The sequence below is a fragment of the Helianthus annuus genome, chromosome 3 (genome assembly GCF_002127325.2).
Source record: "Helianthus annuus cultivar XRQ/B chromosome 3, HanXRQr2.0-SUNRISE, whole genome shotgun sequence".
Taxonomy (NCBI): Eukaryota; Viridiplantae; Streptophyta; class Magnoliopsida; order Asterales; family Asteraceae; genus Helianthus; species Helianthus annuus.
This window is the reverse complement of record NC_035435.2, coordinates 136,404,130-136,476,218: the sequence shown is the minus strand read 5'-3', so window position 1 is coordinate 136,476,218 and position 72,089 is coordinate 136,404,130. Positions and strand designations below refer to the sequence as shown.

Here is a 72,089-nt window from a genome sequence, read left to right as displayed (position 1 = left end):
GTGAATTGAACAAGGTCACGATTAAGAATCGGTATCCATTACCAAGAATCGATGATCTATTTGATCAATTGCAAGGAGCTCGATTTTTCTCTAAAATCGATTTAAGGTCAAGATATCATCAATTAAAGGTACAGGAAGAGGACATTTCTAAAACCGCATTTAGAACAAGGTATGGCCATTATGAATTTACTGTCATGCCATTTGGTAGGGCTGTAAACGAACCGAACGTTCAGCGAACCGTTCGGCGGGAAGTTCGTTTATGTTCGTCCGTTTAATAAACGAACGAACATGAACAAGAAATTTCATTCGATTAGTTAAATGAACGAACATGAACAGAGGTCTCGTTCGTTCGATTGTGTTCGTGAATGTTCGATAAGGTGTTCGTGAACGTGTTCGTAAACATTTGTTGATTTGCGTTCGTTTATGTTCGTATGTTTGTGTTTTAATTGAAAATCTTTGTACTTTCTTATATTTTATTTGTACTTTTTATATTATTAACTTTTATTATTTTTATTACCCTAACAATTAATCTAGGAAACACACTTTCACCTTGTTTATACATCATTTCCCCTTCATTTCTCACTATTTACATCAGCGAATACGATCGACCTCCGTTCCACAATAAGGGATTCAAGTACGAGTGCTACTCTCTGGGCCATCTATCTTTATCCTTCGTTGCGTTCGCCAATTTTATTTGTGTTCGTTTGTGTTCGTGAACCGTTCGCGAACATGCTTATTTCCTTAATGAACGAACACAAACATAAAATCTCGTTCGCTAAGTGTTCATGAACCGTTCGTGAACACATTTATTTCCTTAACGAACGAACACGAACAAGGCTTTGTTCGTGTTCGTTCGGACCTGTCACACCCCGATTTCCACGTGTCTCACCGGTGGGCCCGGTGGGGGATTACCGTGACGTAGTTGGCAACAATATAGTCAAACCACACAATTATATGAATGCACAGCGGAAGCATAAAGATAAATATATTTCAACGTTAAGTGTAATATCAAAGTATCACCATTGTTGAAAATAAAATCCACAGGGGATCAATAATAATAACAAAAGTATTGTTCAACAGACTTCAGGCATCTTAAGCTTGCGAGACTTCTAATGATGCTAAGGAGAAATCCCAGCCAATTACGCATAGTACCTGCATTTAGTCTTTTTGGGAAAATACGTCAGTTTACACTGGTAAATACATTCAACTGACACTTTTGTAAAATGTTTAATAAAATTGGTTTAAATGCACAAGGCACAAACTCTTTATAACTTGGGATAATTTATAATTAAATCTTGTAAAGAATTACATGTTTGCTATGCGTTCGGTCGCCCGGGTCGTGCCGGGTTAAAGTTTAATAGACACACCACATAGTATAAAACCGTGGTGGGTAAACCAACGGCTATACCTTTATAGTCATGGACATAATGCCGAGTGTACGCCTACACTCGGATGTCAGGGTCGTGGCCATTTCGTAAAATGCTGCCGAGGATATCCGGGACATGGTCATTAAGCCCCCAAAGGCGTAAAGCCAAACAAAACAAATTTTTAAACGGGTCACATTGATAATACCCAACTACTAATGAGTTGGGGTCAATTGCCCGACCAAGCGGCATTTTAAATACCGTAACCCAAGCCCGTATAACGGAAAATAAGTTAAAAGTATTTACCTTTGCAAGTATAATTCCTTAATTGAAATAAATTGCAGATAGCTTTTACTAGTCTCCTATTCAGGAACGAAGGTTTAAATTAACCTATTAGAATCCTAACCGGTCTTTTAATTTAGCCGTAGCTTAGACCGGTTAGTTTCAACGGATAGATACGGTTTAATCGCGTGAAAGGCGAAAACCGGGAATGGAATGTGATTTTGACCCAACAAGTTTGAAGACTTGTTTTATAGGGGTTTAATAATCACACTCTGTATTTTGGGGTCAAAACAATATGGTTTGACCCGTTTCGGCTAGTTTATGTAAACTAATTACATAAGCCGAACCGTGCGCGCATAAGACGCAACGGGTAACCGTAAGAGTCCTACACTGATTTTCCTAAGTCAATATGCCTTAAAGAGGTTTTGGTATCAGTAGGATACCTTCCGTAATGCCCGTAACGAGTTTAAGTTCATATTATGCCCCGCAGGGGTATTTCGGTCTTTTTAAAGATTATAAAAGAGGTTTCTGAGTTCTATAGGAAATCTGAGCTTCCCGAACAGTTTATAAAGTCTAAAATACTTTATTTATTATTTAAAATCAGTAGCAATTGGAATCGGGTCAAAAGACCTTGTAGAACTCAAGTTATGGCCGAAAAGGGTATATTCGGTATTTACCGAACCGTTGCCATAACCGCAGGTTATGAGCAGGTTAAAAATAATTAAAAATCTTTAAAAATCCCAAAATATTATTTTATATCAGTGTGTAAAAGGTTTGGTGTCGAAATCCGGGTTTAGATAGGCGTTATGCTAATTGCGCTACTAATTTACTAAAGTTTCCGTAATTTGCGCTATTTAGCATAACTCCCATTATGGACCTCAGATTGACGTGAAATTTTTGGGACATGCTTAGAAATCAGTAACCAAGGTTATGATCCATTCACGTGTCCGAAATTCTCGTTTTAAAATAAAAAGGGCGTTACGGTCAACTTTTAAGCATTTAACGGAAATGTGTAAAAGACTCGGACGACCAACGAACCGGTCACAGAGGGTTATACCATCATGTAACCTGATCCTAAGAGAGTCCTAAGGCATATCTATATCAAACTTTAACGGGTCAGAACTGAAGTCAAAGCAAAAGTCAAACTTTTGCGACATCCGGCTCCGAACCGGGTCAAAACAATAAATGGTCGGATCAAACAAGCTTAGACTAGTTAATATACTTATTATCATGTTTTATGAGTGTTTAAACAGGTTACATATTGTCTACATTACAGATTATGCATGAAATCGCAAAATGGCATTTCTGTTGACTTTTTCTAAGCACGTTTGACTCGACATTCGGACTAGTTAGAGTGGGAATCAGAGGGTGCCCTTTTAGGGGTTTAATGCCCACATGATTACCATCATATAGCTATCTTTGATTCGACAAATCACTGGACCATTCGTGATTTATCGCAAAGTCAATCGTTAATTACGACAGATTGACTTTTAAGCTAAACTAAGCAAAAACAAAGCCACAAAAGGGTAGACACACTTACAGAAGCTTGGTGCATGACTTAGGATGTTAGAAAAGTGCTTGAGAGCTCCAGAGATGACCAAGAGAGCAGGTTTTGAGGTGTGTTTCACTTATGCACAATGTATGTCCTTTTATAGTGAAAAACTTGGCATAGGATCATTACAACTCAACCTACAAGGCATGATGGATGTTCAGCAGGTGGCCCTGGGTGCTAGGGGTCATGTAGAGGGCGCCCATGCTTCATTAATTGCTCAAATGATCGTTCACAAGCTCAAACAATAACTCTGTCCAAAGTTTCTGCATCTGGGACTCGTACGCGGCCCGCATTAGATTCAGGCTACATGCACGCGGGCCGCCTGAATCTTCATGTCAGGAAACGTATCCACAGGTGGCTCGCGGCCCCCATTGACTTGCTTGTTAAACCCAAGCGGGCCGCCCGAGGCCTGAATTTCAAGATTTTCAAATCTTTTGTCATGATTAACCTGACCTTTCGGTTCCGAAGGGGTAACTTTGCGATTTGGCCATCGATTATTTACGATTAAGGGCCTCGTGACTTTTACCCACATTGTTAAGTCCCCGGTTAGTTTAATTACTATCCGAAAAGCCTTAACGTTCATTGTTGACGCTTTTAACCCCTCGCATACGAATTTGATCATAACTTTCTCGTTTTAAAACGGAACTTTGCGAAATTTATATCGTATATTCTAGTGAGCGTATTTTACTGTTACAAAGCCTTGGGTTCATCAAAGGGTCACTCAGAGGTATAAATTAAACATGTTGACACAATTAACCCCTACAGCTTGTGATCTCTCACTTTCTTCCACGTTTCGCTCCGTACGATCCATGATTTATTCGTTTGAAGGTACGAGCATCATTTAGGGTTACTATACAGTATATTTACCCTTCGTTGACATTTATAACCCTCGAATTTACATACTTTCAAGGTTTGTCAACTTTAGTCCTTTATTAAATATTTAATAACACGTGTAAACTCATGACACGTGTCAACACATTATTGGACACAAAAATTTCGAGGTGTTACATCCTCACCCCCTTAAAATAAATCTCGACCCAAGATTTACTGAAATAAATAAGGGTATTTCTCTTTCATCGTGGCTTCAACCTCCCACGTGAATTCGGGACCTCTACGGGCATCCCATTTGACCTTTACGATAGGTACATGCTTCCTTCGAAGCTTCTTTACCTGTCGATCTTCGATTGACAAAGGTTTCTCCACAAATTTCAAGCTCTCATCTATATGCACATCTGTACGAGGTATCACCAATGATTCATCAGTGAAGCACTTCTTTAGATTGCAGATGTGGAACACATTGTGAATTCCATTGAGCTCCTCCGGTAAGTTTAACTTATAGGCAACGGACCCGACACGTTCGATAACCTCGAAAGGTCCTATGTATCTCGGGCTTAGTTTGCCTTTCTTACCGAAACGCATCACCCCCTTCCAGGGTGATACTTTAAGTAACACTTTTTCACCTACTTCGAAGTGAAAATCTTTACGCTTCAGATCCGCGTAACTCTTCTGCCTATCTCGGGCAGCCTTGAGACGGTCTCGAATCTGGAAAATCTTGTCCGTCGTTTCGAAGATTATCTCTGGTCCTGATAATTGGACATCTCCAACTTCCGCCCAACAAACAGGCGATCTACACTTTCTACCGTATAATGCCTCGAAAGGCGCAGCCTTTATGCTGGTATGGTAGCTATTGTTGTAGAAGAATTCGATTAATGGTAGGTTCTTATCCCAACTACCACCCAAATCGATAGCACATGCACGTAGCATGTCTTCCAACGTTTGAATAGTACGCTCACTTTGACCGTCTGTCTGAGGATGGTAAGCCGTACTAAAATTCAAGCGTGTGCCCAAAGATTGCTGGAAGCTTTTCCAGAAATGAGACGCGTATCTAGTATCTCTGTCGGAGATAATAGACACATGTATGCCATGTAGGGCTACAATCTTATCAACGTATAACTGGGCTAACGTGTCGGAGCTATAAGTCTCCTTGATGGGTAAGAAATGAGCTGACTTAGTCAGTCTATCGACTATAACCCATATTGTGTCATTTCCTTTCGTGTTGGGTAACTTGGTAATAAAATCCATAGTTACACATTCCCACTTCCATTCTGGAAGTTCAGGCTGTTGTAGCAAGCCTGACGGCTTCTGATGCTCAGCCTTGACTTGCGCACAAGTTAAGCATTTGGCTACATAAGCGGCTACAGACTTTTTCAAGCCTATCCACCAATAATTTGCCTTTAGATCCTGATACATTTTATCTGCTCCAGGATGGACAGAATATTTGGAACTATGGGCTTCCTGGAGGATAACATCTCGTAGTCCTCCATAAATTGGAACCCATATTCGCCCATTCAATCGTAAAATTCCGTCCTTGCTAAGAGTTAACTGCTCCTCAGTTACTCCTAACTTTTCCTTAGGATAGTTAGCTTCCAACACAGCTTCTCTTTGTGCAGCTAACAACCTTTCAATCAGATTATTCTTCACTTCAATGCTCTTGGCGTTGATTCGGATGGGTTTCACCCTTTCCTTTCTACTTAAGGCATCAGCGACTACATTCGCCTTGCCGGGATGATATCTGATTTCACAATCATAATCATTTAAAGTCTCCATCCAACGGCGTTGCCTCATGTTTAGCTCCTTCTGATTAAACAGATGTTGAAGGCTCTTGTGATCCGAATAAATCACAAACTTGATACCATACAGGTAATGCCTCCACAGTTTTAGTGCGAACACAACGGCACCCAGCTCCAAGTCATGGGTGGTGTAATTCTTCTCGTGCACCTTTAACTGTCTCGAAGCATAGGCAATAACCTTGCCTTTCTGCATGAGCACACATCCCATGCCGGTGTGTGAAGCGTCGCAGTAAACTACGAACTCTTCGGTACCTTCAGGTAATGTCAGCACAGGAGCGTTGCTCAACTTTTGCTTTAGAATATCAAAGGACTCTTGCTGCTTAGGGCCCCAAACGAACTTTATTTTCTTCTTGGTCAAGGAAGTTAAGGGCGCAGCAATCCTTGAAAAATTTTCAATGAATCGCCTATAGTATCCTGCTAACCCCAGGAAACTACGAATCTCTGTAGGTGTCTTTGGCTCTTGCCAATTCATGACAGCCTCTACTTTAGCGGGATCCACCTGGATACCACGCTCGCTGACAACATGTCCAAGGAATTGGACTTCTCGAAGCCAGAATTCGCACTTAGAGAATTTGGCATAGAGTTTCTCACGATGCAGTAGTTTGAGAATACAACGAAGGTGTTTCTCATGGTCAGCTTTGTTCTTGGAGTAGATAAGAATATGGTCGATGAAAACGATGACGAATTTGTCTAAGTACGGCTTGCAAACGCGATTCATGAGATCCATGAACGCAACCGGTGCATTAGTGAGCCCAAAAGGCATCACTAGGAACTCATAGTGACCATAGCGAGTCCTAAATGCGGTTTTATGTACGTCTTCATCTCTGACTTTCAGTTGATGGTAGCCTGACCTCAAGTCAATCTTCGAGAAATAACTTGCCCCTTGTAACTGGTCGAACAAATCGTCGATCCTCGGCAAGGGATATCTATTCTTTATCGTGACTTTATTAAGCTCGCGATAATCGATGCATAGACGCATCGATCCATCCTTCTTCTTTACAAACAGGACAGGTGCTCCCCAGGGGGACGAACTAGGTTTGATGAAACCTTTAGCTAGCAGTTCATCCAGCTGGGTCCTCAACTCCTTCATTTCGGTTGGTGCTAGCCTGTAAGGTGCTCTAGCTATAGGTGCTGCCCCAGGGATGATATCGATCCTGAATTCCACTTGCCTATCTGGTGGCAAACCAGGTAGATATTCAGGGAAAACTTCTGGATATTCCGAAATGACGGGAATGTCTTCTATCTTTGGTTTAGGTTCTTCAATAATCACCTGTGCCATGTAGATGACACAACCCTTCTTTAGACATTTTGAAGCCTTGAGCATAGTCACTTGCTCAGGCAATCCGTACTGGGTATCTCCTCGAATGGTAAGCGATTCACCAGTCGGAGTCTTTATCACCACTTGCTTTCTGTTGCAGACGATTTGGGCCTGGTTGTGAGATAACCAGTCCATACCCAGAACTATGTCAAAACCAGCCAAATTAAAGGGAAGTAGAGATAGAAGAAAAGAGTGGTTCTTAATGGATATCACACATCCATCTAACACAGTGGAGACGGTTTCTATGGTGCCATCTGCTAGCTCTACCTCGTAGTTCACATTTAAGGTTTTGACAGGCATATTTAGCAATTTGCAAAATTTATGATCTACGAAAGACTTATCAGCGCCCGAATCAAAAAGTACTCTTGCAAAGATATCATTTACGAGGAAAGTACCTGTGATCACATTATCATCTAGCACTGCTTCTTTCGCCTCCATCCTGAAGACTCTTACATTGTTCTTCTTGGCTTCTTCAGGTTTCTTGGCATACTTAGGGCAGTTACTTTTAATGTGCCCCTTCTCGCTGCAGTTATAGCAAGTTGCATCTTTTATCTTTTTGCAATCCACGGTCTTGTGGTCCTTGGATTTGCATAACCCGCAAGCATACGACTTCGACTGAGTCTGCGAGTTTGATTCGAGTCTACACTTTCCAAAGTGATGTCTCTTGCAATTCTTGCACTTGGGCTTCTCACCAGACTGTTGCCCATCCTTCCTTGACTCCGAACCTCTCTTGTTATCACCGTTTCCACGGTGCTTCTTGCCCGACCTCCATGAAGTATCATCTTCACGCTTTCTCTTCTCAGCCTCTTTGTTCCTCAGCGCTCTTTGTCGGACCGCATCAAGAGTAAGGGACAAAGATATGTCGGCTACAGATCTAAAGGTCGCTGGCCGAGAGGCCTTCACACTTGCCTTTATTTCGGGGGCTAACCCACCGATAAAACGAGCGATTCTCTTTGGCTCCGGGGTTACCAGATACGGAACCAACCGGGACATCGTGTTGAAGCTCGTGAGGTAAGCTTGACAGTCAAGGTTCGTCATCACCAATGACAGGAAGTCAGTCTCTATCTTTTTAACCTCATGTTGAGGGCAGTAATTCTCCTTGATGAGAGAAATGAATTCCTCCCATGTCATGCTGTATAGAACAGCCTTTCCTGAGGCCTGAACCAAAGCCCTCCACCAAGCCAGGGCCTCGCCCTTGAATGATTGTGAAACAAACTTTACCACATCTTTCTCTGCGCACCCACTGATGTCCACCACGGTGTCCATCTCGTCTAGCCACGTCATGCAATCAACCGTGCCTTTCTCTCCAGTGAAGTCTCGGGGTTTGCACGAGACGAAATACTTGTAGGTGCAGCCCCTGGCGCGAGATGCATCAGTATACACTTTTTCTTGACGGACACTGTTTTCATTGGACGAGTGATTATCATCGTCCTTTTTAGGCTTGGACGGTGGTTTGTTGTGAGATTTTGAGTGGGTTTTCGGCTTTGAGTGTGGTTTGGATATGGTTCTGCTCCGAGATTCAGTATACTCCTCGTATTGTCGATCCAGGGCTGTCTTAACAGCATTGTCGACAAGAGCTTTTAATTCTGCGCCCGTCAAATGAACCTGGGCGTTATCGTATTCGTCTTCTTTCGTATGACTATTCTCCCCACTAGGATCAGCCATGGTAACTTGAATCTGTTACAGAAGATAACGAAAAATTTTATTTAGGAGTTTATTATGGAATTGTCCTTTATGGCAATTCATTAACCATGGTAAACAGAGACCATATCTGGTTAATTTGTTACTCACTTTTATTTAGGATTTGGACATACTTATCCTAATTACAAATAATATTTTTATTGGCATAAAAGCCTAGTCACGAGGACGTTTTTATAATATTAGCTGGGATTTTAGAGAATCAAGGCATGAAGGTTTGAACCATAGTCCTTTTACCTTTTCTGACAGGGAGTCATAGACCACCACTGCCTTTTGTCTTATATGACAATAATTATGGCCCGTAGGCACTACATCACTAATGGATGTTTAATAAATTCGGCCCGTAGGCACTACACCGCTAATGGATGTTTATAAGTTTGGCCCGTAGGCACTACATCGCTAATGGATGTTTAATAAGTTATCATCTTTACTGATGATTTAACCCATGATTTATAAATCATTAATTTGGGCTTTGGAATCCTTAGAAGGATTCTTATACAAGAATGATGCGTGCGATTTTTAACGAATCACATCTGCCATAAACGTTAACATGATTACAGAGGTTAACTGGGAATCTGAATCTTTTAATCAGGTCTTACCATCTTGGCCGGATCTTATAAAGACACCTGGCTAGGTTTCACTCTTAAGATTCTTTGTTTAGGCAGATTAACTTAAAAAGAATGATTTTGATTTATTTCATATATAATAATAACAAAAATGAAATTCATAACATAACATTCCATAAATTTCAAATATGATTACACGCTGTCTTAAACGGGACTTTTAAATAAGTAAGTACCTACGCAGAGGTTTATGACAAGACATATCCACGCAGGGATCAAATACAAGATAAATGTCCGTGTAGGGACTAAAAGATAAGTCCACGCAGGGACTGAAATACTATAAATGTCCACGCAGGGACTAAATTGCAAATACACCATTACATAAGGAGACTAATGGTCTCGTTTCTTCCTCCCTTTTAGTAGGTTTGCTAAGCCCTTGAGAAATCCACGATTACTCTTGCGTTCTTGTTCGAAGTCTCGTTCCACATGGTTTAAACGGTGGAGTATTTCTTCTTGCTCCGGTGGAGAAAAATGTGGCTGCTGCGACGGTTGCTGAACCGGAGGTCTATGAGGTATAGGATACCCATGAGCTGAGTAATCTGGTCTCCAAGAGGTTCCATGGAGGGCATTATAATTAGCCGCTACCACATATGGATCGGCATCATAGTTATAGTTGTAGTGCATGTGAGTCGGCTGCTCAAACGGATTGTATGCCGTGGAAGCGCCGTACGCTGGTATCGGATTGTCATATCCGAATGGTGGCGGAGGTGGTGCAACTGGTGCAGAATTCACCTCTGCAGGGTGACCAGAAGGTTCCCCTAATTGTGGTTCTTCTTCAGGCACTGACGGAAAGTGACTAGCACTCGAGTGGCGAGGGGTGCTGAAATGAAATTCCCCTCCTCGGGTAGACATCCGTGCGCCTGATCTTCTACGCCTTGGCGGATCTGGAATTACTGGTTGAACCGGTGGCGGAGGTGGTGGTGTAACTGCCACAAACCGCGAATCCTCAGAAGGATCCAGTTGTTGCTGTTGATCATGAGGTGAGAAGTGATGTGAAGGTGTAAAGTACCAATTACATTGGTCAAACCTCGCCTGGTAGCTGTCGGGACCTTGATAGGGTGTTCCATGGAAGGATGACCCATCGGAGATCTCGATTGGATGATTGGGAGTACCCCTTGCAGGCTTGAAGGGGTCTGTATCCTCGTCCATATCCACTGCATTGTCTTCAGAAAAGTGATCCTCTGGTCCTAAAGGGTTATACCCTATTGGCTCTTGGACATAATCCGCCGGGTTAAACTGTCCTATGAAGAAAGGTGAAGGATCGCCGTAAGAACGGTGCGAAGCAGATCGCTGAAGAGGTATAAAGGATGGTTGAGGGTTATTGGGATTGTTTTCCGAATCTGGTCCAAACGAATGACGGTATGAGGGTGTTGAGCTATGCGAGGTAGAATGTCTCGCAGGTTCAAAGAGGTTTCTTCTTCGTCTCTATGGTTCTTCACTCCTTGTACTGGAAGGAGCTCGCATGTTCGAAGGTCCAGCCTCGTGATCATTGTGAGTAATGATCGTCCCTTTGCCTCTTCCTCCTCTTCCTCGTCTGATTGCAGGTGGCATATTTCCTGCTTTCAAAACTTTAAATAACAATAAACAAAAAAAAGACAAACTGGAATAACAATTCGAATTTGTCCTATGTTCTTGTCTAGACTCAAGTATGTGCAATTGTGTAACTGAGATTAAACACATAGGCTAGTGTTTAATTCACTCAGTGTTGGCTCTGATACCAACCTGTCACACCCCGATTTCCACGTGTCTCACCGGTGGGCCCGGTGGGGGATTACCGTGACATAGTTGGCAACAATATAGTCAAACCACACAATTATATGAATGCACAACCGAAGCATAAAGATAAATATATTTCAACGTTAAGTGTAATATCAAAGTATCACCATTGTTGAAAATAAAATCCACAGGGGATCAATAATAATAACAAAAGTATTGTTCAACAGACTTCAGGCATCTTAAGCTTGCGAGACTTCTAATGATGCTAAGGAGAAATCCCAGCCAATTACGCATAGTACCTGCATTTAGTCTTTTTGGGAAAATACGTCAGTTTACACTGGTAAATACATTCAACTGACACTTTTGTAAAATGTTTAATAAAATTGGTTTAAATGCACAAGGCACAAACTCTTTATAACTTGGGATAATTTATAATTAAATCTTGTAAAGAATTACATGTTTGCTATGCGTTCGGTCGCCCGGGTCGTGTCGGGTTAAAGTTTAATAGACACACCACATAGTATAAAACCATGGTGGGTAAACCAACGGCTATACCTTTATAGTCATGGACATAATGCCGAGTGTACGCCTACACTCGGATGTCAGGGTCGTGACCATTTCGTAAAATGCTGCCGAGGATATCCGGGACATGGTCATTAAGCCCCCAAAGGCGTAAAGCCAAACAAAACAAATTTTTAAACGGGTCACATTGATAATACCCAACTACTAATGAGTTGGGGTCAATTGCCTGACCAAGCGGTATTTTAAATACCGTAACCCAAGCCCGTATAACGGAAAATAAGTTAAAAGTATTTACCTTTGCAAGTATAATTCCTTAATTGAAATAAATTGCAGATAACTTTTACTGGTCTCCTATTCTGGAACGAAGGTTTAAATTAACCTATTAGAATCCTAACGGGTCTTTTAATTTAGCCGTAGCTTAGACCGGTTAGTTTCAACGGATAGATACGGTTTAATTGCGTGAAAGGCGAAAACCAGGAATGGAATGTGATTTTGACCCAACAAGTTTGAAGACTTGTTTTATAGGGGTATAATAATCACACTCTGTATTTTGGGGTCAAAACAATATGGTTTGACCCGTTTCGGCTAGTTTATGTAAACTAGTTACATAAGCCGAACCGTGCGCGCATAAGACGCAACGGGTAACCGTAAGAGTCCTACACTGATTTTCCTAAGTCAATATGCCTTAAAGAGGTTGTGGTATCAGTAGGATACCTTCCGTAATGCCCGTAACGAGTTTAAGTTCATATTATGCCCCGTAGGGGTATTTCGGTCTTTTTAAAGATTATAAAAGAGGTTTCTGAGTTCTACAGGAAATCTGAGCTTCCCGAACAGTTTATAAAGTCTAAAATACTTTATTTATTATTTAAAATCAGTAGCAACTGGAATCGGGTCAAAAGACCTTGTAGAACTCAAGTTATGGCCGAAAAGGGTATATTCGGTATTTACCGAACCGTTGCCATAACCGCAGGTTATGAGCAGGTTAAAAATAATTAAAAATTTTTAAAAATCCCAAAATATTATTTTACATCAGTGTGTAAAAGGTTTGGTGTCGAAATCCGGATTTAGATAGGCGTTATGCTAATTGCGCTACTAAATTACTAAAGTGTCCGTAATTTGCGCTATTTAGCATAACTCCCATTCTGGACCTCGTATTGACGTGAAATTTTTGGGACATGCTTAGAAATCAGTAACCAAGGTTATGATCCGTTCACGTGTCCGAAATTCTCGTTTTAAAATAAAAAGGGCGTTACGGTCAACTTTTAAGCATTTAACGGAAATGTGTAAAAGACTCGGACGACCAACGAACCGGTCACAGAGGGTTATACCATCATGTAACCTGGTCCTAAAAGAGTCCTAAGGCATATCTATATCAAACTTTAACGGGTCAGAACTGAAGTCAAAGCAAAAGTCAAACTTTTGCGACATCCGGCTCCGAACCGGGTCAAAACAATAAATGGTCGGATCAAACAAGCTTAGACTAGGTAATATACTTATTATCATGTTTTATGAGTGGTTAAACAGGTTACATATCGTTTACATTACAGATTATGCATGAAATCGCAAAATGGCATTTCTGTTGACTTTTTCTAAGCACGTTTGACTCGACATTCGGACTAGTTAGAATGGGAATCAGAGGGTGCCCTTTTAGGGGTTTAATGCCCACATGATTACCATCATATAACTATCTTTGATTCGACAAATCACTGGACCATTCGTGATTTATCGCAAAGTCAATCGTTAATTACGACGGATTGACTTTTAAGCTAAACTAAGCAAAAACAAAGCCACAAAAGGGTAGACACACTTACAGAAGCTTGGTGCACGACTTAGGATGTTAGAAGAGTGCTTGAGAGCTCCAGAGATGACCAAGAGAGCAGGTTTTGAGGTGTGTTTCACTTATGCACAATGTATGTCCTTTTATAGTGAAAAACTTGGCATAGGATCATTACAACTCAACCTACAAGGCATGATGGATGTTCAGCAGGTGGCCCTGGGTGCTAGGGGTCATGTAGAGGGCGCCCATGCTTCATTAATTGCTCAAATGATCGTTCACAAGCTCAAACAATAAGTCTGTCCAAAGTTTCTGCATCTGGGACTCGTACGCGGCCCGCATTAGATTCAGGCTACATGCACGCGGGCCGCCTGAATCTTCATGTCAGGAAACGTATCCACAGGTGGCTCACGGCCCGCATTGACTTGCTTGTTACACCCAAGCGGGCCGCCCGAGGCCTGAATTTCAAGATTTTCAAATCTTTTGTCATGATTAACCTGACCTTTCGGTTCCGAAGGGGTAACTTTGCGATTTAGCCCTCGATTATTTACGATTAAGGGCCTCGTGACTTTTACCCACATTGTTAAGTCCCCGGTTAGTTTAATTACTATCCGAAAAGCCTTAACTTTCATTGTTGACGCTTTTAACCCCTCGCATACGAATTTGATCATAACTTTCTCGTTTTAAAACGGAACTTCGCGAAATTTATATCGTATATTCTAGTGAGCGTATTTTACTGTTACAAAGTCTTGGGTTCGTCAAAGGGTCACTCAGAGGTATAAATTAAACATGTTGACACAATTAACCCCTGCAGCTTGTAATCTCTCACTTTCTTCCGCGTTTCGCTCCGTACGATCCATGATTTATTCATTTGAAGGTACGAGCATCATTTAGGGTTACTATACAGTATATTTACCCTTCGTTGACATTTATAACCCTCGAATTTACATACTTTCAAGGTTTGTCAACTTTAGTCCTTTATTAAATATTTAATAACACGTGTAAACTCATGACACGTGTCAACACATTATTGGACACAAAAATTTCAAGGTGTTACAGTTCGGTTCGTTTACAGCCCTACCATTTGGTTTAACCAATGCCCCAGCTGCATTCATGGACATGATGAACCGAATATGTAAGCCATATTTGGATAAATTCATAATTGTTTTTATAGATGATATTCTTGTTTACTCTAAGGTAGCGTTCTTTTCATGGAATGGAATTAGGAAGTTTTTCTTTGTAAAATTGATCTTGGTTGGGGGAGGGAGGAATTTGAAATCCTTCACTCTAATGAAATTTGTGACTATTTCAACATTCCTTAGAAATCCTTCACTCTAATGAAGGAATGGAATGGAATGGAATGTTGAAATAGTCACAAATTTCATTGATTAAAGAAATTCATGGGATTTCAAATTCCTCCCTCCCCCAACCAAGATCAATTTTACAAAGAAAAACATCCTAATTCCATTCCATTCCATTCCATGAAACGAACGCTACCTAAGAGTAAAGAAGAACATGCAAAGCATTTGCACGCACTTCTAAGTTTATTAAGGAAAGAAAAGCTTTATGCTAAGTTTTCGAAGTGCGAGTTTTGGTTAGAACAGGTACAGTTTCTTGGACACTTAGTCAATCATGAAGGAATTCATGTGGATCCCACCAAGATCGAGGCAATTACTAAATGGAAAACCCCTGAGTCACCAACCGAGGTTAGAAGTTTCTTAGGATTGGCCGGTTATTATATAATATTTATTCGAGATTTTTCCAGAATAGCCATTCCCTTAACTAAGCTAACCTATAAATCTGTTAAATTTGAATAGGGATCAAAACAGTAAGAAACCTTTAGAATTCTCAAGCAAAGATTAACCAACGCACCCATACTAGCGTTACCAGAAGGAACTGAAGACTTTGTAGTGTGTTAATGCAACGCCAAAAAGTTATAGCCTATGCGTCTAGACAACTTAAGAATCATGAAGAGAATTATTCAACCCATGATCTAGAATTAGGAGCCATAATTTTTGCCCTGAAACTTTGGAGACATTACCTTTACGGTAGTAAGTTTACCATTTTCACAGACCATAAGAGTTTAAGGTATGTTTTCGGGCAAACGGAGCTGAATATGAGACAAAGACGTTGGATGGAAATTCTTAGTGATTATGATTGTAACATCCAGTATCATGCAGGAAAGACAAATGTAGTGGCTAATGCTTTAAGTCGAAAGTATCATGAAAAGCCAAAAATGGTACGCTCTCTTAAATTAAATCTGCAAGTAGATTTAAATGATCAGATTAGAAAAGCACAAGAATCAGTAATCAAGGATGATACTGAAAAGTTAAAAGGAATGATTAAGGAATTAGAACGAGGAACAAATGGAATTTGGAGATTCCATGAGAAAATAATGTGGATACCTAAATTAGGAAACCTACGCCACCGTATATTAGAAGAAGCCCATAAGTCTAAGTATACGATGCATCTTGGAAGTGATAAGATGTATCAGGATTTAAGAAAGAATTTCTGGTGGATAGGAATGAAAAAGGATATCGCAGCTTATGTTTCTAAATGTTTAACCTGTTCACAAGTCAAAGCTGAACATCAGAAATCCTCAGGTTTATTACAGCAATTAGAGATGCCAGTTTGGAATGGGAACTGATAACAATGGATTTTGTTACCAAATTACCCAAAACAAGAAAAGGTAATGATACAATCTAGGTGATTGTAGACAGGCTAACTAATTCAGCTCATTTCCTACCGATGAAGGAAACTTTCAATATGGAACAGTTAGCTAAATTGTATGTAAATGAAATAGTTTCACTACATGTAATACCTTTATCAATTATTTCTGACAGGGATAACCGTTTTACCTCTCATTTTTGGACAAGTTTCCAAAAAGCAATGGGAACCAAGCCGAATCTAAGCACAGCTTATCATCCTTAAACGGACGGTCAAAGCGAAAGGACAATTCAGACAATGGAGGACATGCTTAGAGCTTGTGTAATTGATTTCGGAGGTAATTGGGACGATCACTTACCATTAATAGAATTTTTTTATAATAACAGCTATCATACAAGTATCAATGCTGCACCATTCGAAGCACTTTATGGACGAAAGTGCCGAACCCCAGTCTATTGGGCAGAAATTGGGGAAAAGCAATTATCTGGACCTGAGATAGTACAAGAAACAATCGATAAAATCATTCAAGTCAAGGAACGACTGAAAGCAGCACGTGATCGACAAAAGAGCTATGCAGATAACAGACGCAAGCCATTAGAGTTTCAGGTAGGAGACAAAGTACTATTGAAAGTCTCCCCTTGGAAAGGAGTAGTCAGATTCATCAAAAGGGGAAAGCTAAGTCCCAGATATGTTGGACCTTCTGAGATTATTAAAAGAATAGGACCTGTAGCCTATCAGCTACAACTGCCAGAGGAAATGGCGGGAATACACGATGTATTTCATGTATCCAATCTCAAGAAATGCTTAGCTTGTCAATCATTGGTAGTGCCTCTTAAGGATATAGAAGTAAATGAAAAACTTAAGTTTGTAGAGAAGCCTTTACAGATCGAAGACAGGAAAGTTAAGAACCTCAAACACAAAAGATTAGTTCTGGTCAAAGTAAAATGAGACTCTAAAAGAGGACCAGAGTATACGTGGGAACTTGAAACAGAAATACAAAGGAAATATCCACACTTGTTCCAGTAGATCTCGAGGACGAGCTCTAAAACAAGGTGGGGAGGATATAACAACCCTCCTAAATAATTATCGACGCCCCTATATATTTAGAGTGCCCCATTATGTCCTAAAATACACCCCATACACGAAAACAGGGCCCGAATACCTTTATTTTATTAAAAATTAATTAAAAACAAAAATTTAATGGCTCTGGCGGGGCGCGACAGGCCCCCTGCGGTCCGTCGCGGGCCGCGACCGAGTGACGGCTGGTGCAACCCCAGGCCGCCACGTGGCCTAATACCCGTCGAAGCTATCTCGTGACCAATCAACCCTACGGCCCTATACACCTATCTCGCGGGCCGCGACCCGACGTCAGAACAGCCCTATAAATTGGGAACCTCAGCTTTCATTTTCCGACGCTTACACACACTTTCTCTCTCGAAATTCTAAGTAGTATAAGCTATTCTCAGGTATAATACCCCCTTAAATAAGGAAGTTATGCTCCATTGTAAGTATCATAACCCCGGTTACGTATTAGATATGTTGTCCGATCGATCCAGGGGTCCGTAACAGCTGTCGAGGTTCTACCCGACGTAGTCATTGGAATGCCGTCTCGGGGAGGGTATCATTAATATAAATATTGGGTTATTATACTAACACGTGTGCATTTGTGTAAATTATAGCTAATTCCCAGGAAACCCTTACAGAAAACCTAAGACAGCAATGTGAGTAATCTGCTTTTTGCAAATTGTTTTTACAAAACCTCACTTAATTAAATAATATATTAAGCAGTTATTGAGTATTTGTATTCTACAATTATCGTCGGTATGTTGGGGTTTTGTATACAAAATTTGTTACTGCCTCGCGAGGAGTAACATGAGCACAAGTCGGGTTGACAGTACCGTGGGTGGTAATTGAATAGATGGAAACAAATGTAATTGTGCGACCGCCCTCAATAATGTACAATGGTCTTTATTAAACTTGATTAAACTAGGATTCACTCACCAGTATTTCCTACTGACAAAATGTTTTTAAACGCGTTTCAGGTAACAAAATGTGAAAGCCAAATAGAAGCTAGCTGGACAGCACTGAAGGCTTGGAAAAGTGGCAATAAAGTTACCTAAAATAAATAGTTGTTTTATTAAATAAAATAGGGTTTACCCCTATGAAAATGTGTGTACTTGAAACTTGGGATTATTCCCACGTTTTTAATATTATGAAAATGTGGTATTTTACTCTGATAAAATATTTCCTAACTACGGTCCTGATGTAAATTCCGCTGCCAAAATGGATAAAATACAGATACCACCAAAACTGGCCACGGCCGCCCGTTCCCGGGTTTATTAGGGGACGGGGGTTGTGACACCTTTGTTTTGATAGCTTTCCCTAAGTCGGTGTTAAACGTTATAGTAAAATTTTCTAACTTCGCTATAACTGCCCATGTACCTGGAATTTGCTAATTATATGACACCGCTTGCCATGTTCTCGGTGTCGTATGGATTGCATCTATAAACCTTCGCCATAAATCTTTCTCTTGAAGTCTATACTTCCACCACCATTTCATCAACATAGCAATTTTAGACACCTTTAGCGAACGTAGACCCAACCTTCCCCCTTTTTATCCTTACTTATTTAATCCCAAGCGACCCAAAACGTACATTTATTGTTATCCGATCTACCCCCAAAAAATCCCTTCTTTTGGCCTCCAATATATCGATAACCTTAGCCGGCGCTTCATATTAAGAGAAGTAGTATGGCAGCAAACTTTCGAGGACCGATTTTAGAATCATGAGTCTTCCCCCAATGATAGCGACGAAGCTTTCCAAGTCGCCAACCTAGAATCAAAGACGTCTATAGTCGGTTGCCAACAACTAATACGATTCATATTTGCACCAACTTTAAGCCCAATATTAAGAAAAGAGGTCTTTCCTATTCTACGATTAATCTTGTTAGCCATAGAAACCACCTCCATTTCGTTGACTCCTACCCCAATAAGGCTTGAATTATTATAGTTAATGTTAAGGCTCGACATTATGTTAAAGCATCTCAACAACCTTAACAGGTTGGTAGCGCTCGAGTCGGACCACTCCCCTAAAATAAGAGAGTCATTGGCAAACAATAAGCAAGAAACACTTGGGCCCCCATTCGGAGCTACAAATCCCTTGAAGATCCCCTCGGCAATAGCCTTCTTCATCATCACCGAAAAAGCATCCATCCCAATGAGAAACAAAAAAGGCAACATAAGATCGCCTTGTCTTATCCCTTTTGAATACTTGAATTCGAACGTAGGAGCACCATTAACAAGGACCGAGGATTTAGCCGACTCAACAAGACCCATAACCCATCTTCTCCACTTCCCAGGAAAATGCATGTTATCCATCCAAAAAATCCCAACAAATACTATCGTAAGCCTTCTCGAAATCGATTTTAAAGATCATACCTTGTTTCGTCGTTGTCCGCATCCAAGCCAAATATTTGTTGATTATGAAAGGCCTATCCAAGATAGACCTCTTTTTTATGAACGCCGATTGGTTCTCCGATATAATCGAGTTCATTATACCTTTCATTCTATTGGCCAACAGCTTTGAGACAATTTTTACCACCACCCCGGCCAAATTAATGGGTCTAAATTCATCGTTTAGTTTAGTTGGGCCTTTCACCTTTGGCACCAAGGCTATAAAAGAAGAGCACAAAGACTGATCTAAGGATTCATGATCATAGAAATAATTCACCAATTCCCCAAAGTCTTTTTCGAATATGTTCCAAAAATGCTTAATGAATTTTATATTGAAACCGTCGGGCCTTGGGGCTTTGTTACTCCCGCAAGACCAAACCACTTATTTGATCTCAGCTTGAGAGAAAGGAGCTATCAACGCCGCTTGCTCGATTTCCGACAACTTCTTGAACCCATCCCTGTTAAGCGTTGGATGATGATTCATGTTCTCCGTGAATCTCTCCTTAAAGAAGCGAAATACCTCCTTTTTTACCTTATTCGGAATATTGCACCATCTTCCACCAATATCCAACCCGTGATAGTCAAACAATAGATACAACACAAACTCCCCTTAGACTACACTGTGTGATAGACAAGGACAAGGTGGCAAAAGCATGCCATGGCGTCACATCACCAAAAGGGCTTTGCCCTCTACATCAGAGATGATGAAAGGCAAGGGGGCAAGGGGAAAGTGGTGAAAAATCAAATGGGTCAAAGTTGGAAGAGCCCCACGCCCATGGGATTTTTGCCTTTGGCTTTGGGCAACACCTTTCTTCTTCATCGGCCGGATGGTGGCCAAGGTGTAAAGAGCCCCCCCCCCCCCCCCCATCCACTTTTACATTCATAGATGCGTATATTGTAAACATGTGATAGAGTATGTAAATATACTGTTAAAAGTTATCGATTTAAGGTTGAACATAAGCTTCATACACCTTGATAGACTCACAACCATAAACTAGTTTGTTGTTGTATAACTAATGATAAATGTTATTACGTAACAATTCAGGGAACTTGGCTAGAGTTCCATGTATATATTATGTATTGTGGTACATATAGTTACCATTTTTAAACTATATATTAAAATAATTGAATAGATACATATTAATATTTAAGTAAATAATAAACAAGTCGAGCTCGAGCTTGTAACATAAGTTATGAACCAAGCTAAGCTCGAGAATGGTCGAGCTTGAGTTTGTCTCGACTTGTTTACACTCCGAAGCCACAACACGGGTGGTGACTGAGTGACGAAATAGTCTTTTTTGTTTAAGTTCATTCATAGAGCTTGTTGTCAAGTTGTGGTCTGGTTTAGCAAAACGTTAACTTTAGTTTCTATTCATGAAAATCGTCATAAATATAGGTTTCCGTCAAATTGTTTCAGCTTAGTTTTTTCTTTTCTTTCGTCAAGAGCTCTATATCTGGTTTCAAATAACTGAATAAGTAGTATATATAGATTTGGTGATGGTGAAATAAAAACAATATTTAATAGTTCATATAAAATAAGCGAATGAACTGAAGCTTGGTATGATGACCTGATGAAGTGTTTTCTTATTGGGCCTACGCATGCGTATGTGGGCCGATAATCAAAGAAAATAATATTTGGGCCTATGCATGTGTTATCAATCATGGCATCACACCACGGTAGTGGTGCACAAAAAACCTGAACCCGGACCCGGATCCCGAAAAAAACCTGGAACCGGGTATTATAAAAACCGGGTTTTCTATACCCGAACCCGACCCTACCCATAGGGTAGGGACCGGGTATTCATATTTGATCTAAAACCTGAACCCGGAACCGGGTATTTTTATACCCGGTTTATACCCGAAATCCGGTTTTTATAAATACCCGGAACCGCTACTTAGAAGTTAGAACTCATGATCGCTTTAAGAACTGATTTGAAGTTAGAACCAGATTGGGAGATCGAATTCCAAGTTGAGGTGTTGTTTGGAGCCTAGCCCATCCCCAAAAAACTATAAAGAAAAAAAAAGTGCAGACACCTTTCGAAAATAGGACAAAGATGTATGACATGTAGTTGATAAAAATATAACTACAGAAAAAAGTAAATATAAATTAGGAGTCCACTAAACCCCGTATAATACATACAAATCTAGAGACAACTAAACTCCTTAAAATTATACAAATATATAAATGCTTCCAAGTTTTTTTAATACCTGGTGCGGGTTTTGTCCCAACCCGATGCATACCCGAACCCTACCCGATGAATACTCGAACCGGACCCGAACCCGGAAATAGGGTATTATAATACCCGGGTTTTATAAAACCCGACCCGAACCCGGGTATATTGGGTATACATTTTGGGAAGAAAACCCGGACCCGGACCCGACCCGGTTTTTAAAAAAACCCGATTTTGTAAAACCCGATCCTACCCGAACCCGGTTCCATACCCGGAACTGGTTTTTAAAAAAAACCCGATTTGTGCACCACTACACCTAGGCCTGTAAATGAACCGAACAAACACGAACATAGACATGTTTGTGTTCGTTCATTTAACTTTAACCGAACACGAACACGAACATATAACAGAACACATTTTCTTGTTCGTGTTCGTTCATTAAGAAATCGGGCATGTTCGTGTTCGTTTATGTTCGTTCGTTTAAAGCCTGAACGAACAGTTCACGAACATAAACAAAAAAAAATTAAGTGAACATATTTGAATAAACATAAATTAACATAATTGAACAAACATAAACGAACACAAATGAACATAATTGAACAATTATCTATAAAGAAACACAATTTAATATTAGTGAACACAAACAAACAAGTCTAATATATTACAGTTCATCCGAAAACATATCTAAATTAGGGTTCACAAATAGTAAAATTAAGTATTTTTATATAAATATTAAGTAAGTAATCAGTTACAATCCAAGAAAAAATTTATATTTCATTTTTTATTACAAGAAAACTCAATTGCTAATTAGTTATATTTATATAAGTAGTTAGAAAACCTAATATTTTTATAAATATAACTATTTATCTATTTACTAACATTTAAACGAACGTAAATCAACGGACATAAATGAACGTTCACGAACATATATGAACGAACATAAACGAACGTTCACGAACATAAATGAACGAACACATGGTGTGTTCATGTTCGTTCATTTAATTAAACGAACAAAATTTTTTGTTCATGTTTGTTCATTTATTAAATAAACGAACATAAACGAACTTCCCGCCGAACAAGTTCACGAACAGTTCATGAACGTTTGGTTCGTTTACAGCCCTAACTACACCACGACACCACCCAAATGGACGAATTTGCATTTTTATGTTTTCTACCTAGTGAATAATTACATTTTTTTTTCTTAAAAAACAGATAATTATTTCATTTAAATCATATTGATTTATTTTAGTTTCATTATACTATTTAAGTCATCTTTATTAATTTAGATCTTGAAGATTTTCTAATAAACAATTACATTTTTTATTCTTAATAAACAAATAATTATTTCATTTACATCATATTGATTTATTTTAGTTTTCAATGATTTTATGTATACTTTAGCATGTGTGTTCCTTATGTTGTAGGCTTTAAATGGCAAAACGATCACAAAGTTTGACGCTTTTAAAATTGTTAAGGTAGGATATCTAATGTGTTGCAAAACATACGCTTTTATTCTATGTAAATTATATCATTTTAAATAGTTTTAGAGTCGTTTTAATAGTTTTCACTTTTTATTTGATTGTATTGTTTATTTGTAAGTCCTGGTGTGAAAAAGAATTAAAAACTAGCTTAAACGAATGAAGAACGAAGAATTTGAAGTGTTTGACGGACTAATACTGCATTTTAGGAAAAGCAGTTTAAAAATAATTCATAAAAATGAGGGACTAAGCTTGCCATATATATGGAAAGTTATACTAATTTTATTTTACATATTAATAAACCTCATGGGCGGTAATAGTTCTTTCCTTCGCTTGGCTGATAGGGGCGGCTGCCCAATCATTGGATGCCATATGGCATCCGGAAAAGCTAATTATTGGCACAACAAATTTACGATTTTATCCATCTTTAAAATTATGATTTTGTCGTCAGTTCAAAATTATGTTTTTACCCTCACTTAAAAATAAATTTACGCTTTCACTCTCAATTAAAAATTTCAATTTTGCTCTCGGTTGAAAATTACGACTTTGCCCCGTTTAAATTTACAGCTTTGTCATTAGTTTTTTTATTTCCAGCCAAGTTACGATTTTGCTCTCAACTTAAATTTACATTTTCACCATCGTTTTTGTTTGTTTCCCTGGTTAAGTTACAATTTTGTCCATAGTGTAAAATTACAGTCATGCCATTGTTTTACCTCTTTTAACTGTTGTAGTGTTTTGGTTAAGTTACAATTTTGTCCATAGTGTAAAATTACAGTCATGCCATTGTTTTACCTCTTTTAACTGTTGTAGTGTTTTGTTTTAATTGTTTGACTCAGTGTAATTTTTATTCGTGTCAGGCGGCTGCCTGACACACGCTCATTTGTCCTAGCAAAAATATGATAATGGTTGACTCGATGTAATTTATTTGAGATTGTGTTATGAGTAGTATGTGCAAGTAACAAAAACACAAACGTACACGTTATGAGAGAGAAAAAATCGGCTTGGTGTCCCGCAACGCGGGCGGGGTAAACGCTAGTTCCATATACAAAGTGAAAAGAAAAAGATTCGTGAAAGTGTGTTGACCAAAAAGAATGTTGCTGACAAAAAGATGGTGCATATTGACATGTGTTTAAAATTCGAGGGACCTTTATTATACAATTGCTGAAAGTTGAATTAAATAAGCCACTAAACGACAAAAGAAATTTTTTTTTTTAAGAGTTAAATGCTTAGTTGGTCCCTTTGTTTGCAAAAATTGCAGACTTGGTCCTAGTGGTTTACTAATTACACCCGTGGTCCCAAAACTTGTCAAAAATAAACTCGCTTGGTCCCCTGCCCTAACTTCAGTTAAATTTTTCTGTTAAAACACCCCACGTGCTTAGCACGTGAGGGTAATTTGGTCCTTTCAGTCCCGCCCATTATAAAACCACCATATTTTCCTCTTTTCCCTAAAAAATAACGACCGTCTTCCTCCTCTCTCCCATGTTTCTCCTGGAACCCTAGATTTTTCCCTCAAAATTAACGACCGTCTTCCTCCTCTCTCCCATGATTCTCCTGGAACCCTAGATGATGGCAACCTGTCGATCTGGAAAGTTAGCCGCTGTTCGAACATCATGGACCGACAACAACCCAGGACGTCAATTCTATTCATGTCCATCACCGTTAAACATTAGCTTTCATTAATCGATGTTGTGTTTGGTTCGATTTTTTGAATTGTTTGATGTTACAGGATGTCACGTGTCTTGGATTTGTTGGTTGGCTTGACCCGCCAATATGCCCACGAGCTGTTCGCATCATTCCAGGGCTACTCCGAGCAAGAAACAGGGTGGATCATGAAAGGGATGAACTACGAACTGATCTAAGATGGAAGAACACGTTGATTTTAGTACTGTTGTTTCTGATAGGGTTGCAGTTTGCAATGTTGTTAGCTTGAGTGTAATGTGAGTTATGTAATTTGACCAAATATTACTTTAATGAAATTGGTCAATTTTGGGTGTTCAAACAAAGCGCAAAAGTAATACAGATGACCATTGTTAAATAAAGCGCAAAAGTAATACGGATGGCCAATTTGTAATAAATTGCAAAAGCGATACGGATGACCAATTTGTAATAAAGCGCAAAAGCGATACGGGTGAACATTTATTGCCATAACCAACTACTCACTTAATACCCAACAAACCTAATAAAGACACAACAAACCATATTTATTACCCTGACAAAGCTGATCTTTCAACCAACCATATTTATTGCACAACAACCCACTTAATAACCCAACAAATCTAACAAACACACACTCAATTTCCAAAGACAACCATAAATATAAGCCGATTAACATTACCAAAATGGTGGCATAAACATAAGCCACAATAGTTAAGCATATCAAACATAATAAAGACAACCAAAAGTTAATAAGTATTGTTTAAAGTATACGGTTGATTAACATAACAAAAAGATATTATAAATGTAGCCCTTTCAAAAGCATCCAACCTATTCTTCACCTACAGAACCACCATCAGCTGCAGAACCACCAGCAGAACCACCATCAGCTACCTCATCATTTGCAAAACCACTTCAGCTGTCATTCCTTTCTTTGGCTCCTTGCAGCCTCTTGAATTATGCCCCCTTCACATTGCAGTTCTTACAGGTTACAGTCCCACCCTTTCTTGTCAGCTTTCATTTCGTCTCCATGTTATCTTCAACCTCCACTTGGTCTTTTCTCCTCTTTTTCTTTGGCTTGCCAGCTTGTTTGTGGCGAACTGGAGGGGTCAATGTTGTTGGAATTGGGCCCAACAGTAGATTCACTTGGCTTGGTCCCAATGGTTTTTCCCTTATTCCCCTTCTTGGGTACTTGTTTCACAAACGCATCACCTTTCTTGTAAACTGGGACATTCCCTTCACATATTACTTTAATCCTAGCCTTGTTATTTCTCAAAAATGACAACTCCCTTTTGGTAAGAACGGCATGCCTCCTAACATGTTCTTTAACCTCCTTTGCAGATCCAAATTGTTGACCCAAGTAAAACCTTGCTTCATGCATCCTACTTTACCCCTCCAGTTCGCCACAAACAAGTTGGCAAGCCAAAGAACATTGACCCCTCTAGTTCGCCACAAACAAGCTGGCAAGCCAAAGGAAGTGGTTGCAAATTATCTTGAAATCCCACGTATTAGAATAAGTCCATATCACTCTACCATATTTTTTTAATTGATTTGTAAACAAATGCAAGGAACCGGTGGAATGAGTGATCTAATTCACCGTGCCTTGCTACAATTTCTTTTAAATAAATAGTTGTCATTCTATCCGATGACTATGACTATCAGATTAGCAAAAAATGATAACTTTCAGTTAGTGATCAATAGTAATTTGCAACCATTTCCACATATATGAAAACTGAGGAAAACTAGCTTTTCACTTGATTCATAGCTAAGGTTATCATCAATTTCATTTTCATAATCCACTTCATTTCTAACACCATCACAATCAGTGCCAGAATTACAGCTTCCCGCATATTCTTCATCCTTATCTACAAAAGCATTGAAGTCCCTCATATCAACTTTTGTTTCTTCCACCTCATAATCATAATCAACTATGTAGTCACTGTCTTCTGAATTATCACCCTCATTCTCACTTTGATGAGAGCAGTCAGCCTCACTACCACCCTCGTCCTCCTTATCATCCTCATCCTCCCTATCACCCTCAGCCTCCATATCATCCTCAACTTCCCTATTACCCTCAATTTCATTCCTACAATTAACCTCAACCTCACCCTCATCATCCTTATGACCCTCATTTTTTGGGAATACTCCAGAAAAGTCAATGTCATCAAAGTTAATACCATCTACACATGTAACCTCTTTTGCATTATCAGTCTCAATCTCTATATTATCATTGTTACCTACTGGATTATTAACTAACATATTACTTGTATTCTTATTAGCACTAGATGACCTTTCAACATACTCAAGCATCAGTCTCCTTCCAGGTACCAACTTTTCTTTTGTCTAACACAAACAATCTCCTGGACATTTTGGTTTTCCTCTCATAATTCCTCAATAACAACCCTAGATGATCCCTCAGGTGATTTTAATAAGTATCAACCATAGATTTTCCATGTTCAATGAAAAAGTTGATTAACTTATTTTCACCCACATATTGTGCCAAGTTACGAACATCAGCATCACACCCTAAAGCTACCAAACCAGTATCTAAATCTCTACCTGGTATTCGAAATTGATACTAAATTGGCACCTTTTCTTTGAACAGCTTAAGGTCTCACACCATCCACTCAACTTCATGGACAGAAAACTCATCAATGTCGATGTAATCCACATACGCTGACCTTCCTTGTAGACACCTTCTTCCTGGAAACCTCCTAAAAGATCCACCATAGAAGATTTTTGCAAAAACAAAGTAGGGTTTGCATCTGTTCAAATATCATAACAAAAAACAGGCAACACACTATGTATCAGTAATTTTCTAACACAAACACCTCAAAATAGGTAAATGTTTGAACTTTAGCACAATCACACAAAAAACTTACTATAATCACGATCTGGAATAAAATCATCATACTCGGCCCTAAGGTACCAACCCATTATGTTTGATCGACCTTAAACGCTCCGATTATCTCTTCAATCGCCTGGATTTTGCAAAGAAAGTGAAGAGACGGGGAGAGTTTCTGGGTGTTAGTGTGAGAGAGATGAGAAGAAATGAGAGGGAAAACCATAAATATCAACTGAAATCCAGGGACTATACTGTGCAATTGCAAAAGTAGACATCAAATTGAAGTGAAATGACCAAATTACCCTCACGTGCTAAGCACATGGGGTGTTTTAACAGAGAAATTTAACTGAAGTTAGGGCAGGGGACCAAGCGAGTTCATTTTTACAAGTTTTGGGACCACAGGTCTAATTAGTATTCGTAAACCACTGGGACAAAGTTTGCAATTTTTGCAAACAACAGGGACCAACCAAGCATTTAACTCTTATAATAATAAAAAAACCAAATTAATTTTAGCTGGTATTCGGTTTAGTCTGAGTTTTAGAGTTTCCCACACCTAGTCCCTAGGTTCGATACTCAGTCTTGCTTGCTTTACTATTTCACGACCGGTACACTTATCGTTTGTGTGTAGTTTTTAAGTAATTCCATCCTTTAAAACTTGGTCCAATTTTGAGTACACATTTACACACATCAATATCGTTTGCGAAAACATGACATATGCCAAAGCCCTGCCGAACTCAATTTTGTTACATGCTATGCAAACCAACTTCTGTGCTTTGCAGGATAACGATACATAGGTATTGGTTCCCCGACCCCATAGTCGATGGATAATTCAATGTATGTAGCCTTTTTCTGTCACAAATTCAAATAAATTGGCCCCTTGGAACACTACAAAGCATGATCAGTTGTTGCTATAGAGAATACATTTAGTCCAATTGTCAAACCAACACCGACTCAAGCTGTCCTCTCAGTAGACGTGTCTCGTACTCAGTCCACTCACAAATTAGACAAGAAGAACACTTTCTTACATGTGAATCGTATAAACAATGTATATGCACCATCCACCATGTCTTATCAATCGCGTGACACCAGATCAAGTATGGCGGTCGCACTCGCACAAGTCCTTGTACAAACTCAATCAAGCACCCCAAGTATAGTACAACCATTTCTCCACCTACATCAATTATTTTTGTAATTGTTTCATTTAAGTGGTACTTAACTTGGATATCTAGGGGGTGTTTGGGATTCCTATTAAAAGTGACTTTTTGGAGCAAAAAGGACTTATGAGAAGAGAAGGAACCCCAAACATCATCTGAGAAGTTCTTCTGAAGCAAAAGGAATTCCAAACATAATGAAAATAAGGACTTTTAGAGTTAATTTTGTCTTCAAAAAGGAGTTTTTGAGAAGTCTGGATTTCTTACTTCTGGATCTTGAGAAGGACTTTTGAGAAGGAGAAGTTAAAAAGGAATCCCAAACACCCCCCTAAAAGCTACGGGGTGTTTCTTGACATGATAAAAAATAAGTTATTCCCATCCCTCAATTTCCACCGTCAGATCGCCGTTATTCACGAAACAAATCCGAACCGTTGATTCAAGTACTTGACCTTTCACGCTTTCATATATAAACAATAAACTGAGGAGGAAATTTCAGCGTACTAGTGGCGCAAAGAACCGATTGTGAGTGAGAGTTTTCGTTGATCGGAGCAAAAGATGTCGGGAGTCACCAACAACGAAGAAGACAAGAAGCCTGCCGGAGATCAAGGCGCACATATCAACCTGAAAGTGAAAGGACAGGTTAGGGTTTATGTTTATGTTTACTTTTTTTCTGTTTTTGTGATGCATGCAATTAGTTCGTTTTTTTTTCGTATAATTCTGGTGACGATCGATGTATGCTACAGTTAATTTGACGTTTTGTGTTGTATTGTTGATGATTGTTGTTTGATTAGGTTAATTGTTTAGGGATTTGTATTGAATTTACGGTTTCGGTTATATGTGTGTGGTTTGATTGAGTGTATTAGTGTATATCTCTTGATTTGTTGTGGATCGTTTGTATCTGGAATTTAACATATGCGTACGGATTGATAGGGTATTTAACAGGTTATTTTGCATGAAATTAGCTAAAGTTTGAGCTTATGGTAGATTTTGCTCATCAAATGTTTACTATGGAACTTTAGTTTCTACATGCATTGAACTTTGATCGCTTGTTCATTTGGTTTAGTTGTGTTTTTTTAATCAAAATTCTTAGATGACAGAAACGGTTTTTTGTTTGATAAGATAGCTTTGAGATTTTGGAAACTTTCATTTTATTACGTGGAGAACCTGTTACCGGTAAACTCTCTGCGTCGTCAACTTGGTTAAAAAGTGCGGGGGCATAGAGGTGTTTAGGCTCTGGTTTTGAAAGCCGAGCCGGGAGTGTTTATGTACAACCAAATAAGCTTTGAATTGAGTACAACCTAAAGCTGCATGTGTGCAGTGTTGTAGAAATCGGCACCTAGACGGGAATAGGAGGTCCACCGCCTCGATTTTGCCAAATCGGTCAACTTAGGCGGTAAAAGTCAAAATCAGTCAATATTGGTCTAAAATGTCTGAAATCGGACTAATTGGTCAAAAAAAGGTCAAAGTTGGATCATAATAGGTCAAAACCGGACCAAATCTGTCAAGTGGAATGAGTTCTCACCTTGATTAAAACCAAAATCGGACCTGCATCTGTATCCATTGTTCAAAATTGAATTCCATTGAAGAAATAATTGTTTAGATGAAGCGAATTTGGGGATAGGGTTTGTGTTTTTGTTGTATCTGATGAAAGATGAAGAGTTGTAAACAGTCTGTGTTATGAGGAATGTGGGAAGGGATTAGGTTTTATTAAGTTTGGGTTTTTAACATTTAACACACCTCTATCTTTCACTAATTTACATACGGTTCCTAAACTTGTAAATTCATACATAAAATGTTTAAAATTAACTCTATATTTATATATTTGTAAAACTATACATAAAAGTCCAATCCATTAATCCCTATGTTAATCGGGATTAATCCTTAGGCGGCACCTCACCGCCTGACTAGCGATCTCTACAACACTGCATGTGTGTCATCTGTTTTACATGTGAGTCTTTTATCAAGTAAAATATTCACTATATCGTCTTCCTTTTGGTTGTTTTTACATATCACTCTTCTACAGACCCCAATTTCGACCAATTTTGACTAGATGTGCATCAGACCTCTGCCGAATCATGATAGCCTCGTCCATCAGCCACACTTTTTTTAGACCAAGCTTGTCAATACCCTATTTAAGAATAGGGTGTGAAAGCTGGATTGGAACTTGATTCAGGTGTTTACCACTGTGTCACCCCCTTGCTATCGTCAAATTTCATTCAAAGGCTATCTAAATTCATCTGCAAGTTATTTTTTGATATCTTTCTTTCTTTATATGTTATCTGATGATTTGCTTGTAAATCTTGTGTTGGATTTTGTTTCATGATACAAGTTTTCGTGTCTTTGATGTCCTATACTTCTTTCTGTTCCCATAATCTCAATTTGACTTTTGTTAATCTGTAACATGGCTTTTTTCTGATTTTATCTTACTCAACCATTATAAAAGGTTTATGCATAGGTGAGTTGATGATATTGTTTTTATAACATGGATGTACTACGATGATCTTTTGATATGTGTTTGTTCTTTTAATTCTTTTACAGGATGGAAATGAAGTTTTCTTTAGGATCAAACGAAGCACACAGCTTAAGAAGCTGATGAATGCATACTGTGACAGGCAGTCTGTTGAGATCAACTCCATTGCTTTCTTGTTTGATGGCCGCCGTCTTCGTGCAGAGCAGACGCCAGATGAGGTTCTCTCTCTCTCCCCCTTATGCACACACATTTACACATATGAATCCTGAATAATGCTTAGTTTTTGCGTTTGGGCTGGTATTTTTGTATATGTATTTTTTGTTATCAATCCTTTTTGACGAGTCTGATACTTTAAAATCTTACAGTTGATGGAAACAAGGTATTTCGGGTTGAATGTTACATGTAACGGGTCAAATGGGTCGAACTAGTAATAAATTATATGTATATTCAAATGTGTGCAATGTACTAAATTATTTTGTTTTATAGGTAAAATATATAGTTTAAGGGTAGGGTTCTGCTACAAAGTCCAGTTTTCCTACAAAGTGTACAAAGTCATAAAACACCACAATTTCAGTCATAAAACACACTCAAAACCCACAATAACATAGTGAATATCACTAAAACACAATATCCAAACCCTAACAGTCCATAAAAACTTCAAACACACCATCATAGAACTATGAATATAAAACACAACATGATAATCAACACAAAACACACTAATGTTAGTCATTTGATAATCAAAGCTTTATCATCCAAAACACAACACAACCCACAAATATGACGTTTTAGTAATCTTCACTTTGTTATTTGTGGGTTTTGAGCGTGTTTTATGGCTGAAATTGTGGTGTTTTATGACTTTGTACACTTTGTAGGAAAAATGGACTCTGTAGCCAACTCTCACCCTTTAATGTTGTTATTGTTACCAGTATTTAATACATTGCTGGATTGATTTGGGAAAAAAAAATACAAAAATGTGGTACTACCTAGTTCTACCTTTTTAGTCACTAATTCGTTTTGACCCGTTATTCGACCCGTCAGTTCATTTTGCAAATGTGCGTCTATATGAGGGTGCTCATGTTTATAGTATTGTCGTTAACAGTTGGAGATGGAGGACGGTGATGAGATTGACGCGATGCTGCACCAGACAGGTGGTGGTGATTTGTTGTGGTTCCAGAACATATAAACGGAAGTTGAGCTTTAAGCTTTTAGTTTTCTAGTTTGGAGTTTAACTGTTGTGTATCTATCTAATAACTCAAATGATGTGCCATTTTACCTTAATCACCATGGTTATGCTTTTATATCCGTACAAAATTGTTGCATCCTTAATTTTGTTCATCTTTTTTTTCAAATTTATTTTAGCAGCCACTAAAACTTACAAAATTGTCAGTTCAGTTTGGTTTTATCTAAAATTTTAGATAAGTTGGGTTCTTGCTGACGTGTCTGGTATTAGTACCCTAAATGCTAAAGAAGTTAAATTTACTTTCATAGTATGAGTACAGAATTTGAGAATAATTTGTTAAATAATACTCTCAAAAACTAATAACACATGAGAGAATACTTTTGTTTGAAGGGAATTTTATAAAGTGTTTATTGAATTTTATCACCCTCAACTATCTATCTTTGGCCGTTGCCACTCCCAACTAACACTTTGACGCCCAACAACTCCAACTTGACTTTTAGTTTGTGCTGGCACCACTCTGTTAACAGATCACTAACTCTGTTAGTATTTGATCCTACTTGTCAAACACTGGCCTACATGGGCTATATGACATGGCGATTTATTCTTTTTTTTATTAAAAAAATGAGATTTTTGTTTGTTTCTCTCTGGAAATTTAACCCACATTTCTTCCCTCCCATATCTCAAACATACAGATTTTTGTTTGTTCAATGCGAATTCAATCTAAAAAATCAGATTTTTGTTTGTTTCTCTCTAGAAGCCCCTTTGCCTCCGGCAAATCATAGCCGCCCCTTAGTCTCTGGCGAAGTGCAGTTAATAAAATTTTGTCGCACGTCTCTCCTACCAAATCTAAACCATTCGTCGCCATCACCGTCTCTTTGCCATCCTCTAGTGACAATGAACAAACGCCGGAAAAATATGCCGTGACGGTAAAGACAAAGTCTCTGGTTGCATTTGACATCGTAGCCGGAGTACGAGGATTCGTCATCGCCAATTAATGATTTGGAGGTTGCTAGAGATGAGTTTGTGAGACCGGCTTACAGATCTGCATCGGTGGTGGCGATGGTGGTTCCTTTGATGGAGTTTTGTATTATCGCCAGTGGTGGGGTTTTTGTACGCAATTTTTGTAACCGAAACCCAAACAATCTCTTCCGGTGACTACGATTTAAACAAGGCGAACCCATAAATTATCCTTGCAAACCCAAAAACACCCATGGAAGAACCCTTTGGCGACCTTAATTATGTAGTCTTCAAGGCTGTATCTCTTCATGGAGACTATGACATAGATTATCAAGCTTCATTACGTTGGGAGATAAACTCGGTAAATATTGCAATTTTTGGAGATGTGTTTGGCAATATTGGGGTTGTACATCACATGAGAGAGAGAGAGAGAGAGAAACACAAGGTTTTATGGACTAGATCGCCATGTCATATAGTTCACGTAGGCCAGTGTTTGGCACGTAGGATCAAACACTAACAAAGTTAGTGATCTGTTAACAATGTGGTGCCATAACATACTAAAAGTCAAGTTGGAAGTGTCGGCCGTCAAAGTGTTAGTTGGGGGTGGCAGCGGCCAAAGGTCCATAGTTGGGGGTGATAAAATCCAATAACCCTTTTATAAAAAGATGAATTATGATATAATTTTTGCTAATTGCTATAGATGTTGATTTCTCATCTGGATATACGTCACAAGACCTATATGAACCTATGCTGATCCAAGCAAGACTCATTCCATCCAGATTAACAAAGTTTCAAAGAAAACATTTCGCTACTTAAATCAACCGTTTGTCTGATCCAAGCTTATCCTATTGTTCGGACCAATGAGGGTTTGGATGAAACCCATGTTTGCCACATGGATTTTAATAGGTCTATCAATTTCTAAGACCGGGTGTAATGGCCCCATGAAGGGGGCGTGAAACACCGCCTCAAAGAGCATGAAAAGGGGCGTTACGAGGCAATTCGTTAGCTGCATAACAGACGTGAGAAGGTGTGGTTGGTGCCCCCAACCTTTTTACACCGGTTAGAATTATTCTTTTTTTTTTCTTTTATTTATTAGATTTAAATATTATTTTAAGATCATCTGTGATGGTTAATGCCTCATAACGAGCATTTTCCGCCACATCAAGATCATAACACCCATTTAATAAATAATGGTTTACACTCTTTAATGCTCTTTTAATCATTACTTAAAAAAAAAAACTAGGTCGATCATTTATTATTTAAATAGATTCTTTGTAATTAATTCCATTTGTAGTCGGAGATAAGTGGTCGGGAATGGTTGCTTGAATGCCTATATCATTCAAATTTCCAAACAAATAGAAAATCACAAATTCGATATTGGAACTCGAATAGAATTTCGAACTTTTCGTATAAGTATTATTATTATTATCCGTAAATACCAACCGTCCGATCCGAATCCCTCGCTTTCTACTAGAAAAGGCAGGCGTGTAGGGCAGAGTTGAAGAATCAATCGTTAATCAAGCGGCCGGAAAGTATGTCAGGTGTCAACAACGACGAAGATAAGAAGCCCGCCACCGTCGATCAAGGTGCTCACATCAATTTGAAAGTCAAAAGCCAGGTCAGAGTTTTTTTTTTCGTTAGATTTTCAACCATTAATAGTTTAATACCTTCATTAAACCCATGCCTTCAAGTTCCTATGGTTTCCGTTTTGTATAATTCTACTTATTATTAGTATTATTGTTTAGACATTGTATCCTGGAGTTATATATGTTATTGGTTTGAAGTGATAACTCACGTGTTGTGATTCCAGGATGGTAATGAAGTGTTCTTCAGGATCAAAAGGAGCACACAGCTGAAGAAGCTTATGAATGCTTACTGTGATCGACAGTCTGTCGAGCTTAATGCTATTGCTTTCTTGTTCGATGGCCGTCGCCTTCGAGCCGAGCAGACCCCTGATGAGGTTCTCTTCTTCTCGCACACACAATATATTGTTAGTCTAATATTGTGTAAGTTGGTGTACAAATAAATGACTTACAAAGTTTGTTATTATATATTTCTACAAGTAAATAATGGATTGTCTGCATCTACCATTTGTATATAGGCCCCTAAGTCACTTTTCTTTCTCTTTTTATTTAAAACCCCAGGTCTCACTAAACTATTCCATTTACTTCTTTTTGTTATTTTATTACTTATTTATATATTTATATATTTTATCTGTTATATTTTGATTTAAGATTTTGTAATCTGTATATTTTTATCCCAGTTTTCTTTTCATTCCATAAAAATATATACATCCTGATAAAATATTTAGTAAAGAAGAGTTGAATTACTAAAGTAACTAACAACATGTAAAAAATTTTGAATGCTTGAAATTCAAACTAAAATGAAAAAAGTATTTGACCCGACCCAAAATGGACCCAAAAAAAATTATTATATAGCGATAGACAAATGACCCTTGTAAATTTCCACACCCCGTGAAAGATTTTTCTGGGTCCGCCACTGTCTGCAAGATTGATCCAACCTTGTCTATTGCCTGTATAATTTATTTGTGGTTTAATATATTGTGTTTATATGTTGCAGCTCGAAATGGAAGAAGGTGATGAGATAGATGCAATGCTTCATCAAACAGGAGGTACATCTGGGTGATGTTTGGATGTAGAGTGTTGTATGGTTTTGTGTCTGGTAGAAATACTAGTTGAACTTTGTTGATTCTGGTTGGTCTTGTTTTGTGAGGTCTTTCTCTGGTAAACTTTACGTGTTAACATGCATTTGCTTGTTTTACCTTTGCGGTTGTTTTATTTTAAAGATTATGTTATTTGCGTACGAACACATAGTTGTTTTGTTCCACAAAAGCTTGTAGCCTAGGGGAATAACAATCGACTGTCTCACTAGCGTAATTAATTTCATACTAAAACCACAAAACTTTAAACACCTTCTCTAATGGCAGATGAAAGATAGCTTGTAAAACTCTTTCCTCTTTCTCAACATCTCATCCTCAAGACCTTTGCTGTAACCCCTGCCGGGTGGACTGGTGATGTGTTTTTGTAGATTTGGTGGGAGGATAGGTGCCTGCCAGGGACAATAATATTAAAGTTTGGTGTTAGGATGGCGTTTATGGTCACTATGTTATGGATTATCCATGAGCAACTTCATATGTCCAGGCAATTTCTGTTAATTATGATCATGGATTACACACGATAACAATATTTAACAATGAAGTATATTGAAGGACTATATACTGAATGGCACAGAGGATGTATTGTATAATACCCATTTTCTTATAAAATAGTTTATTGGGTAATATTTTATTTCCAACGAGTTAAATAGTTAATTTAGAATATAAAAGAGAAAGGGAAAATCGTAAAAAAAATAGCCATGTTTACTGTAAGTATTAACAGATTTTATGCTTTATCCATGCCTCAAGGCTATGTAGAACGATCACTGTAAACTGTTTTAATGAAACCAGATATCCAAATATCTCCAAAGTTTGTTTTTCACGCCCTTTTACATCTAATGTCCGTCAAAAGCAATCATTATTAACAAAACGTCTTGACGGCAACATGGAATCGCATATTTGATTACAAGGCTGATAACTGATTACAAGGTCAAAATGGGTATAAGCAACAAAAATGCACCGGCGCACACATCAAGAAAACTAACATGTGATCCGAAAAGAAGACAGTATTGCACCTTCTGTATATTGAGAACATCCTAGACAAGATTTAACTGAATCCCATAAAAGCGTAAATAAGTCAACAATTCTGCAGGTAAAATGAAGCATTCATTATATCTGAATTTACCAAAGAAAAAGGACTTCTGTAGATATGGAATAAAGCAAAGAACAAAGAGTACAAATCATCCCGACCTTTAAAAAACTGATTCTAGCTTCACTAATACCCTTCACAAATTAACCTTGAAAGTGAGGACAGGTTCAGTTGTTAAAAAGTGGGACGGTGATAGTAAGAAAAAAAATGTCATCTAAAGACATGAACAATTTATAAAAGAATATAAAAATTGACTGCAAATTGGAGGGGTGCACCAGGCCAAGGTAGTAGTGCAACACCAAGGCGATGCTTAAAGACCCCAATAGCAAGCTATTGTGACGGGTCTTTCCCCATAAAAAATAAGATTAATATCGAGTGGGCCGATGGCTCACATATCAGATATTAAACTGATAAGAACAGATACTACACTTGATCTTAGCCAAAAGGCCGAGAAAGGTATGCTTATCTCCTTCTTGGGCTGCTGTTTATGTATGCTGTCTCTTCATATATGTATTCTTCACTCAGCCGATGTGGGGCTGTGATAGGCTAAATTTCATAATGGTTTTCACCTCCCAGAATTTAATATCACATAATGTTCAACAATTAATTAATGGATACTTAATCAACACTCTTTATTAAGGCACCTTAGTAAGTTATCATCTGAATACATACAAATTTCACTGCCTTAGTACAGAACTGCAGTCAACTGAATATTCTGCTAGGAAGACTGAATGTGCTTTGATGTTCTAAGTAAGAACCCTTATCAGCTACCAGACTAATACCAGCTATGTTTAGCTTAAACAGATAACTTCTAAAAGTCAGTACATCCCATTCATGATTCTAACTTATATCCGTTTGTTATATACTCATTTGAATTCAAAAGGATTGTATTGTAAGAATATTCTGCATGTTGAGGAGAATTGATTACAAGATAAGCAAAATCCATTACAAGAATTGATTAATAGCCTGCCAAACTCAACAATGGTATGGAAACACAAGACTAAAACTGCAGGGCAACCATGCTCGGGAAACACTAAATAAGAACAACCTGGTTTACATATATGCGAGAACAATCAGGTCCTTGAATGAGATGAATATTTTCAGTAAAATTAAACTGATAACTAGTAAAACTGTTAGCATGATGTTGTAAGCAATCTCATAAAGCGGGTAAGCCAAGAAACAATAAATAAGGCTGAAAGTCCATATATTTCATGATCCACAATCTTTGTAGAACTAGGAATAAATGTGTCACAGAACAGACTATATGTTACTTACTGCCTAGTTAAACATATGTTGAATAGTTGAGGAAATGACTAGAACTTGCTAAAAACAACATCCAAAATGTGTTTCAACCAAAATATGGAGTTCAGAAACAATTGAGTATGATATGTTGAGTGTGATTAGAAACAAATGAAGGTAAATCCTTGCAGTTTGAGCATCAAACAGGTCAACTGATTAAAAATTGAGATAAGAGAAAAATGAAAAGATACAGCTAAAAAGAAGCGAGAAGACGTTATGTCAGTTATCTGGCTTGTGCTCATACCATTCGACATGAAAAGCTAAGTTTTCCTTAGTTGTCATATATGTGGAAATGGTTGCAAATTACTATGAGTTTGGTTGTCATAATGTCATGTGGGTGATTATTGATCACTAACTGAAAGTTATCATTTTTTGCTAATCAGATAGTCATAGTCATCGGATAGAATGACAAGTATTTATTTCAAAGAAACTGTAGCAAGGCACGGTGAACTAGATCACTCATTCCACCGGTTCCTCACATCTGTTTACAAATCAATTCAAAAAAATATGGTAAAGTGATATGGACTTTGTTGGTGCACTTGTGTCTGTACTTTGTCTGTATTCGGTCTGATATAAACGATGTCCTGATTTGTGTTGTAAGTTGACCAAGTCAACCATCCTCCGGTTTGACTTGGACAACAGTTGAAAGATGTTCTGATCGAAGGATAGCCTCGAAGGATACACCTGATCCTTCGAGGTGATCGAAAGATATGGTTCGACCATGGTTCGACCATTAGACCTCGAAGGATGATCCTTCGAGGTCCACGCTGATCTTTCGTGTAACATGTGGTCGACAGATGATCCTTCGGACCATCTGTCGAATCCTTCGAGCAGACCTGCTGAGCTGGGTATATATACCCATGCATGTGTTGAGAGTTCGAGAGTTCTGCCATTCCCACACACCCGAGAGATAGAAGCTTAGAGAGCATTCTGCCCAGAACTCACTCACACACTTAGAGAGTTTATAGAACACTTCTGTAAACATTGAGCTTGTAACCGAAACCCTCATTGCATTAATACGACTAGTGTTAATCGGTGAATCTTTGTGTGTTTGTTTCTCTACTTGCTACTAACTCGGTTTGCTTGCTAGCTTGGATTCCGCACTCGCTAGTAGGTTTGTATAACAAGGTTTAGGTTCGTAATCCTCCGCGAAAAGGGACCTACAAGTGGTATCAGAGCCTCGCTCTTTACCTTGTTTAAAACCGGGTTTTTACAAGTTGTGGTGTGTTGAAACACTTGGTTTTGCACCTGTTTTTACCAAGTTTCTTGCTTTTTCTTTGAGTAAAAACGTGTCTAAACTAACCGGGAGTGTTCAAGTTTTGGTTGGGTAACATAAAAATTGGTTTTTAGAAAACTTTGTGTTTTCCGGTGTGTTTCCGGTGACTGGCTTAAGGATAAGGTTATCCTTTTTGGGCAATCTTTCAAAAGTTGGTGGGAAAGTTGATCTGACATCCCCTTTTGCCGAAAGTTTGACCTTACCAACCTGTCACCTTTTCACCAACCTTTCACATCAAAGTCAGTTGTGTCAGAGCCTCTCGAAAGATATCTTTCGACATCGAAAGATCATCCTTCGATATCTTTCGATCAAGGAGGGCTCGAAAGATTTATATCCTTCGACCCATCCTTCGAAGTCTGAAACATATCCTTCGACAGAGGAATCTTTTCGAAAGACTAGTGTCCAAAAGATTAGGATCCTTCGTATTGGTGAATCTTTCGAGATCTGTTGTTCGAAAGATAAGGATTTGGCTCGAAAGATAAGGATCTTTCAAAGGGAATCTTTCGAGTTCTTGAATCTTTCGAAATCATTGTTCGAGAGTCAACAGTAATCTTTCGAGTACTGTTGATCCTTCGAACAAGGTTATATCTTTCGATTGAGGTTTGTTTATTGTTAACAAGTTTCTGTGATTTCAGATCTTTCGACCAGGATCTTTCGGTTGTGTTATCTTTCGGATCTTTCTTACTTAGCATTTATTTTGCTTATCTATCATGAATCCGAGTTGGTGGGGAAGTCCGGCTCCAGACAGTGGAAAATACATGAATACCAGTCAATCTCCATCATGGGCCGAATCTCCAGTTTCTACATCCTCACAAGCAAATGCCACTCCAGCTGGTCAATGGGCGTTTGTTTCAAATCAAACTCCGAGTATTCAAAGTCTTCTACTAAGCGAAAGTGAAACCGGAAGTTTAAACAGGCCTCCAAAGTTGATGCATCTTCATGAATATCCGGGATGGGTTGATCGTTTCCATACATATATTCTTGGTCAAAATACAGAGTTGTGGTTACGGTTCATTACGGAATTCGATCAAACTATCGAGGTTGCTGCTTCTTCGACAGCTACATTTGCCGATCTTCCTGATGAACAAAAGAAGACGTATGACTTAGAAAAGAAAGCATACGCTATCCTCACTCAAGCACTGAGCAAGGATATTTATCATCAGTTCGTCAGTTTCAAGACTACGAAGAAGTTGTGGGATGCATTGAAGACAAGAGGAGTAGGTAATGAAGCCACACGTCAACTACGACGAGATCTACTGAAGAAAGAATTTGATGGCTTCACATGTATGGATAAGGAGTCCTTGGGAGATATGACAAGCCGTTTCTATCACCTGCTTACTGAGCTGACAAACTTTGAAGTCACAACGACTCCAACAGAGGTGGTAAAGAAGTTTGCCGATGCATTGCCGCCTCAATGGAATAACTTCCTGGAAATCTTGAAGTACAACGGAACGTTGAGAACTACCAATATCAACGATTTCGTGCAGCTTCTGGAGAACAAGGATCAGGAAGAAACGTTGAAGGCAAAGAGAGTTGCAGTGCCACAGAATCCAGAGATGTATTATGGCATCTCCACTACTTCATCTGCAAAAGCTGGATCACATGCTCCACTTCAAACGGCGTTTGTCACAAGCACGGATATGTATGGCAATCCAGTGCAAGTTCCTGTAAAGCCGCCTCCAACCACAGATCTGTATGGAAATCCAATACAACCACCTCATCCTCCTCCTGCTCAACAACCTCAATATGCATGTTATGGAGGAACATCATCTGCTGCAGGTCAACAATCAAAGTCAAGTACAGTACAGCTCGACACGTCAAGCTTCTCTAAAATCAGTGTAGAAGTAGCTAAGGAACACATGGAGCTGCTTAACACTGTAGTGAGCGCGTACTGTGGGTTGATAGAAGGTCAGATTGGAAACATTAATCTGACACAAGAAGATTACAGGCAGATTGATAAGGAGGAGATGGACTTGATGGACATCAAGTGGGCCTTTGCGAGTGCTGTGAGAAGAGCAAAGGATTGGATGGAAAGTACTGGAAGAACCAGCTTGGAAAGTAAGCGAGACACCAAGTATGGGTTCGATAAGCAAGCTGTTAAGTGCTTCAACTGTGGTGAACGGGGCCACTTTAAACGGGAATGTACAAAGCCAGCCCAGCACGGGAATCAAAACCCCTTCAGGAACCAAGGCAACCAGCAGAACAGAAACAATGATCGTACATTGGTGCCTGTCAACAACCAAACCAACCGAGCACTTGCAGTTCAGGTGGATGAAGGTTGTGACTGGTCAATCCAGTTGGGTGGTGATGCTCCTGATGGAACAGCATGTTTTGCTCAGATTGTGAAGGAGCTGGTTCACACCAATGGTGGAGAATCTTCTGCCAGTGGTGATGAATCGTCTGAAGATGAAGACTCCTCTGGATACAGCAGGAGTGTTGATGAAGAATCATCCAACTCTGGTGATGATCATGTGGGTGAGACATCTAATGTTTCGGATGATATTGACATTGATGAACTCTTGGGGGAAGCTGTAGCAGAAACTCAAAGAAGATCTATTCTGGTGGATCAAGCTGCTTACTCTTCGTCTTCTCTCCATTCAGCCTTTATGGCTAATGTCGACGGTTCATCAAGTCAGGTATGTGTCGATGAACCCACTGCTGTTAATTGTGATGAATGTGCTAGGTTGCATGCTAGATGTGCTGATCTTGAGAAAAGTATGTCTGAGTTGCAAGGCAAACATGATGCTTTACAAGCTAGTTTGTTTGACTTGCAAGACAAACATACTACTGTGAATGAGAATTTGAGTGACTTGCAAAGTAAGCATGACGCTTTGCAAGAAAAATATGATGTGACCTTTCTCCACAATCAGAAGTTGACTGTGGATCTCTCTAAATGCACAGAAGCCAACATGTTTTATGAAAACCATGAAAAAGAATTTAAGTCAGTAATTGAAACATTAAAGAAGGATAAAACTGAACTGACTAAAATGGTTTCAAGAAAACAAACTGATATTAATTTGTATATATCTCGCCTTGAGAGTATGCAAAAAGAGATGGCTTGTGTGAAAACCGAAAGTGATGCGATCCAACTCAAGCTAGACAGTTATTTGAGTTCTAGCTATGTGTTAGATCACATCATTGACGTTCAGAAGGAAAAGAGAGATGTCACATGCATTGGCTACAAGAAGTGTCCACCACCAGTGAGACATAATTATGATGCCATGCCTGATGAAGAGGACAGGGTTTTCTTTGAACCTACTGTGCCTCTAGATGTTAAGGAGTTTGCTGCAGGACTCGGATACCAAAAGGAAGTATCCTTAGATTCAGATGTGTCAGCAGATACATTTGTGAGTGCTGAACAGAATCAAGATCCTCCAGTTGTGATTGAGGATGCTGATTCGTCTGATGATGAATCTGACGATACTGTCCCAGCAAAGTCTGATGCGGTAGCCAAAAATGAGGACATACCTCTTGAGAATCACATTCTATGTGATCCCCCTGTCAAACCCGCTAAGACTGTTGCAACTGAGTCCTCGTCTGAGAAGGAGTCGGAGAGTGTGAATTTGCTGTACACTCTAGTTGGTGATGATAAAATTTACTCAGACAAAGATTTTCCCATTAAGAATGTTAATCAATCCTTAATCTGCAAAGTCTTTGAGAATTCGACAAGTAAGTTCTTGGGAAAGGCAGGACCTAAAGTTACAGTCACACAGTGTCCTCCAATCCCAAAGGCTGAAGTTCGAAAGCAATTTGGCAACAAGAAATTGCCAACAGTGCCAACTCAGCAAAATCACACCAAACCCAAAGGTAAAGTACCGGCTCCAGTGCAAAAGAAGCCGAATCAAAAGAAGAAGAAGAATGTTAACTTTGTGAAATCGACGGGAACAGACAAAATTGAAAAGTTTGAAAATCAATCTAACTTAGATTTTGTCAAGAAAGCTATTGTCGAGAAAAGAAATGAACCAAGCAGTTCAAAACCTAGTACCTCGGGTTCACAAAGTTCAACATCATCGGCTAGACGATCACATGATTCTTCGGGGTTTGTAGAACGAAGATCATGTTTTGAGTGTGGAACCATTGGGCACATTATTAGAAACTGCCCATATCTTCATAAGCAGAAAGGAAAGGTTGATGATCCCCGTGGTAAGACTGACCGTAAGCCATCTGTTTCCACAAAACAAGATCCCCGACTTGTAAAAGAAAGGGAAAAGAAACAGAAACGGCAACAGGTCAAGAAAATTGAAAAAGCGATTAAAACCGATGTGGTTCATAAACAATCTGTTGTTGTAAAACCAGAAAATTCTAAAACTTCAAATCATCAAGAAGTTAAAATTTTAAAGAAAAACACTGGTGAAACCAAACAGACTTGGAAACCAAAAACGGTTGTTGAATCAGGGGGACCATCACAATTCACCAACCATCAAAGACAAGAAGTTATTGTCATTGATGAAAATGGAAGACCCAAGACCACAATGGCTTGGGTCCCCATCTCCAACTAATTCATTTGAGTTCATGTGCAGGGTGCTTCAGGAGGAACTATCAGTAGTCATTGGATTGTTGATAGTGGGGCATCCAGGCACATGACAGGCGACATGAAGCTTCTCTACGACGTTAAATCTATTAGAGGAGGTTATGTTGCTTTTGCTGGAGATAAAGGTGGATACATAACGGGTGAAGGAATGATATCTAACGGGATTGTCAGCTTTGACAAGATCAATTTTGTGCAACAACTTGATCACAATCTTCTTAGTGTTTCTCAAATTTGTGACAAGAAATTTTCAGTACACTTTGATGCTAATGGATGTTATGTGCTGAAACCCGGCTTCAAAATTCCAAAAGAATGGATTCTCTTGTCGGCTCCAAGGATAAATGATTTGTACGTCCTTGACATGAGCCAGGCTATTACTACGTCTGCACAAGCAACTTGTTTCGTTTCCAAAGCCACAGAAAAAGACACTATCTCTTGGCACAGACGAATGGGTCACATTCACTTACGCAAAATGAATCATTTGGTTTCAAATGAATTGGTGAATGGTGTTCCCCTCAAAAATTTCCATCTTCAAGACATCTGTGTTTCGTGCCAGAAAGGAAAGCAAACAAAGAAGAAGCACCCTACAAAGAAGATCAACACAGTGGCAGTTCCTCTTGAACGTTTGCACATGGATTTGTTCGGTCCTGTCAAGCACAAGAGTATTCGGGGTGATCAATACTGCCTCGTGGTTACTGATGATTATTCAAGATTTTCTTGGGTTGCGTTCATGGCACACAAGAGTGAAACCTTTGGCATTATCAAAAACTTGATCATTCAGATTGAGAATTTGTATAAGTTGAAGGTTAGGCGGATACGTAGCGACAATGGTACTGAATTTAAGAATCATTCCATGGCGGAGTTTTGCACTTCAAAGGGTATTCTTCATGAGTTTAGTGCAGCTTATACTCCTCAACAGAATGGTGTCGCTGAACGTAAGAACCGCACATTGATCGAGACTGCTAGGACAATGTTGGTAGAGTCGCAGCTACCCATTCCATTCTGGACTGAAGCTGTGGCCTCTGCATGTTACACATTGAACAGAGTCCTTACAGTCAAAAGACACAACAAGACCTGCTTTGAGCTTCTTCAGAAACGGAAACCAGATTTGTCTTATCTAGAACCGTTTGGAGCTCCATGCACAATCATCGATCCTAATGGAAAGTTTGGGGCAAGAGCAATTGATGGATACTTTCTTGGGTATGCCACCCCTAACTTACGAGTCTGGAATCTAGAGACTAAAAGGGTCAAGGAATGGTCTGAGGTCAGAGTACAAAGGCACACCTTGCCAGTCAAAAATCCGGGTCAACCTTGGATGTTTGAGTATGATGACTTCTTCAATTCGATCAATGTTGAAGCCGTTGAAGAAAATGCTGCGGCTAGGATGTTTTTCGAGAGTGACAATGCAACAGTTTCACCGGTGGTTCGTCCAATTCTTGTGAATCAAGAACCATCCTCTTCGGTGAACAACAATACTCTCAACAATGAGGATTTTCATGATGCTAACGAATTGAACGAATCTTCAGAGGATGATGAATTTCTAGATGCAGATCAAGAAGCTCCTACAACAGCAGTTCATGGTACTTCAGAGGGTACTCCTCCAGTGGAAACACATAGAACAGCTGAGACTACTGCATCATCCTCTTCGTCAATTCCGGGTCTTGAATTGGTTGTTGATCTTAATCTTAACAACCTGGGTATAAATGTTCCAGTTCCAGACAATCCAGAAACAAGGATTCATAATACCCATCCTCAACAAAACATCATTGGAAATGTGCAAAGTGGCGTACAAACAAGAAACATGTTGCGAAACAACAACAATGCAGGCTTGTATGCAGCTATTCGAGAATCCGGGCAACAAAACGACTGGTCCTTCGCGTGTTATGTCTCACAAGAAGAACCAAGAACGTGGAAAGAAGCCTTGAAAGATAATGCTTGGGTTGAAGCAATGCAGGAAGAACTGCAACAATTCCAGAAGCTGGGTGTCTGGAAACTAGTAGAGAAACCTGCTGGATACAAGAAGATTGGTACCCGTTGGGTTTTCAAATGCAAAAAGGATGACCGCGGAGTTGTTATCCGAAACAAAGCTCGTTTAGTCGTTCAAGGTTTTCGTCAGATTGAAGGGATCGACTACAACGAAGTCTATGCACCAGTGGCACGTCTCGAAGCAATTCGAATCTTTCTAGCCTATGCGTCCTTCAAAGGATTCAAGGTTTATCAGATGGACGTGAAAAGTGCATTTTTACATGGTGTGGTTGAAGAAGAGGTGTACGTCGAACAGCCTCCAGGTTTTGAAGATCCTATCCATCCCGATCGGGTTTGGTTGCTCAACAAAGCTCTTTATGGTCTTCATCAAGCACCACGAGCTTGGTATGCAACCTTATCTCACTATCTGCTGGAGAACGGTTTTCGTAGAGGTCTTATCGACTGTACTCTCTTCATCAAAGAACAAGATGGAGATCTTCTTCTGGTACAGGTATACGTTGATGACATTATTTTTGGTTCTACTAATGATGTCTTGTGTAGGGAATTCGAGCGCATTATGCAGGATAAATTCGAGATGAGTGCTATGGGGGAAATGACCTTCTTCTTGGGCCTACAAGTACAACAAACGGAGTCTGGGATATTCATCCATCAGACTAAATATGTTGGTGACATCTTGAGCCGGTTCCAGATGTCTGATGCAACGCCCATTGGTACCCCATTGCCAACTAATCACGGAATTACTCCAGACTTGAAGGGAGAAGCTGTTAGCCCTTCTATCTATCGCGCCATGATCGGATCTCTCATGTACCTCACAGCATCAAGGCCAGACATAATGTACCCAACGTGCCTGCTTGCTAGATATCAAGTTAACCCGAAGGCCTCACATCTTGCTGCTGTTAAAAGGATTTTTCGTTATTTGAAGGCGTACCCTGACACCGGTCTGTGGTACCCTAGGGATAATAACTTTGAATTGGTAGCCTTCAGTGATTCTGATTTTGGCGGATGTAAAATCGACGGCAAGTCCACAACGGCTGGATGTCAGTTTTTAGGAAATCGCCTAGTCACATGGCAGTGCAAGAAGCAGACGTGTGTAGCTACATCAACATGCGAAGCTGAATACATTGCTGCCTCAAGTTGTTGCTCCCAAGTTCTTTGGATCCAACAACAGATGCGGGACTACGGTTTTGAATTCCTAACTACTCCTATTTACGTTGATAATTCTGCTGCTTTAGATATCACTAGAAATCCTGTGCAGCATTCAAAGACCAAACACATCGAAATCAAATATCACTTCATACGTGATTGCTTTGAGAAAAGGCTAATCGATGTTGTTAAGGTCCACACCGATGACCAACGTGCCGACTTATTTACCAAAGCATTTGACAAATCAAGATTTGACTTTTTATTATTGGTAAACGGCATTAAGGTCAAGCAAGAGTAAAACCAACATCGGAAAATCATTTTTGTAAATACCTTTGTGTTTTTAAATTTATCTTAGTTTGTTGATTTTAGGGGGAGTAAATCCAAAAATCGGAAAATCCAAAAACATCGAAAAATTCAAAAACACAAAAACAATAGAAAAACAAAAATGAGTTTCCTGGCGAGCAAAAGAGAAAATGATAGTACATCAGTGGTCTATCCAAACCTCTTTAAACCTTAAATGAAAAACGATAAGCAGCTCTATATAAGATGTATCGGTAGGCTCACAATCATTTTAAAGTGTGCAGGGTGATATAAATCTTAATCGACTGAAGACCAGGTGGGAACCATTCATTGGCATATGGTCTTAGTACCGAAATTTCGTTTGATAGATTGCCGAGGTTCTGAGATATTCGGTCTTTATGCTGCTTATCATCTGGGTATCATGGTTGTATCTTTTACCGAAAAATAACGGGGACGCAAGTCTAGATCTTCCATGATACTATACATACGTGTACATATTGCATATTGCATTCGACCTCAATAAGTGATAAACAATCACATGTCCAAATCAAATAAGTGATAAAATATCACATTTTTCCGGGTGTCAAGTTCGTCTCTCTGCTGTACGGAAGTACTGACCTGTTCACGGACTTGCACCTGTGCCCTCATGCATACGAAAATCAAGTTCCTCATCAATAAGTGATTATATCACATAGGACTTGTTTTCAAATCAAAATAAGTGAGTATCTCACAATTTATACGGTCAAACAGATGATAATCGGTATACTCACCGGTAAGATGAACACTCGTGCATACCTTGATACGGGAATGTGTCGTGATGTGGATGAACACCGGTCGGTAAGTATAAATCATACCTTAACGTATCCCCTCGCCATGATTACATCTGATAAGTTGAGCTTAAGTGGACAACAATACCGATAATTGTTATAGGATGCTTATCTTAATGTTAACTAACTGAACAACAAGAGTGTTTTGGCATGACCGTACACTGATATGATTCTCTTACCCTCGAAACTCGCAAAAAGAATGTTTGTATATATTTATTTATTTACTGTTTAACTTTTATTATTTCTTTTAAACAGTTTCGTCGTTTGGTGCATATCAGCACGACATTAGCGGTGATGTCGTTTGATAACACTCAAAGGATTTTAAATTGTTGTCTTTTAATTTCAAAAATACCAAAAAGATTTTAGGCGTGTTTTAATATAAACTTTATAAAAGCCAAAAAGATTTTACTTCTGCTTTATTTTCGATCGTACGATGTTGGAGCTCAAGTCTTCATTACCTGAAACCTGACTGAAAACCGAACTGACTAAATCTTCATAAACGGTCAAAATTTGCAGATTTTGAAAGTTAGAATTTAAAATTGATAAATTTATTAAACTTTCAAACTGTCGGACGGTGTTTGATTTTGACATGGTCACTCGTGTGTCATTTGTTTATACTATTCCAAGCAGTTGTTCTCATTACGCGTTTAGATTTCTTGCATGTGCAGATTCTAAAGGCTAGGAGAACATGGTCGATGACAAGCCTTGGAATGAAGACACGACGAGAAGGCGCTCAAAAGATGAAGATGATCGAGTTGCCGCTGGCCATCATCAACACCACAAGGATCTCACTTCATAAAGATAAAGTCTTTTCACGAGCATAACTCAAGGGGGAGCTTATGTTAAGGGGGAGTTTGTCAACACACTTCCTACATGATACGGGTAGTTTGTTGATACACTCTCTACTTTCAAGACGTGAAGACTTTGAAGATCCTCCGGCATTGAAGACATGATAGGACATCAGAGTCTTGAAGACCTGAAGACCAAAGACTGTCGAAGTTCCAGACAAGTCTACACTTTTAGAAGAACAAGACAAAGCTTAGAGATCAAAGACAAAGCTACAGCCAAGGGGGAGTTTGTTGGTGCACTTGTGTCTGTACTTTGTCTGTATTCGGTCTGATATAAACGATGTCCTGATTTGTGTTGTAAGTTGACCAAGTCAACCATCCTCCGGTTTGACTTGGACAACAGTTGAAAGATGTTCTGATCGAAGGATAGCCTCGAAGGATACACCTGATCCTTCGAGGTGATCGAAAGATATGGTTCGACCATGGTTCGACCATTAGACCTCGAAGGATGATCCTTCGAGGTCCACGCTGATCTTTCGTGTAACATGTGGTCGACAGATGATCCTTCGGACCATCTGTCGAATCCTTCGAGCAGACCTGCTGAGCTGGGTATATATACCCATGCATGTGTTGAGAGTTCGAGAGTTCTGCCATTCCCACACACCCGAGAGATAGAAGCTTAGAGAGCATTCTGCCCAGAACTCACTCACACACTTAGAGAGTTTATAGAACACTTCTGTAAACATTGAGCTTGTAACCGAAACCCTCATTGCATTAATACGACTAGTGTTAATCGGTGAATCTTTGTGTGTTTGTTTCTCTACTTGCTACTAACTCGGTTTGCTTGCTAGCTTGGATTCCGCACTCGCTAGTAGGTTTGTATAACAAGGTTTAGGTTCGTAATCCTCCGCGAAAAGGGACCTACAGACTTATTCTAATACGTGGGATTTCAAGATAAATGTCTCCTGAAAGGGACGGGCGTATCTATTCACTGTTCTCACATACTTTGTGTAGCATTACAAGGATATTCACTGTTCTCACATACTTTGTGTAGCATTACAAGGATCAATAAAAGACATGTTCATCATCTTCAATTCCAACACTTGAAAAACAATAACTCAAAGCTTGTTTGAAATGATAGCACTCAACCTCATTTTAATAACATTTTAAAAAAAGCAGACTGCCAACCTCAAACTTCATATGAAATTTAGAGAAAGCATTATTATAACAAAAAGGTTGAAAATATAAACAATGGTTTGGAGGGGTGCGCCAGGCCAAGGCAATAGTGCAAGACCAAGGGGACGCTCAAAGACCCCAATAGCAAGCTATTGTGATGGGTCTTTCCCCATAAAAAAATAAGATTAATATCGAGTGGGCCGATGACCCACATATCAGATATTAAACTGATAAGAACAGATACTACACTTGATCTTAGCCAAAAGGCCGAGAAAGGTATGCTTCCTACCCTCTTGGGGCGCTGTTTATGTAGGCAGTCCCTTCATGTTTGTTTTCTTCACTCAGCCAATATGGGACTACCAGTTACCTTTGCCCTTTGTAAATGTTAATCAACAGTGCATTATAAAGGCACCTTAACAAAGATTCAAACTTAATCTTGTGTTATTGTATGAAGAAGTTTAAGCGGGATGCATACACAATTAGTTTATTTTGCTAGGAAGTCCAAATTAGTTTATTTGCTTTAATCAATGTTCTAAGAACCCTTATCTACCTGACTAATTCCAGCTACATTGAGCTTAAACTGATACCTTTATTAATTATTAGTAAGTGCATCCCAATCATGACTCTTAACTTATATCCGTTGGCTAGATAAATATTTGAAAGGATTGTAAGACAAAAAACTGCAGGGTTACCATGCTCAGGAAAATAATTCCGTACCTTCTCAACAATATTTACACTGAAATAGTTAGCATGCTCCTAAACATTTTCAGAAAATCCTGTATTAAATATTTTGTTGGCATGCAGAAGTGCAGAATGCCTTTACAGGATTAAAGCATATACGATTATATAAGACATCAGGAACAAAACCAAAGTGAAGGAAATATTTTAAGTGAAGCTTTTAAAGGATGAAACAAAGAGCAAAGATAACCTTCAGAAAGACAGTCCAATCACCAAGGGTTCATACTGAACTTGGGGAGTTGAATTCCTTCCATGACAAAGAAATGAAAATGATGGAGAGAAAATTACATGATAAAGAAAGATATCAAAGATTCTTAAAAGGGGAAATTATAAAAATGGCAGTTGACCAAAACTATTTTCAGTTTTGTCAACCTCATGCGTCCTTGGAGGGACTAAGGCTTACCGGCCCGTCTAAACTTATAAATCAACGAATTCAGGTTCTAGCCCTTATACCGCCCGCGTAAAGGTTTGGGGTGGGTCTACGCGGCCCGCCTCAACTTAGTTTTTCTTGTTTTTCATTTATTTTTAATGCTATATTGTATTTTGGGCTCGGTTTTCATATACGGGGTGTATTTTAGGAAGTGTAGGGTGTCAGAAAAATATTCGGGAGAGTTGTTATATTTTGCGTATCACTCCTGGGTTATTTAATAAAATATATAGTGCACTCACATTAAGTATAGTAAACCAATTCTACTTTATCCCTACGTCACGAGACAGGGGTAATTTAGGCAGAGCCTTGACATACGTTACGGGGCCCTACTTCAGTCGGACAGGGTATCAGTGATCAGGGGCTACAGTACTTAAAACGAGGCTATGTTTTATTATTATTTATAGGGTAAATAATAGAATTCTAGAAAGAGATATAGAGAGAGAAACGAAAGATGGCAGAAAGAAAAGAGGGTGTGCAATTGAAATGGTTGCTACATACCACCTATTTATAGTTGGAAGATATCTTGGAGGTTACAAAATTAAGCCACGTACCCATGCATTTAATGCCTTCAATTTTAGCTACCATGTTCTTACACTTTTACAAATTCATTTGTTTAGTTTAAAATTTAATATTATAAATATTCTATATCTGCACGTAGCATCAAATCATTAAAAGTTTAGTTGTTGAATTTTTATTATTTTATTCAAATTACCTACATATACCTTATTGTAAATTTTGATTATTTAATATTTTATTTTCTACACGTAACTACTATACACATAGTTTAGTTTATTTATTTTTATTAATTTATATATTATAATTAATTCAGCTGCTTCACTTATTTGGCGTGTATAACTTCTAAAATATGACGTTTTATAAAACAATGAATATGTCATTAAAATAAGAATAATCTTATCTATATTTTGAACCAAGTTTCATTAAAAACGGAGTAGGTTCAAATATAATGTATTTTTATAATTTAATTATTAAACGGTTCTTATGCTTGCCCAAAATACCTCATATTTCCATTGGTCAACTTACCCATGATGCATCCTTTTAATAACATAAGTTTTTATATATTTTATATAAATAAAAATTTTGGGAATGTTACATCCTCCCCACCTTGTTTTAAATCTCGTCCTCGAGATTCCCTGAAATATGGATGAATATTTTTGGTTAGTTTAGTTTCTAGGTATAATTCTGGTTCTTGCTTTGAATTATATTTTACTTTGACCAGAACTATTCTCTGAGATTCTTATCTTTTCAAGAGTTCTGAAGGAAAGTAACATTACTGTTAGTGTAAGCTTTCGCACAATCTTTAGTTACAGGTTTTCTAATGCGTTAATAATTGCAAAGGAAATTCTTATACTTTTGATGGCGTCCCAACTTAAAAAGTTCTTGTCGTTCATCTCGTCGCACGAATTTCGAGACGGATGATCAAACGAAATAATGTTTGATGTCGGAATTAGAGACGTATACGAGAGATTCCTAATAAATAAGTCGAAAATTATCATTGACACACTTGTTCGTGATTTATCCCTAATTGTCAATCACTATGGTCTTTGGATTTCCTCATAGATATACATATCTATATACTCATATATTTCACATACTGTAATATACACACCATTCATCAGGTCAATATATTTAACAGATTCATATTTCCAAAAACAGGTTAGACATCCAGTCTTGGTACTATTTAGGGAATTCCATTTACATAACATATACCTCATCTCACCCGGTCTTGCCGGAGAGGTACCCCCATCTTACCCGGACAAGCTGGAGAGTCTACCAGTCTTGCCGGAGAGGTAATTATCATTGTATTTCCCTTAAATAGAATTTCTCTCAAAGATTTTAAAAGTGCATCATTTATTTTGATTTATATCAAGAAACAAGGAAATTAGTATTCTCATGATGGATCATATTCTAGAACCGAGTAGTACTAATAAACAAGAAATAACAGTGGCCAAGTGTTATTGCTTATTTATCATACAGGCACTGTTCTAGTCATCATCCTCACGGGATACCAATAACCATCACACTTTATCTACGCAAGTAATTGGGTTATCTCAAAGCTTTATACTAATGCATTTTTCTTAGATTCAAGTCTAAATACTGCCCTGGTTGTTACCAGTGAATATCAATACCCCAACTTTTTATCAAGTTTATCAAGTGCTTTTGTTTTTGTCATATGGTTGTTACCAGTGAATATCAATACCCTAACTTTTTATCAAGTTTATCAAGTGCTTTTGTTTTTGTCATATGGCTATTTTTAACTTCCGGCTAGGTTAACGTTTTCTTATGTTTATAATGTTACGTTCTTCATTTATACAATAGTTAGATGATATTCTTTTGTATAAATTAGGTATCGATTCTTCTATCCATTCACAATCTTCATATTTTTGCAATAAAATTTTGTTATTTTATTTGAAAGATGTGATCACTCTTAAGTAGTTTTGTAACCATTGACAATATTCATATGTAGTATACAAGGAAGTTTTTTCCGGGATTGAATAATTTTCTGTTTGTTTCTTCCAATGTATGCGTTTGTACAGAATATTTTCATTTCAAAGTAAATAATATTGTTTTGGTTGAAGCCCGCGTATTACGCGGGCATTAACCTAGTGTATATAGTAAAGAAGAGTTAAATTACTAAAGTAACAACTAACAACAACATGTAAAATGCTTGAAATTCAAACTAAAATGAAAAAAGTATTTGACCCCACCCAAAATGGACGCAAAAAAATTATTATATAGCGATAGACAAATGACCCTTGTAAATTTCCACACCCCATGAAAGATTTTTATGGGTCCGCCACTGTCTACAAGATTGATCCAACCTTGCCTATTGCATGTATAATTTATCTCTTTATTCTGTGGTTTAATACGTTGTGTTTATCTGTTGCAGCTGGAAATGGAAGAAGGTGATGAGATAGATGCAATGCTTCATCAAACAGGAGGTACATCTGGTGATGTTTGGGTGTAGAGTATTATTGTATGGTTTAGTGTCTGGTAGAAATACTAGTTGAACTTTGTTGATTCTGGTTGGTCTTGGTTTGTGAGGTCTTTCTCTGGTAAACTTTACGTGTTAACGTATGCATTTGCTTGTTTTACATTTGCAGTGGTTTTATTTGAAAGATTATGTTATTTGCGTAAGAACACATACTAGGGAAGGGAGATTAATACTAGAGAAGGGAGATGGGAATTTAGAAATTACAAGAAAGGTGATGGGAAATCAGAAGCTCAGAGTTAGGATGGGAAGAAGAAAATGCGCACACTCATTCATCATATTCGTTCCTCCTCTAATTCACCCTACACTCTTTCTTATATCTTCGCTCGTACATAATCATCTAACTTCGGGCCACTAAAATGGGCCAATAAGTTGGGCCTATGATGGTCTAGTATTGTTCATAACAGGTATAAGCAACAAAAATGCACTGGCACACACATCAAGAAAACTAACATGTGATCCCAAAAGAAGACAGTATTGCACCTTCTGTATATTGAGAACATCCTAGACAAGATTTAAGTGAATCCCATAAAAGCGTAAATAAGTCAACAATTCTGCAGGTAAAATTAAGCATTATATCTGAATTTACCAAAGAAAAAGGACTTCTGTAGATATGGAATAAAGCAAAGAACAAAGAGTACGAATCATCCCGACCTTTAAAAAACTGATTCTAGCTTCACTAATACCCTTCACAAATTAACCTTGAAAGTGAGGACAGGTTCAGTTGTTAAAAAGTGGGACGGTGATAGTAAGAAAAAAAATGTCATCTAAAGACATGAACAATTTATAATTTATAAAAGAATATAAAAATTGAATGCAAATTGGAGGGGTGCGCCAGGCCAAGGCAGTAGTGCAACACAAAGGCGACGCTTAAAGACCCCAATAGCAAGCTATTGTGACGGGTCTTTCCCCATAAAAAATAAGATTAATATCGAGTGGGCCGATGACCCACATATCAGATATTAAACTGATAAGAACAGATACTACACTTGATCTTAGCCAAAAGGCCGAGAAAGGTATGCTTCCTACCCTCTTGGGGCGCTGTTTATGTAGGCAGTCCCTTCATGTTTGTTTTCTTCACTCAGCCAATATGGGACTACCAGTTACCTTTGCCCTTTGTAAATGCGTCTGAGACTTAATCAACACTGCATTATAAAGGCACCTTAACAAAGTTTCAAACTTAATCTTGTGTTATTGTATGAAGAAGTTTAAGCGGGATGCATACACAATTAGTTTATTTTGCTAGGAAGTCCAAATTAGTTTATTTGCTTTAATCAATGTTCTAAGAACCCTTATCTACCTGACTAATTCCAGCTACATTGAGCTTAAACTGATACCTTTATTAATTATTAGTAAGTGCATCCAAATCATGACTCTTAACTTATATCCGTTGGCTAGATAAATATTTGAAAGGATTGTAAGACAAAAAACTGCAGGGTTACCATGCTCAGGAAAATAATTCCGTACCTTCTCAACAATATTTACACTGAAATAGTTAGCATGCTCCTAAACATTTTCAGAAAATCCTGTATTAAATATTTTGTTGGCATGCAGAAGTGCAGAATGCCTTTACAGGATTAAAGCATATACGATTATATAAAACATCAGGAACAAAACCAAAGTGAAGGAAATATTTTAAGTGAAGCTTTTAAAGGATGAAACAAAGAGCAAAGATAACCTTCAGAAAGACAGTCCAATCACCAAGGGTTCATACTGAACTTGGGGAGTTGAATTCCTTCCATGACAAAGAAATGAAAATGATGGAGAGAAAATTACATGATAAAGATATCAAAGATTCTTAAAAGGGGAAATTACAAAAATGGCAGTTGACCAAAACTATTTTCAGTTTTGTCAACCTCATGCGTCCTTGGAGGGACTCATCATGCCTTGGATGCGTCCATATGCAGGCACTTTAAACACTCAATAAAAAATAAGTCCTTCCAAGGACGCATGAGGTTGACAAAACTGAAAATAGTGTATTGCACCCAAGAAAACTAATTTGTGATCCAAAAAGAAGATGGTATTGCACCTTCTGGCTTTTGCACATACTAGAGAGATTATGTAAAGTTCTTTAGATGAAACAAAAAATGATATATGAACACTTTAATAGATATAGATATGGAAACTGATTGATAAACACTTAACTATGGTTTGGAGGGGTGCGCCAGGCCAAGGCAGTAGTGCAACACCAAGACGACGCTTAAAAGCCCCAATAGCAAGCTATTGTGATGGGCTTTTCCCCATAAAAAATAAGATTAATATCGAGTGAGCCGATGGCTCACATATCAGATATTAAACTGATAAGAACAGATACTACACTTGATCTTAGCCAAAAGGCCGAGAAAGGTATGCTTTTCCTCTTCTTGGACTGCTGTTTATGTATGCTGTCTCTTCATATATGTATAGTTCACTCAGCCGATGTGGGATAATGAGTTACTTTTGCCCTTTGTAGATGTTGATTATTTTCTTATAAAACTAGCCTTGCAAGTATTCATCAAACGATCGATTAACACTTTCTATCAAGACACCCTAACAAAGTTTCAAATAAAATATTATGTTTAAGTGGGATGCATACACAAATCACACCTGCCAAGTGAGCTTAATATTATGCTAGGAAAACCGAATTAGTTTTTGTGCTTTGATGTTCTAAGAGCCTTTATCTACCTGACTAATTCCAGTTATGTTTAGCTTAAACTGATAACCTCTATTAGTGAGTCATCCCAATCATGATTCTAACTCATATCCATTGGGTACATACTCATGGAAATCAAAAGATCGAAAGAAACAGAATGTGGTTGATAGTGTCTTCTAAGTGCTACAGAAAATTGAACATGATAAAAAAACATAACATGCCTACTTGGTTTGTCAAAACAGCTTGCGGAAGGTGTGTTCCAATGACGACACCTACATATTAAGCAGTGATATATCGGTGTCGGCTACTTGATAATTATGTTTTTAAGTTCCAGTTTTGACTCGACTAAAACAATTTGTAACAGGAATCAATAGTTGCTCCTCCAAAAATTCTGGCAATTCTTCACATATTTGCCTCGGTTCATCCAGCTGCCCTTTATTATAAAGAAGTAAAATGGGTGCTTACGGAAGCCATTAATCATATCCCTAACCTCATCACAGAAACCATCTTTCACAGTTGTCTCGTCATGTTTGACTTTACTTCTGAAAAAATATTAAACTAGTGTTTTTTGTTACTGTTTGAATTACAGGAAGTTTATTTTTTCAATTTTCTTAATTTAGTTTTGATGTAGAATGATCTACTTGCTCAACTCAGTGAAGAATGCGATGGGCATGTTCTTCATCTTCAAGCGTTGTTAAGGTAATTCTTCATTTCATAATATCCTTTAGTATTTTTCCCATTTTACATCCAATTATTTATGTTTTAATTTAATGAGTGACAGTAAGACGCAAGAGGAACGATCAAACAATCAAGCAACTAAAAATGTCCCATGGCTTACGAGTAAGTTACTTGTCGAATTTTTTTATTTTTATATCATAACTTCCATCACGAGTGGAATCTTTGTTTATGTTTTTTTTATTATTTACTAACCCTTTATAACAGAGGTATAATAGAGCAAAATGTATTCAAAATTTGAGATGGGCCATCAAACTTGATATCCCTAATGCAACTAAAGAGAAACTTATAAGCTTAGAGAATGAATATTTTGGAAACGTGGCAGCTCAGGTGTTTCTCTAGACATTCCATATTTACACATTTTCATTCTGTTTTTGTTTCTAGCTTATATAAATTATTAAACCCCATTAAGTCTAACCGCCAGGCGTCAATGAAATCGATATCCACCGTTAGATCTTGCTGAGATGAAATCCGAGCTGTTTAAACTCACAAAAAAAAAGAACGTTGTGGTGGCAGTTATTTGCGGTTTTCTCTGCTGGTGGTTTGTTCCACCTTTTTCTCCCCATGATCTCCACCAGAAGTTTTTAGAATTCAGTTACTGTAATTTGAGTGCAGTTTATCAAAACCACCCCAGGGATGCTAACCACCTCCTCTGCGAACTCCTATAATTGTATAATTGGAGAATATCACACGGATCTCCCGTTTGTTCTCAACCTTCAACTGCACTATAATCCATAGAACTCGATTGTCACTGGTTCCGCCCAATTAGGGTTTCTCCAAATGCATCGGCCTTTCACCCTAAACAAGCCATGCATTCCTTCACTCTCTATCATCCTAAGCTGAGGTTCGAGGAGGTTACGAAGATGAAAAACATCGCGTCCGAATACTGATAATTGTCTTCCTCACCGTCAAGGGCACCAATTGATGCCGGCGAAGGGGTGTGCACCAATGTGGATTGATTCTGTACATTTAATTGGAAATTATGTTTTCTTTAAAAAAAGTCATACAATTCTTCTACTTGAGTCATGCATTTTGGCGTTCAATAATCTATACATTTCGTTTGCAATTCTGTTTTTTAAGTTATTTTTTTACAATCACGGCAAACTATTCTTTAAGGAATACATGAAGAAGCTAAAAAATATGACCATAGAGGTATGGTGTGATGTGAATTCCATTAGTTAGGTGAGGTACTTGTAAGTTAAATCTCATGAATATATTTTAAGTGAACTCTAGATTCATATCTCTGTGTATTGCTTACATGGAACTGGTGTTGATCCAATTGCACATATGACAAAAACAACAATAACATCCATCAAACAATGCATCCAACAACCAGACAACCAAGCAAAGCAACTATAAATGAATACATGTTCGCCAGACAACCAGTTTCAAGCATACCTAACACAAGTTCGAGATATGTATGAACCACAGAAGGAACAACTTCTACATAAACATATGTCTAAAAAGTGATCTGCAAAACAAATTAACTACCCCTATAGAAACAGAAATGCAATCTCCCAGACATTTTTCGATCTTCCTAGTTATGATCATAAACAGAAATGCAATCTTCACTTTACCAAAGTAAACATCGCCATTTGACTTTATCTCCTTTGTCATTCTGAAACAATGAGGAATACACAACAAACACCATCAGATTCTCTAATAGAATTTGAGTGCACTCATGCATGATACACCTTGCTTTCTTTATTGAAGAACATCTTACAAATTACTTTAAACACTATTTCAATATTTACAACTCATCATACCATTTTCGTCAGGTGGTTTAAATGTGTCAACTCAATATCAGGTCATAAGATAGAAAAATACTATATAACATATATTCAAGTTTATGGGTCAAGTTATTCTACAAAGGCTCCTAATTGTAAGAAGAATTTATAGAGTGACAAGTGTCCAATAACCTAAAATTAAACCCACTACATCTATCGTGATACATAATCTTATCTTCAAAATATATTGTTTGACTGCAAAAGTAAAAAATGGGATTCAAGTTCAGGAACCAAGTAGCCCCGGTGCAGGGGCGAAGTACAGAAGGGGTGGGGAGGGGCGCCCAACCCCCCGAACTTTTTGCTTAGTAGTGTTATATATGTAGTTTTCGTATAGAAATTTTTGGATATATACGTTTTCAACCCCCAGTTCTATAGAATTTTTTTGGTATATACGTTTTCGACCCTCCCGTCATTCGGGTCAAGCTTCGCCACTGCCCTGGTGCAAGGCCATTTAGAATCACAATTGATCATTATATTCACTTTCACCTCTAACTTAAATATACAACTAACTGATTGATTATTATATTTATGTTGAAGCTTATAAGTTGCTAACATCACAACATCTTTGTAAATACCCTTATTTTGCCTACTACAACTTATCAATTATCAAACAATTTTGTTGATGTGACTACAACTTACAGTTCATAAAACAATGCATCCAAAAACACAAGTGGCACTATAACTTCACCATAGGTATTCTATGAAATTTTGATGGGATAGTTGTGAGGTATTCTTTGAATTGCAGTGTTGTCACGTACAGTGATCACATGGAGCATGATTGACAAATTATATAAGTAAAAAAACAAAGTTTTTCTATGTTTTCATCTTTTAGAGGCACTCTTTGATGTCTCATTAATACATCTGCCGAAATTTATAATTTTTGTTCCCAAAATTGATAAACAATCAAGATATTTCATTATAGATAATGTGCCTTTTAAATTAAGCGATTGATTATATCAAGCAACTAAGTTAAACAACGTTACGTTGGCGGAGTTTATTACTCGAGGGGTATGGTGCATTCGGCATCTTGTCGCGCAAGATTGCATAACTAGCCATTTCAACAATATCACTGGAATTCAAATAAAAAATATTGAAACTTTAGTTCTTGTAAGAGTAAGACCACAAAACTTTAGTTGAGCAGATTGAAATTTGATAAGTTATTTCGGAAGCGAGCATTCTTTTTGGGATAGAAAGGTGAACACTTATTTTGGCACCAACTACCAAGGGAGTATTCTGCTGATTTTTACCCCTAATCCTTTCGATTTCCTTTCTATTTTATTTTATTTTCTTTAAAAAAAACTGAAAGTTAAATGTGACTTTTTCTTTTAAAAAGCGATCTTTGACTTTGGTAAAGTCAAAATTCCCCCATAAAATCAATTTTGCCGCCTTAATCGTCTGTAAGCTTTCACATCAAAATCTTTCAACATACATTTCAAAATGAGATCACAAGAAGTCATCTTTCTTGATTTCAACATCACCATAATACCATTTTCATAATAACATCTTTCAATATACAACAACGAACAGCTATTTCTTCCTAACAAGAACTTCATATCCAATTCTTTAGAACAAAGAAGCCAATCAACCACCAATTAGGACTTATTTCACTCACATTGGACTCTTTTTTTCTTCAAACTTGAACACGGAATCTGTGGATCGTAAAGTCGATCACCGTAGCTTATCTTTGTTTTTCTGTTTTTTGAAATCATACCATCGGGCTTTTTGTTCTTCAGACGTATCATTCGCGGCACAAAAGTTTCGCGGTTGTATCACACATCAATGCCTTCTTTTAACCAGTCACATGCTTACTTGTTTCCTTCACATGTGTGCCTTCTCCTTGGTCTGTCACAGATTTAATCTCCTCATCACGGTTGTCTCACACAACGAGGTTTTTTTTTTTTTTTTTTTTTTTTATCATTGATTGCTTCCCTCACAGAGTCTTCACTTTTACTTAATCTAGTCCACTCACTGGATTATTTATTGTACCTTGCACAGGTTATCCTCCTCCCCGCATCACACGGTTTTTCTGCTTTGATCGTTTCACACGACCAAATTTCCCATTTTACTTTTCTTCTTCGTCTAGGCACATTAGAAGTGCCGGTTCATCATCATCTTTTATTTCGACCAAGAGTGTCTCATTTTCCTTGGTTTTCTTGGTTGGGCATTCGTAGGCATAGTGCCCAAGTTTCTCACATCTGTAGCTGTGATTTTTGACTTAACTCTCATAGCCGGTATTTCTTGCTTGCTATCATCCCTTTGTGGTTTGTCGGTTCCTTCCGACTCGTAAGAGGTGTGTCCTTCACCCCTATGTTGATAATTGCCTCTCCCTCGGCCTCGTGATGGACGGAATCTCCCTCGTCCGCAAATTCCAACATGTTGTCCTTAACCCACATACAAGAGTTCTTCTAGATTGTTCACGAAGCTTTCTTTTTTCTTCAACTTTAACATTTTTTCATAAGTTTTTAATCTACCAATAGCTTCGTCTAGAGTCGTCGTGTCTAGATACAATGTTGTTTATCTTTGCAGAGAACGAATCTATAGTATGGTCTTTTTTCATCTGTAACAACTCGAACTCTGACATGAGTGTGTGCAAACGCGCCTTTTGCATTCGGTTTACACCAACATGTCTCGTCTTCAATGTGTTCCATATCTCTTTTGCTTTTTTGAAATTTGCCAAGTGCAAAACCATATCTTCTGGTATCGCCTGGAACAAATATGCAATCGTCGCTTTGTCTTTTTTCACATTCTATTTCGTTGCTTTTGTGTGTTCTATCATCTCCGAGAGTCCATTTGCTTCTAGTATGGTTTTGATGTGTATTGCCCATACCGTATAAATGGTAGGTTTTAAAATTGGACATTGTAGTGAGTTAGAGATCCCACATCCTTTTGAACTATAATTTGTTGTCTTGGACCGCTCGGTGTATCAGACATGTTTCCGAACGATTTTGACATTCACAAAATTTGCAAACAAACAACCTTACTTTCTTATTTCTTATAATTTCCTGACCACCAATATGACCAATTGTACCGGTAAAATCCAATTCCCTTGAATTCAATAAACTTTCAAATGTTAACCCGCGAATAACCACAACGCGTAATAACCGAATTCCTGACTATCAAATTCGCACCATAACTCTTAAATCAAAACCTAGATTTCTAACCCTGGTTCGATAACTTTGAACCGAAAAAACTAATACTTGCGAATTGAAAATTAGAATGATGAAACCTGATCGCGAATGACTTACTGTGATTCGTTGCCTTGCGATTCACAATGCTTAGAGCCTGGTGCTCTGATACCAATTGTTGGCCCCAATCGATCTTAGATCTCTAGAACATGAATCGAATATTACAAAATGAAATTAAATATAACTTGAATCTCTGAATACATGTATGTTTTACAGTTGAAATCTAAAGCCCTTATAAGTAACTAAAAGGTGCGATTGTAGAGACGTGTCTCTTCACGAACGGGTGCATCTCTTGATCTTGTGGATGTGATTGTAGTTGAAGAGGTGCGTTCCTTTCTTTTCCTTTGAAGCCGTCGATCAAAGGGTGTCTCCAAGGGACACATCGATTCCTTTAGGGAGTTGGTTATAAACTTCTGTTTTGTCACATCTAGTCCCTGTACTTCATAACTACCCCAATATTATCTTTATACTATATACAACAAAACCCTTGAACTTTAGGATGTGTAGGGATTAATGATTTCAGTAACAAGGCATTTTCTTTGATTTTTCTGGATCTTCAAACATTCGATTCATCACTAGTAAGATTCACGGGATGTACGTCTTATCTGTGGCATAGATTGGTGCGGCGACATCAGGCGACTACGGCTGAGGGGTGCGAACATCGGGCAACGACGGCTAAGGGGTGGGGACATCAGGCGATGGCGGCTTAGGGCCGGGGAAATCAACAACCGTTGCGGTTAAGATGGAGAGTGATCTCACCACCGCTGATGGAGTTTGTACTGCTGTCGAAGGTGGTGGGAGAGTTTTTGTTTTTCGCCATTTGAATTTGAGTATCTTTTTTTTATTCGAATTTTGGGTTAACGTGGATTTGACACATGCCAATATATATAGAGAGGGATTAAGATCAAATAAAAAAACAATATAGATAAAAAAATGTAACACCCCAAATTTCATATGTTATATTACAACGCTATATGTATAATGTCTTAATGGAAAAATGGTAATTATAGACTTTTATCGTAATAAAAGTCGGTTATATGCTAGTAAGTTTAATTGTTTACTATGAACTAAGTTAACTAAGAGAAGGGTAATCTAGTTAATACTTGAATGTCAAAGTGACATGTTCTAAAAGGTTAGGGGCTGAAAATGAAAATTTTGAAAGAGGTGCTATAACAAAAATCAAAGTGCAGAACATGGTATGTTTGTGTGTGTCGAGACATATGAGAAAGAGAAAAGAGAGTTTTCAAACAACCAAGAATACAGAAATTAGAGGTGAGATTGAGCTCAAACCTCGTGCATGGATGAAGAATTTGCTTCATCAAGTCCTAACAAACACATGGTATGTTGTAGAATATAATTTAATGATTTGTATGAAGTGGGTTTGTGATTCAATCCTGAAATTTGTTGAAACTGACCATGGATATGTGTTAGAATGACCAAATAGAACTTGTTTTATGTATGATATCAAATAATTTGATGTTTGAAGGTGAAACCCACTTGGGTTAGTGAAAATGGCGACATAGGTATAACACCCATGTCCAATCCTTGTTCAAAATTTGATGTAGTATGTTGTATGTGATGAATACTTGTTATATAGGTTGAGTATGGTATGGAATTTGGTTGATTTTAGTTGTATTTGATTGGTGAAGGCAAGAAGTAGGAAGATGAGCATAAGATGCTTATACAATGTGCTTAGAAAGTAGTACGCACGCCAAGTGTTTGTTGAAATGCCTAGGTGAGATTAATAGATGAAATGGTATGCAAATGATGGATGAAAGTGTATAATGTGTAGAGGTGATGTAATTGGGTGATAATTAAACATGAGAAATATGTTTTGAATGGAATACATGTAGGATTTTGGTTAATTATATGATTTGGTAAAAAGTATGCATTAGAAGTTGTACTCTATGCTTGGGTAATATGATGCACATTATGTGTTGATTTACTTATGTTTAGATGAAATCAAATGTGATTTGGTGTTAATTGTGCAGAAACTGCGTATATTAGTAAGGAGTAAGGTTGGGAAGCTATGTGTGTTAACTAAGCTTGGACAAGGTTGTTAATTGTAAAAATCATGATATTACTAGTATGGAAGAAATTGATTATGTTTTATGTGCATACAACTAGATGATTATGCAGTTATATGTGTATTGCTATATGAGTATGAAATGTGTATGATGTCCGTAGTATAATCTATTAATGTTGAGAATGTATGAGCTTAAGTAGATAATTCATATAATGGACAGTTGACTTTCTAAAAGTCAACTGTGCATAAATAGCATAGTAAGGCATTTGGCCACAAATGTAATGTTAGGGAAATCGCAAGGCACATGCTATATCAATAAATGTTATAAGTGACAATATAAAGAATTATATGGAATGCAAAGATGTGATTGTTATCTTATGCATTGTGTGGTTGGTATTGACTAGTAAAGGTCAATATAGAATATGAATGTAATTTAGAATGTGCGTGTATGCCAATAATGCGGTAACCATAATGACATAAAAGTAAAGGATCATGTCAAGGTGGGTGGAAGCGTGGAAGGCTAACGGGAAAGATGCGAGGAAGCAAGTACGAAACGGACGCTTAAGGTAAGTGATTTTCGGAATCACTTCCTATATATAAATGAAGTTTGGTATGTTGTATATAGGGAACCATGTAAGAAGTTACGGGTAAGGGTAAGTACCAAGGTAAGTTCATATGAACTTTGTCTATCCTTAATGTAAATTAAGATGATAGTCTCATCATGTTAACAGAATGTTCATCATATTAATGGAATGTTCATCATGTTATTGGAGTGTTCATTATGTTACTAAAATGTTCATCATGTAAATGGAATGTTCATCATGTTACGGGAATGTTCATCATGTTAATGGAATGTTCATCATGTTACTGAAATGTTCATCATGTTAATGGAATGTTCATCATGTTACTGAAATGTTCATCATGTTAATGCAATGTTCATCATGTTACTGAAATGTTCATCATGTTACTGAAATGTTCATCATGTTAATGGAATTTTCATCATGTTACTGAAATGTTTATCATGTTAATGTAATGTTCGTCATGTTACTGGAATGTTCATCATGTTATTGGAATGTTCATCATGTTACTAGAATGTTCATCATGTTACTGAAATGTTCATCATGTTACCGGAATGTTCATCATGTTAATGGAATATTCATCATGTTAATGGAATGTTCATCATGTTTGTTGGAAGTTAGTCGGTTATGTTTATTTGTAATTGCATTGATTTGTGTAGATATGTTTGTAGGTAAGGCTCAATTTACGAATAAGTGAATGTGACTTGTATGTATGTAGATATGGAACTGTAGCGTGTGTAAGTGTCGCAACCCCCGCCCCTTAACAAACCCGAGAACGGACGGCCACGGCCAGTTTGGGTGGTATCTTGTGTTTATCCATTTTGGCAGCGGAATTTACATCAGGACCGTAGTTAGGAAATATTTTATCAGAGTAAAATACCACGCTTTTATAATATTAAACACATGGGAAAAACCCAAGTTTCAAGTACACACATTTTCATAGGGATAAACCCTATTTGTTTTAATAGAAACATCTATTTATTTTAGGTAACTTTATTGCCACTTTTCCAAGCCTTCAGTGCTGTCCAGCTGGCTTCTATTTGGCTTTCACATTTTGTTACCTGAAACGCGTTTAAAAACATTTTGTCAGTGGGAAATACTGGTGAGTGAATCCCAGTTTAATCAAGTTTAAGTAAAAACCATTGTATAGTATTGAGGGCATTCACGCAATTACATTTGTTTCCAAGTCATACCAATTACAACCCACGGTACTGTCAACCCGACTTGTGGAAATGTTACTCCTTGCAAGGCAGTAACAAATTTTGTATACAAAACCCCAACATACCGACGATAATTGTATCCTTACAAATACTAATAACTGTTTAATATATAATTAATCGTGTGAGGTTTTGTAAAAACAGTTTGCAAAAAGGAGATTACTCACATTGTTGTCTTAGGTTTTCTGTAAGGGTTTCCTGGTGACAATCTATAAATTACACAAATGCACACGTGTTAGTATAATAACCCATTTTAACATTAGTAATACCCTCCCCGAGACGGCATTCCAACGACTACGTCGGGCAGAACCACGACAGCCATTACGGAAACCTAGATCAATCGGGCAGCATATCTAATACGTATCCAGGGGTTATGATACTTACAACGGAGTAGAACTTCGTTATTTAGGGGGGTATTATGCCCGGAAATTATAATTTCTATTTAGAAATTAGAGAGAAAGCTCGAGAAATGAACGAATACGACTGAAGGCCGATGCGTGCAATTTATAGGGCCTGATTTTGGGTTTTACGTGGCCCGCGTAAGACGTAGCAAGGGGCGAGGCTCCCTAGGGTAGGCCCTAGGGTTGCTGATTCGGACCGTAGACTCCACATGTGACCTAACACGTGGCGCTCTAGGGTGCGACTCTGACTCCTTGCTGTCGCGGCCCGCGTAGGAAGTAGCCATGGGCTACGCGCCCCACGAGAGCCCCAATTTTCTTGTTTTTATTTAATTTTTATAAAAATAAAGGTATTCGGGGTCCGTTTTCGCGTATGGGGTGTATTTTAAGACATATTGGGATATTTTAATATATTTTGGGGTGTCAAAAATATTTAGGAGGATGTCGGTTTATTTTAGTCGCTGGCGGCATGTGTAAACCCTGGAAGTGGCCGACGGCCTTTCTCGCTGTCTACGGTACTCTTGGGCGACGGTGAGCTGCACGGGGCGTCGCCGACGGCTCTTTTGGGCGTCGGCGATGATGCCTAAATTCCTCAGTTTCTGTTTTTCGCATTCTTTGCTCCCGATTGACCTGTTTCGCGTCCCGGTGGTCCGGTTTTCGTCCCGGTGACCCGTAAAGCTCCAGAAAAGCTCCTTAAACTCCATTAAACCTGCAAAACACAAATTTAATTAAAAGTAGGCTATTCGAGATTAAAAGTCACGTAAAAACATTAACTTATTCGGGGTCCGTTTTCGCGTATGGGGTGTATTTTAAGACATATTGGGATATTTTAATATATTTTATGGTGTCAAAAATATTTAGCAGGGTGTCGGTTTATAGGGTTGTTATAGTAAGTAGTGTGAACTTGTATGTACGCACGTATGAATGGGATACGCATGAATGTACTTAGATATATGAAAATGTATACACGTGTTGTAATCTAATGATTGTAGATCACTGGTATACGTATATGTGAAGATGTGTGTTTTTAATATGTTTGAGATTACGTATTCCTAACCATGTTACTATTGAGAATGAAATGGAGTGCAGGTATGGGAACGCTGGACTCTCGAGGAATTGATGTCGGACTCGAGTAAATAAAATTGAGGGGATGTTTCAATGGAATTCCTTACGTAGTTAGAATGTGATATAGCCTTTTAAGTATATGTATTAAATTATATATGATGTCGCCATGTACTAACGTGTTGGTTATATATGGTGACCGCAGGTTAGTCAGATATTCTTCATGATGGACAAGTGAACGAGGGTCGAGTTGAAGATTATGGATTGTACGGGAAAGCAGTCATGTTGTTTGTAATTATTTGTTAACATAGTTACATTAAATAAATGATGAATGATGTATTTATGTTAAAAGGGTTGACCTAAACGGTATTCAAGTATGTTAGAGCAGTTAAAAGAAAGAAATTTTACGGTTCATTTTCCGCTGCGTCGTTTTGGGTCAAATCGTGATTAGGGTCTTACAAAAAAGGTAAGACGGATTCTAGTCCATTGATCTTAGATTTGGAGGGTTGAGGTTAGTTTTAGGGGAAAAGAAAATAATAGAAGGGCATAAAAGGAATCCTACATATATTGACTTTCTCTCTCCACATGCAAGGCATATGCCAATTCCCCCATCAAAATAAAATAAAAATTTTCACTTTTACTGGGTTTTCTTTGTATTGTGTTAACGGTTGTGACCATTGTATCTTTTAACTGGGTTTTGGTCCTTACATTTTTTACTAAGGTTTCTATACATTGTGTTATTATCAATACTTATAACACATTGTTAATTTGGGTTCTGTCCATTGCATTTCTATCAAAACCTATAACACAATATATGACACAATGAAGATGATGTTATATTTGGGTACTCTATGCATTTTGTTATACGTTCTGGTCATTGTGTTTATTCTGCTATCCATTGTGTTTTAATCTATTGTTTATTGTGTATTAGTCTGTTGTCCATTGTTTTTTAGTCTATTGTTCATTGTGTCTTTTATCTGCTCTCACTAATTGTCTCTTTTATCTGTCGTCGTCAATTTTATTTTTAGTCTACTTTCCATTGTGTTTTTAATTTGATACTCGTTGGGTTTTACGTTATGTCCATTGTGTCTTGTGTCTTTTATCTATTGTCATCGATTGTGTTTTTTTGTCTACTTTCCATTATGTTTTAGTTTGATACTCATTGTGTTTTATGTTATGTCCATTGTGTAATACGCAATTAGGTTTTCTCATTGTGCTTTACATTATGTCCATTGTGTAATACGCAACTGGGTTTTCGAATTTTTTTCTAAATATAACAACATGGTACTCATATTAAAGATAAAAAGATGCTCAATTTTTGGTATAAATTTTTTAAACAAATCACGTATAAAAAAGTTATGGACGTTTAAAAAATAGGGGAAATAGTATGTGACTTGCATGTGCATAATCTTTTTATTCTATTTGACAAAATTACCCTTCCCACTTGATTTCTTTTGGGACACTTGTCACTCCACAGTGGCTTCTTACACTTCTTATTTTTAAACTCGGGTAGAATAACTCAGCCCATAAAGAGAGTATTGTGAGCATGGAGAGTTGAGATCTTGTCTAAAGAGTGCTAACTGTATGAACATATTTTAGCCATTGATACTTTAAATCAAATGTTGGTGTTGATTACAAATAAAACTCTTATAAATAATAATTAGTACTAACAAGTTAGGGGTAATTTCATAAAATTACTAACTTATATTAAATAGTAAGATCTATTATATATAGGTAGTTTAGTCATTTAGCCATTTCCCATTAAATACTAATTTCATTAAGATTTTTTAAACTAAAATAACTTTTATATATTTTACTATTTTTTCAAAGAAAATTATACCATAAGATCAAATATTTTTTTTATCTTTAATATGAATACCAAATTGCTATACCTTTTTTTATTTGTAAAAGTGACTTTGAAAAAAGTTACAAAAAAGTGTTTTATAATTGTGCTAGTTATGTAGTTGTTGTGCTAGTATGAAAAATGTATTGTGTTGATTTTAAATCTATACGTATGTTCTTATTTTGTTGTATAATTCTTATGAGAATCAATATCAAAACAACTCACCCACATTAATCCCTTTTGTGAGATAAAGTTTAATTCCATATAAAACCCCGTTGTGCGATTAGCCTCGAATACGAACAACAGATTGAATACAAACAAGCTGAACAAGCCATTGTGCGTTAAGCCTCGAAGCAAACGTCCAACGATAATCAACAATCAGTGTGGGACAAATGAGTTGGTTGTTCATGTGCTGACATAGTACACGGGTGTGTGCTAGTTATGTGTTAATTACAATAGAATACAAACAAACACGAAAAGTAGATATAATCAGCACATTTATGTTAAATTTGAAAACCAAAAATAGATATAATCAGCACATTTAATGTGCTGGTAATGGAGAACGATTGAGGATGTTGTGCTAATGTCGTTTATGTTGATAATGGGGAATGATTGAGGATGATGTGTTGATAATAGAGAACGATTGAGGATGTTATGCTAATTATGTAGTGTAGTGCTGCTTGTATTTTTTTGGTGGTGGTTCCTGCAGGGTGGTTTGATCATGGAGAGTTACCAGATCATGGATATGTTAAAAAATTCAAACTTTAATTTGAATTAAACTTGCATGGATTTAGGGATATTTTAATAATTATTATTAATTTGTTATAAATAAATATGGCCAAAAGGTCTCCCAAAACTATTTTTTTATTGACCGACACTTGTCAATTATGTGTTGGTTCTTACAAACATAAGACTATGGGGTGTGGGGGGGGGGGGGCTTGGGTTTCTCCACGCTCGAACCCTGGATGTTAGCAACTATAACCATTGAGCCTCGCGTGGAAGATTTGCACCTCACTACGGATGCTCTGATCATATCCGCTGCAGTGGGAGATTATCGCATGAGAAGGATCCTGATAGACACCGGGAGCTCAGAAGACATTATCTATGAACATTGTTTCAATAGAATGCAACCAGAAGACAAAAGGTTGCTCGAATCAGTACACGCCCCCATTAAAGGTTTCACAGGGGAGAAGGTGGACCCTATTGGTCAGATTACCTTTCCAGTCACATTCGGACAAGAACCCCGAGAAAGGACCATACTCCTAACTTTCCTTGTGGTACGCGCTGAGTCATACCACAATGTGATCATTGGAAGATTCACCCTAGGAAAATTGGACGCTATAGTCTCCACGGCACGCGGTTTCATGAAGTTTCCTACCCCGCGGGGTGTTACAACGGTATTTCTTGACAAACTAGGGGAAGTATTGAACACTAAAAGATGTCGCCAAGGACCTACCGGGGCCATCGGTCCGGAAAGATGGGTATTAAGCACACGCCATCCGGATCAGACAGTTACGATAGGAGACAGCCTCTCTCCCGAGGTTAATAACGATTTGAAACAACTACTAAGAAGGAATGTAGACATCTTCGCTTTCGAACATTCCGACAAGACGGGAATACCTCGTGATAAGGCGGAACACAAACTAGCAACACTTCCCGGCATTAAGCCGGTTGCATAGGGTAAGCGCAGTATGGCTCCGGATCGAAAGGCAGCGGTTGTCAGAGAGGTACGAAAGTTGGTGGAAGCCGGAATCCTCAGGGAAACACAGTATCATACATGGGTATCAAACCCTGTGATGGTGAAGAAACCCGACGGTACATGGCGAATGTGCATTGATTTCAAAGACCTGAATAAA

General features: G+C 38.0%; 3 protein-coding genes and 4 non-coding genes across 8 annotated transcripts; 2 read left to right on the top strand and 5 right to left on the bottom strand.

The window, feature by feature from the left end:
- Positions 1 to 18,928: 18,928 nt before the first annotated feature.
- Positions 18,929 to 19,513, bottom strand: LOC110932072. The gene has a single exon (XM_022175433.1). It carries the CDS (start codon positions 19,511 to 19,513, stop codon positions 18,929 to 18,931), a length of 585 nt encoding a protein of 194 aa, XP_022031125.1.
- A 9,858-nt stretch (positions 19,514 to 29,371) lies between these two features.
- LOC118490693 (small ubiquitin-related modifier 1-like) lies at positions 29,372 to 32,687 on the top strand. The gene is made up of 3 exons (XM_035988491.1): positions 29,372 to 29,534; positions 31,434 to 31,583; positions 32,468 to 32,687. The coding sequence occupies exons 1-3, from the start codon at positions 29,451 to 29,453 to the stop codon at positions 32,549 to 32,551; spliced, it is 318 nt and encodes a 105-aa protein (XP_035844384.1). The 5' UTR covers positions 29,372 to 29,450; the 3' UTR covers positions 32,552 to 32,687.
- Positions 32,688 to 34,795: 2,108 nt separating this feature from the next.
- Positions 34,796 to 54,875, top strand: LOC118490692 (small ubiquitin-related modifier 1-like). Of its 2 annotated transcripts, none has more exons than XM_035988490.1 (3): positions 34,796 to 35,123; positions 35,316 to 35,465; positions 36,086 to 36,332. In XM_035988490.1, exons 1-3 carry the CDS (start codon positions 35,040 to 35,042, stop codon positions 36,149 to 36,151), a joined length of 300 nt encoding a protein of 99 aa, XP_035844383.1. In that variant the 5' UTR covers positions 34,796 to 35,039; the 3' UTR covers positions 36,152 to 36,332. The 2 variants fall into 2 exon arrangements, with proteins under 2 accessions (XP_035844383.1, XP_035844382.1); XM_035988489.1 differs by lacking the exon at positions 36,086 to 36,332 and adding an exon at positions 54,669 to 54,875 and having other exon boundaries at positions 34,803 to 35,123.
- On the bottom strand, positions 37,534 to 37,729 carry LOC118490725. The gene has a single exon (XR_004889975.1). It is a non-coding gene; the product is annotated as a U2 spliceosomal RNA (small nuclear RNA).
- Positions 50,676 to 50,872, bottom strand: LOC118490743. The gene has a single exon (XR_004889993.1). It is a non-coding gene; the product is annotated as a U2 spliceosomal RNA (small nuclear RNA).
- A 719-nt stretch (positions 54,876 to 55,594) lies between the features above and the next one.
- LOC118490746 lies at positions 55,595 to 55,790 on the bottom strand. The gene has a single exon (XR_004889996.1). It is a non-coding gene; the product is annotated as a U2 spliceosomal RNA (small nuclear RNA).
- A 1,134-nt stretch (positions 55,791 to 56,924) lies between these two features.
- Positions 56,925 to 57,120, bottom strand: LOC118491021. Its single transcript, XR_004890246.1, has one exon. It is a non-coding gene; the product is annotated as a U2 spliceosomal RNA (small nuclear RNA).
- Between the last annotated feature and the right edge of the window lie 14,969 nt (positions 57,121 to 72,089).

Excerpts from the sequence above, each read along its gene's own strand:
- LOC118490692 (XM_035988489.1), top strand. The coding sequence starts at position 35,040 with ATGTCAGGTGTCAACAACGACGAAGATAAGAAGCCCGCCACCGTCGAT. Across the intron at positions 35,124-35,315 it reads ATTTGAAAGTCAAAAGCCAG|GATGGTAATGAAGTGTTCTT; the intron begins GTCAGAGTTTTT and ends TTGTGATTCCAG. Across the intron at positions 35,466-54,668 it reads CCGAGCAGACCCCTGATGAG|CTGGAAATGGAAGAAGGTGA; the intron begins GTTCTCTTCTTC and ends TATCTGTTGCAG.
- LOC118490693 (XM_035988491.1), top strand. The coding sequence starts at position 29,451 with ATGTCGGGAGTCACCAACAACGAAGAAGACAAGAAGCCTGCCGGAGAT. Across the intron at positions 29,535-31,433 it reads ACCTGAAAGTGAAAGGACAG|GATGGAAATGAAGTTTTCTT; the intron begins GTTAGGGTTTAT and ends ATTCTTTTACAG. Across the intron at positions 31,584-32,467 it reads CAGAGCAGACGCCAGATGAG|TTGGAGATGGAGGACGGTGA; the intron begins GTTCTCTCTCTC and ends TGTCGTTAACAG.
- LOC110932072 (XM_022175433.1), bottom strand. The coding sequence starts at position 19,513 with ATGCATTTTCCTGGGAAGTGGAGAAGATGGGTTATGGGTCTTGTTGAG.